Here is a 71371-nt window from a genome sequence, read left to right on the forward strand (position 1 = left end):
AAAAAAAAAAGCATAGTATTTATCCCATTCTCAATGCTTACATGTTACAGAGTCACACCTAAAGTAACAGGAAAAGATAGCAAACACTCAGGCCTTTGATGGATAATGAACGCAAATTCACCTAATGAATAGTGTTTTGCCATATTCTCTAGGAAACAGTGTTCCTTTAAGGTGCATTCCTACACACTTCTATGCCTCATAGGTTTGCTGACTGAAGTACAGTGCAAGTCAAAGCGACTCAGGAAAAATTTCAAACAGAAGAGCAGTTTTCTTTGCAACATAAAACTAGAAGATGAAGGACTGAATAGTAAGCATGTATCATCTACAACAAGACCTGGAAAAGTGAGATATTTTTCTATTTGAAGTATCTATAATTTATTTTTGCCTTAACAAATTGTCATTGGATTGATTTACTTTTTTAACAGATCACAGAGAAGATGGAACTCACTCCAGGGGAGCATCAACTTCTTGACCACATTGTAGCAGCACATCAAAAATACACAATTCCCCTTGAGGAAACAAAGAAGTTTGTATGTATACAGAACAATCACCCTGCATTACTGAGTTATTATTATCCTAAACATTATATTTGCTTATATCAAAAGTCTAAACACTCTTTCATGCAGCTACAAGAAACTGCAAGTCCAGAGGAAAGTTTTCTGCGTCTCTCCGAGACAGCAGTTGTTCATGTACAAGTATTAGTTGATTTCACAAAAAGACTCCCAGGTAAGTTCCCTCTTTTGGAAAATGTTACACTGTATGTCTGACGCATTATTTTAAGAGGCAGATACCATACTGGTGGCATTCGTCTGAAAGAAATATATACGCTTTAAGAAAATTATTATTCAACTGATTATCTTGTCTTCAAACACTGATGATCTGGATAACCATTTGACAGTACTTGCTAGTAGTTTCCTACATCTTCTTTCATAAGGACAAATCTGGACTGCCTCCAAATTTTTACTATAATTAGATTTCATTTCCATGTGTGACACAGAAAAAAACATTCTCTGAAAAGTATATCTACTTCAAAACACGTAACACTTGCAAACTTAATTGGATTTCAGAGTATGTGTTAAAATAATAACTTGCTCAAGATAAAGTTTGCAATTCATTGCAGTCATCAAAGACAAGAAACGTACCTTCAAAGAAAAGGCAGCACAGGAGGGACGTGCTGGGTGATCCTGCTCATATTTTCCTGCAATACAAGAACAAGGGAGCATGTGATAACATCCACTGCAATTCAGTTTAATATTGACAAAATAACATTTGATGGGGATGTTGATAATTTATTACTCTAAATTGTAAATTTCTCTGACAAAAGTTAACAGACATGTCTAAAACAGACATTTGATGTAATTTTTTCTTGAAGTTGTGTTTCACACTCTGCTTTGATCAGTATTAACAACATAATTTGCTCCAGAATTATAAGTATAGATAATGAGTTAGTGAACAGATGAATACAATTTTAAAACATATCAGATTTCAATGGATAAGAATATTCACATTCACTTAGCAATAGAACAAATTTATAAGGCATTTGGTTATGTGACATGTATCAGGTAATAGCAAGGTATGAGCAAATTTTTGATAAAGTCTTGCTTATTCCCATTTTGCCTTTTTAAATCTTCCTCTGAATCTTCTAAGCACAAAATCTTTTTGTTTGGTCTGCAAATTAGCAAGAAAAAAAGTAAGAGTCTAGCCTTTGGTACATAGGTCTTTTAAATAGTGCTCCTGCTTTCCATTAAAGATATTTATTAAAATGTCATTTTATCAACCTGTATTAGGAGCTTAGAGGCAGCCACAACTTCAAGTCTTAACAATATCTTTCTCTGCAGGATTTGCAAGTTTAGCTAGTGAAGATCAAGTTGCACTACTAAAAGGGTCAACAGTTGAAGCAATGTTTTTGCGTTCAGCCCAGATATACAACCAAAAAATTAGTGAATGCCCATCAACAAGTGACAGTAAGTTTCACCTATAAGCTTTGTATTAACACCAGTAGTTCAGCCATAACTGCCATTTGTTTTTATTCATTGAATTTCAAGTAATTGTCCACTCAAATATAGCACCGTTTATTCTGCAAACAGCAACATTTGTGAGTGTCTGCAGAACAAACTATGAGGTGAATGAATAACATTAGCTATAACAATGACATAAATTTGACACAACAGATTATTTTGACAAGCAATAACGCAACAAATAAACCTGCTGGTGTATGCCAAAAAAACAAAAAATCCAATTTATCTGCTCCCTCTTCATGGGATTGAGAACAATATACACAATTTCAGGTACATACCTGCAAAGCAGATGCAGCCAAATGTTCAAAGCAGCATTATGTTTAGCTGTGAACTGTCACACTTGCTGCAGGTCACGGAAGATTTGCTGAGCATGGGACATGTTGCCACATTCAAAACCTTGACAAGAATGCCATTTATTCCATGGAAATGTCTCACAGCGAAGACAGCCCAACTTCCACTACGACCACAGGTAATGGAGACCTCTGGAAAAAGACATGTGGAAGTGCATAACTCACTGAGCACCCCGAGTGGTGCTGTGGCCTGTATCCCACTTCTCCCCTCTGCTCTGAGCTGATCCGATGCCATCCTGGCACTATTCCTTCATGGGAGGAGGAGGCTTTTGCCTCTGCTTATTTCCAAGGATAAGGAACCCTTGAGCTATACTAAGCTTATTAACAGTTTCATGAGGTGAACAGCCTGGAACTTTGAAAGAATAGGCAAAGATGACTCACAATGCCTATTTCTTTACTAACATTCTGATTTTATTTCATTTCCAAGGTATAACCGAGGAGTTTATTACTGCGCTGTTTTACTTCTACAGAAGCATGGGAGAACTTAAAGTGACAGAGACAGAATATGCCCTGCTCCTCGCAGCGACCGTCTTTTTTTCAGGTAAAACCACGAGACGAGCCGCTGTAACTCACTGGCGTTGCTTTTAACCCGCTTTAACCCCCCGGTAACGCCACCTCCCGCAGACCGCCCGCTCCTGAGGGACAAGCGGCACGTGGAGGAGCTGCAGGAGCCGCTCCTGGACATCCTCTACAAGTACTCCAAGATCCACCACCCCGACGACCCGCAGCACTTCGCCCGCCTCATCGGGCGCCTCACGGAGCTGCGCACGCTCAATCACAGCCACGCGGAGGTGCTGGTGACATGGCGGACTAGGGACCCGCGGCTGACGGCCCTGCTCTGCGAGATCTGGGACCTGCACTAGGCGGCGCCGAGCCCCGCGGGCTCCCGCCGGCCGTTGCCGCCGCGCCCGGGCGCCTTCCCGCCTTGCCGCGTTCCCCCGGGTCGCGCGGCCCTGCTCCCCCTGAGGCGCTGCCTTTGCGGCTCTCCATTTTGCGTCCCCCGCGCGCCGCCGCTTCCCGCCTCCTCGCTCTCCCTCAGCGTGGCGAGCCACGGCGTGGCCATACCTGAGGCACTGTCCTTTCCTCCAAGGCCATGGAGAAGGAAAAGCCGTTTAAGCTGTTTGTGCCACCGCGGCTGAGCGGCGGCCAGGTGTCTGCAGTTAAGCCCCAGGCCAGCACTCGGGCTACAGGGCTTGGCCAGGTCAGGCTGCTGAGGCAGTGGCGGGTGATCGTGGCGGGTGGGAGAACCCAAGCAATGGGCCCTGGCAAAGCCCGGGGCTTCCATCCTGGGAAGGATGTTCACGACATTGTTTTACTGTAAACCATTAGGGCTGGCAGGAAGACGAGCATTTTCAATTTTGGTTGCCATGAGTCCTGGATATAATTAGAATGGAAGAATTCTGAATTGGCAAATCTATGAGACCTTGGGAACTGGACCTACATTTTCTGCTTTTATGTTTTCACAACCCCAAAGACTCATTTTCTCAGCTGTTTGCTATGTATTTTAACCTTTAACTGCCAGTGACAAATAGTGGATGCTTGATGTGGATAATTCAGAGCAGTAAGTTGGAAAGGATACAAAGTCTAGTTTGGGCTCGCTTGGATTTATTGCTCCCACCACAATCAAATGCAGAGTGAAAGTGTGCTGTCACTAGGCTCTAAATGCTCTGAATTCCACAAGTTTTTTCATGCTGAGATTTCTTTTTGAATATACTTAGATTCAAATATGACAGAAAGTGATTAATTATGCTGTGTACCAGACAAAATTTTAGCATGAAAAATTGATTTGCCAAGGTGTGCTAAAAGGCACAGAAGTTTATCAGGTCCATTTCAGAAAATATTATTGGTGAAGAAAAAAAAAAACATAAATATTGGACTTAAGGAAAAAATTCACTTGGCTTAATGTGTTTTTTACCATGCAACTGTGAACAAGCATGTAATAGCAAATTACTTTATAACTAATGAAAAACATCCACTTCTAGGGTCACAGATAGTCTAGTTTATAAAGCCAACTACAAAGGACAGACAGTTCTAAAAACCACAGTGAGTTAGAAAGCAATCAGGAGAGATCAAAAGGATTTTCATTATCTTGTGCTTTTAAAATACTCTGCAGTTGATTTATTAATGGAAAGTTCTGTTTTCACTTTAGTTGTTTTTTTTTGTTTGTTTGTTTTTCTGGGATTTGTAATCCTGCTTTTCAAACTTAACTATAAGAAGCTAATTTTTAACTTTATCCAGGGTTTTAGCAAATGCCCGGGTGATGATTTTAATTTGCCCTTTGTAATGACAAGTGCACCCAACCATGATGAAATCACTGATTCAGGTAAGCCTAAAATGAACATTAATATTGCACAATATATATATTTTGATTATTTGACTATCATCTTGAATGTTTTTCATGACTAATTTCACAATGTCATACCTGTTACTCTGTTATTGTTGCTTTTTTAATAGATTTATCAAAATCTGTCCATGTTCCAGATGCAATTTCAAAGCAAGTAAAACCTTGGTCTGATATAGATGAAGAGGTCAGTTAAGTACATACTTTGGAAATTTGTTTTCTTAGGGCTTCCTAATATTTAATTTGTTCTTGAAACAGTTTCATAAGCACCATCCCATGGATAGGTTAGACAGAGAGGAAGAATTATTTTCCGTATCACCTGTTTAATTCTATATTATTTAGAGAAAGTACTTAAGATGTAGTAAACATGCCTAGGGGTAAACTTGTAGATATGAAGGCAGTTTTCTTTTTTTCTTTTATTTTTTTAAGTGCCTGGGGATTTTAGGAGTTTTAAGATTAATTAGAATACGATTTTGGTAATAAAGATGTTTAAATATCTTTGTGAACCTGGTTCTAAAAAATCCGTTGAAAGACAAAAGCATTCAAGTTAGAGAAGTCTTAGAAAAATTATTCCAGTTGTTTTTTTTGACTTTATTATTTTAGTGGAGTGGCTTCCTCAAGCATTCATTTGTTTTTCTTGGCCTTTTTACTGAAATTGTTCTGCCTTATTGCACCTCTGAATAAGCTAATTATTAGTAGGAGCTGACTGTGCTTCCCGGATATGGAATGCTGTTTGCTGCAATAAAACTGAACTTATTTCTAACTGTCTGTGTAATCATTTTCATCTCCCAAGGACCAAACTTCTTTTATCCCTAGTAGCTATTAAAATACAGTCATGATTGTAATGATACATCGATGCAGCCAGAATAAAAGGATAACCTTAAATGATATCATAGCTAAAATTTCAGACTGTCCGTGGGGTGTTTTGTGCTCATTTGCATTCTATTTGTGTTCCTTACTTCTGTGATGTGTGTTGATACATGCACAATGAATGCATTAAATTTTTTCTTGGTTGTATAGATGCTTGTACCACTATCTGTGACGAAAAATATTCCTTTGATGTTTCTGAGATAAGTGTGTATCTAAAATGTTGATTAAATAGTATTTGAGATTAAATTCTGAATTTTCAATAGAGTAGAGAAACAATGAATGAATTATATTCAAAACTCTACAAAGAGGCTGAGAAGATCAAGAGATGGAAAGTAACTGTAGAATCAGAACTGAAGCAGAAAGAGAGAAAATTGCAAGAAAATAGAAAGATTATTGAAGCACAGCGTAAAGCCATTCAAGAATTGCAGGCCAGTATTGTACTATTGAATGCCTAAATTAAATAGACAGATCTTAATTAACTAGTTTGAACATCTTTGATAGCCCTTTGTCTTTGAGCTTAATTTTTGTCCTGTGAAAATGTGTATTCACAAAGTTGCGTGAGTGTACCTATGGATACACACCTTAAGTATTTCAATTGCTGGTAAATTACTGGGTTTTTATTATCTTTGAACAAACTGTAACAAAAGATTGCTCAGCATGTCATTTCAGATAAAATGGATTTCTATTTTCTGATGCAGAAAAAACATTTTAATGTGAGACTTGAAAAGTGAAAGTTCCAGTTCTGGAATGTTTTTCAATAACTGTATCTTTCTGTACTTGTCCCTTAAAATCAGTTTGAAAATGAAAAACTAAGTTTAAAACTTGAAGATGAAATATGTGAAAATAAGGATCTTTTAAAAGAGTAAGTAATACATTTAAATATGTTTTTGTAAAAATGAAGTTTTCTTGCTAAGAACTATTAATATGGGCAGTTAAAAATAGGTATTAAATTGTTAAGCTCATCAAGCTTTTACATTGTCATTATTTTATGTATGCAAAGTACCATCATCCCTGAAAAAAACATATTAAGGTATTTTTTCCTTCTTCCAGAAACAGTGCTTCAAAGCATATGTGTAATCTGCTCAAGGAAACCTGTGCTCGTTTCACGGAGAAGTCCACCAAATGTAAATGCTATTTAAATCTTTATTTATCAAAGTACTCGCTTTCTATAAATTTGTATGCTTTTTTTTTTTTTTTTAAGGAAAAGGCTGTCATTTTGTTCCGAGTTATTTTCCAGGTGGGATAAAATGTATGTGGCGCAGTGGATCAGAATGAAATTTAGATGTGAAATTTAGTGTCTGTGCTTTTGTGGTGCTAAATTCAAAGCTTTTCTAACATTAGATTGATTTTGGTTTGAAGATTATATGACTGGGGAAATTCAGTTGCTGAAACTTTGAAACAAATTTTCAGCTACCATGAATAATATCGATTAGCCAGAAGAATGCCGATCTTTTCAAGCCCTGTCACATTTGTCAGTCCCATCCAGGTACCTTGGATATTTTAGGTCATGTCAGATGGCACTTCATGCCTGTGTTTAGGCAGCTGAATCTACTCCACTTATCTTTTCTATTTCCTCTAGCAGACTAGAGGAAATAGCATTATTATGGCTGGATGAGTTAGGCCTGCACTAAATTGACCAACACCAGAAGGCTGATTGAGTAAATGAAACTTTTTTTTTTAAAGTATTAAAATATATTATTGACTTGAGATTTTAATCTATATCAAATCCAGAATTGTTATTTTAATATCTAAATAATCTTCTGCTGACTTTATCTTAGATATATCCGAAGGGACTGCCTCTTTTTTTGTTTTGCCTCTGCAAACACCTGTGTATAGATTTACTGTATTTCTTGGTTAACTGTTTCTTACTCTTACATTCTGATTTATCCTGAATTGTTTTCTTGAGGAATAAAAATAGCATCAGTATTACGATATAGCATCAATAGCATTATGAAACTGGAATTGTTCAAATAAAAAGATGGAGATAGAACATAGTTGTATGGATGTCTGCTGAAAGTAAATACAGAACCTTTATAACCACTTTTCAAATACATGACATTTTAGCGCAGTATTATTTAATAGCATTAATACTATTAATATTTATATAAATTGATAAAGAATTACATTCCTCCTGCAAAAAAAAAAAAAAGTAAAAGCTGAGCTTGCTTAATATCTCAATGGAAAATACGTTTTCTTTGGATTGTATAACCTTTGGCACACACTGACTTGCTAAAATAAGAAAAGAATACATAATTCTTCGGAATTTAGCATTGCTGTTGAGCAGGACGGCTTGGACAGCTAAAGTTCTTTTTTTTCAAAGTAAAACTTTTTAGTACATTGTTATTTTGATAGATGAACATGAAAGAGAAGAAACAAGACAACTGTATGCGGAACTTAATAACAACGTTGAAGTAAGTGATGTAGCTTACCGAGTTTGCTCGGCATATGATCTGAGTTACATATGTATGTTCATATGTTTGTTATTCAAGTCAAACAGCGGATAAAACTTTGGACACCCTTTCCCACCCCTCCCAGTTTGGGACGCTGGAACTCTGATTTTTCAGTCTCTCTTGAAGTATTGCTGTTGTATTGCATGCAACAGATTTACTGGATAAAATGCATTAACAATCGCTTGGAGTATGTAGATCTTAGTGTTAGGTGACTTCCCTAGCTTCTGTCTTTGTTTTGTACTCCTTTTCACTCATCTACTGATTTCACAGAATAGTACAGGGTAGCAGGGACTTCTGCAGTTCGTGTAGTCCAGTCCCTTGCACGGTCAGGTGTGCAGGTTGCTCAGTCCTGTGTCAGGTCATGCTTTGAATATCTCCCAAGGATGGAATAGTATCCTCTCTGAGTTCGCCTTTACCTGTGTTCAATCACTTTTACACTAAAGAAGTCTTTTTTAAATGGTATTTCAGTGGCATTTCTTGTATTTCAGTATGTGCTCATTTCTCTTGTCCTTACAGTCCTTTCTGCACATTGTGTCAGCTTCAGCAAAAAGTTGAGGGGGGATTCACTGAGGCATTTTCCTGGAGGTGGGACCGAGTATTGGCACAGTTAGGTAGAGGGGAAAACCGAGTGTAGGATGTAGGTCTCTCATTGTAGTGAAATAATGTACTTGGCTATCATCTCTGAGCAAAAATCAAGTCAATCCCACTTTTTTTTTTCCTCTAGAGACACCTTTTTGTATAATTTAAATATGTAATAAATACACATGTAGATACTTACACACACGTGGGTATGTACGTATGTGTATATGTATAATAGAGATGACTCAGCAGGATTGAAACATTCTTGGTATTTGCAGAAATAGAACTTTAATGGGAAATTAAATTTCTGTGGTGAAAAATATAGTACACTTGCATAAAAACTTTCAGTTTTGAATAAGCTACAGCAATAACAAGATGATAAAAACTGATGATTATGTGTGGAATAAGAAAAATAAGGTGTGAATATTAAATCTTTCGTTAATTTGCTTCCTTGGCTTGAGGAAGATTTGTTTTTTTTCTTGCAATGTTGCAAATTGCTTTAAGCCGTTATATTTTTATTATTAACTTTTCCACTATGAAAAATGAGAGCATTTTATATTTATACTTAAGAAACGTGAGGCATTTTTTTGTGAGTGTGATGAATCCAATACTAAGGGGAATCAAAGAGCATGCAGGGCAACAGTTAAATATTAATTATACCTAGTTTAGTAGCTAGGCAGCTAGGAAATGCACAACAGTTTGTCTGTTGTGCTAGGGACCTACAAACATGGACAAGTGAAAATATCCCTGAACTAGTTTGTGTTGAGCACGTAACTGTTTATGCTTCTATCTTCTAATAATTATGTGTTTTAATTCAAAATTGTTTACTCTGAATTTAGTTTTTAAAAAGCATATACATACGAATAGGAGCTTGTAGTAGTTTGTTATGGAAAGTACTTAGTTCTATGTGAATATACATATTGAATGTTGTTTTTAGAGGATGATAATGGCATTTGAAGAACTTCGTGTGCAAGCAGAGAACACCAGACTGGAGATGTGTTTCAAATGTGAGAGTCCCGCTTACTTACAATGGAAATTAAGTTTAACTTAAAGTATATTTTAATTAGTAAATTGACTATTGATACTCCTGTATCTCAAAAGTAAAAGAAGAAGCAGAAAAGCTGGACAAGTGTGAAAAAGAATACGAACTGGAAGTCAGTGTGAAAGAAAAACAGGTTTGTTTTTGTAGAACCTACAGATTCTTAAACTAATATTCGAACTCTTTTGCTTTCATGACTTACTGATGCATGGAAAGAAAATAATTATTTTAAAAGTGATTTGATTATAAAATAGGCTTTTGGAAGGATGAAAGTTAACATTGCAAATGCCGTTTTAAATGTGTGATCCTTATATTATTTGGGATAAAATATGAATTAGACTGCTGTATCCTAATGAGAGATATCTTTGTAACAGGATTTAAAAGCACCATGTAAACGCTGAATCTTTGTCCTATGCTTTATACATAAACTTGCTTGTATAAAAATGCCTTGTGCAGAAGCACAAAATTAGCAAAGCATTCATCAGCCCTTGTAGCCCTCTTTATTTGCTGCATGAACTGATAAGAGAGGTTTTAAACTTGATGTCGGAAGAGATTTTTGGCATTGATTGTGAGATAGCTATGAAGGAAGACGGAGTTGGCAGAAGAAATTAAATATGATAAGAATTGATGATTTGTGTAAGCAGTTGACTGAAAAGCAGGGCCTGAGTCTGTGGCTGAAAAGGTCAAGAATTTTTGGTTCATCTGAAGATGGATGCCTCATCAGAAAGAGGCAAGGAGTGTTTCAGAGCATCACTAAATATAAAAGAAGTAACAGCTAGAACTGTGTTCAATAGTTTGGGGCTTCTGACTTTAGTTATGCTCCAGCATCCTTAATCTGTTGGAACTCATGTTCTGATTTTGAACTGACTTTTTTTATCTAAAGAATGACATGACCAATATTTGGGTAAAGTCACCTTTTTTAAATAGAATGATACCAGCTTGAATACTAATTATATATAACAAACAAATGAAGATACAAATCTGTCATCTTTTCTAGACTTGATTATAATATAACTTTACTTTTGTTAGATATCAGTCTTGACCATACAGAACGGTGAAAAAGATGAAATCATAAGAAATATCAGAACTCAGTTGCAGGAATCAAAAAGTAAGATTGATGACTTAGAAGAAACAGCAAGTAAGAATGAACTCAATTATATTAAAATATTGTTGGTGATAAGAAAAACTGGAAACAGCATCTTGATAATGTTAACTTGTTACTATTCATAAGCACATCTTTGGGGCCTTGCAGATCAGTCTTGTGTGGATCAGAAGTTGGGGATTTAAGATCTGAATTATTAGTATAATCTGCTTAGGTATAAAATATAGGCCCTTATTTCCGATCAGTGATTTTTCTCTTAGGTCTTATGCTACAGTCTGTTTTCCTACTGACATGGCAGTTTCATGGTGAGGGATTTTTTTCTTCTCATTTTGCTTGTCAATAAACCTGGTGTGAATATAGTTATGCCACTATAAAACTGCTATATACCCCATCATTCCTTTTCCATAACAAATAACTTTTATCAGCACATTGTGTAACAATGCCTATATTATGGGAATTGTTCCATTTCAGTTGTATGAGTACAATAAAAATGATAAGAGATACAATATTGTTTTCTAGTTACTGGATTGAATCCTTTCATGTAAAATTAGTGAAGGGACTTAATATCTAATAGCTATTCACTAGTCCATAAATGGTTGCATTGTTCTTTGTTCACCTAGACATACATTCGTATCTTCACCAAATAACCCTTCCCCACTGGCACTCCCAAACACTGCAGCTTTTCTATTTAAATAGAATCCTATTAAGAAAAAGGCAAAGGAATGACTGGAACAGGAAGAGCAATTATTTTTGAAGCATTTTTTGTTGTTGTTATTGGGCAAATAATGAAAGTTTTTGAAAATTGCAAAGAGATAATTCCTTCAGTTTTGCAAACTTATAATCATATATCATTGAGGAAACTTACTTGAATAAGCATCTTTTTCTTCAACAGTTTAGATAAGCATATTATGTAGCTTTAATAAGTTGTAGGAATGTATTTATTTCTAAAACAGAAATGCAAGTACTTTTATTAAACAAGTTATTAAATGTAAGCATGTATATTTCTGCATAGGACATGAAGGGAAGATGTTAAAAGAATCCCAGATTATTCAGGATCATTTGAGGGCAGAACTAGAAGAAGCTAAAGTTTCATTGCAAAAGACAGAGGTAGAGATTGTTTATAATTTTCTAGTATAAGTAGATTGCATAAATAATTGAAAAATAACTACTGATACTTCACATATAGAACTTTAATTGTAGGTAGTTGTGAAAGCACATATATAGAATTTTTAAATATTTTTTAAAGGATGTTCAGAAGAGCTTAGAAACTGAATTGCAGACTGCAGTGAAAACATTAATTCAAGTCACTGGAGAAAAAGAAGCTCAGATGGAAGAATGTAAAGAAACTAAGGCGCTGCATGCATCCATGGTAGATGAATTTGAAACTTCAATTTCTAATTTGAAAAGTGTACTGGAAAAAGAACAAAACAGGTAAACCAAGCAGTTTACATTCATAGAGTGACCTTAAGGATAAAGTGCTAGATTATGTGCTGTGTGAATAAAATTAAATTATGTGTATGATCTGGTGTACTTTTTTAATAGTAATAACTGTAGAACTACAGTACCTAGGTTTAACACATAAAGATGGTTATGGTTTCTGACTATGTAGGTGCAACTCTTAGCTAACTGATCTCATTCAGTACTTGAAAATCCTTCTTAAAAAGTAAAACATTTAGTGAGAATGATATTCTTCCTTATCTAATAATAGTACTGTTTAATACCAAGCACTATTATTATTCCAGGTTGTCCAAAATTTTAAAAATTATGTATTTGTCAAAGAACTTGATAGCAACTAAAATCAACCCTTCTAAGTATAAGAAAAGAACAGTATTTTTAGTAATTTATCAAACCAAGTATTTTAAGAATCGGTGTTTTGAGGTACTTTGCATTAATGTGTCTTCTAGGTAGATGAGTTTATGGTCTAAATATACATGCGTGTATATATATGTATTTGGTAGTTATCCTGGTTGATGAGAAAGTAAATTTTTGATCTCTGATTTTCATAATCCTATGTGTATGTATTAGTTTATTTTTATGTCTGATGTTCAGGAATTGTTATAGTGTATTTTGATACTTGTTGCAGATAGTTATATCATCTGCTTGTTGAAAGGCAGATGTATTTAAAATGGTTGCAGTAGGACTTCGTCTTATTATCATTAAACTTTCAAATCTAGTCCTATGTACTATACGGATGAAAAAAGCCATATGATTTTCCTAGATTGAAGAAGTATGAAGATGAGTCCAAACTGCTTACACTGGAGCTCAGAAAGAAATGTGGTGAACTAGGTAAGTCTGTAGGGGAAAAAAAAGCAAATAAACTAAACTAAGGTAAATGCTACTGAAAATATACCATCCCTGTGCAGTATCCATTTTAGAATCTTGTGTTGTAGCTTGTGGTCCTCTGATGCTGAATATCATACTATATAACTCCTGAGTGATTTTTTCCCCCTTTTTTTCTCCTTTTTAACGGAGCATCTCCAAAGTGTTATTTATGATATTTGTGTCACTTATTCCAGGAAATACAGGGACTCTTTAGGATCTGCCCTCAGTTCTTGCATGGCTTTAAATATTGTTTTGCTATCCTATGATTCCTAGATAGGCACTCCTTAGCCCCAGACCTACCTTTAGCACTGTTACCCCAGTGCAGCAGGTGTTTCTAAATATCTCTAGTCTATAAATGATAGATGAGAAATATGATTTCATGATTTCCGATGCATTGAGGGCATTTTAAGGTAAAACTGTTCAAACTGCGGTTGGTTTTCTGGACCAAGATGAGATAAGACTGTGATACTTCCCAGAGCAAAAATGAGTCTGATGTCCTGTAGTTGTGAAAACACCATTAGTGTGAAGGTGCACATAGAAAACACATTTCAAATTAATTTGCTAGTATATAGGTTTCTTTTTCAGCATATCCATATGAATATCTGAATATAGTACAACTTTTTTTTTTGTAGAAGTGCATGTGCACGAATACTGAGACTAGTTTGTCATAGACATTTTTACAATCCATGTTTACTTGAAACCAGGATTGTAGAAAATATAATAGAGTCTGAATCTTTTTTAAATGAACAGTTAGCTTCTCTTCAGATAAGTGTTCTCTAATGTCTTTTTGAATAATTCTTTCAGTTCTGCCATTCAGTAAAGTCATAAGATAGGTTTAAGTTTAGCTTTAAGATTTCTGAACTTAATGAAGTGAGTCTTGCAAACTGGGTACTGTTAAGGGACCAATGCTTTGTACTGTCTGACAATTATATAAAATTATTTCTGCCTAATAAATTTTACATTGCATTTGCTGTAGAAGAGATGACTAAAATAAAGTGTGACAAAGAAAGGCAACTAGAAGAGCTATCAGAAACACTGGTAAATATTCTTTCTTTTACTAGTCTCATGGCATTTACTTTTCATATGAAGTCTCTCTTGCATTTTAAGTAGCTTAAATGCCCTGTGAAACACTTTCTGATCTGTCATATTGTTGCTTACCCTATCAAGTGTCTCACTTGTCTTTTTAAGTATTTCATCTGTTTTTGAAGGACTTTATTTTTCCCACTGTTTTGCTTGTTTTGTTTTGTTTCTCTTTGTCTTGAGCTTTGTGGTCCTTTGCTGCTTCTTTAACGCTTATTCAAATACTGCTCCCTCTGGATAGAAAGATTACCTTTTTTGCTTTTTTTCCTTTTTTTTTTTATATAAGTTGCTTATTGTACATATACTGAACATGCAATTTCGTAAACTGAGTTTTATTAATGTTCTTAAATAGGAAAAAGTTCAAGGACTTCTAACGGAGAAACAATATCTTGAGACTACTGTTGAACAATTGGAGGAGAGAGAAAAAGAAATGAAAAATATTCTCCAAGTTAGAGAGGTCTGAAAAAAGGGCGATTATAATTTGTTTTAATAAATTATTAGATTACACATCTGTGCTTGAATATATGAATATAGGAAATGTCTTCATGAGTGTGGCCAGTGCAACAGTACTGCACTCCTTACTATGTGGTAGTAGATGCTATATAGAATAATATATACTTATATATTACATTCCTACAGTCAGTGTATTAAGGATGTTAGAAGAAACATCCCTTTCCTCTTCCTTTTATTGAGAGTTTACGGTCTTGTTCATGTTCACATGTGTCATCTGTTTGTGACATCAACAAACTCTAGAAGTTTATTTGCTGTGTTTAAAAATTACCCACTGCATTCATATGTGTGTGCACACATGCATGCACAGATACACAAACATACATACTTTGTGCGTTTCAAATCAACTGCCTACGTGTGGTAGCACTGTATCACTAGAGTTTCAGAGGAAATAGTATTCAAAGCATTTACATATTATAAAATAAGTTATATTACATTCCCCATTTCTAAGGGAAGAGTTTTACATCATAGTTCAGCATGCATGCAAGACGTGTGCTTATACTAACTTACAGTACTAGAATGCTGTTTTTTCTGTTGGTTTGTTTTAATTTTAAGTAACAAAAACATGATGTATAAGGCAACAGTGTCTTTGTATGTTGTTATTTAAATGCTTGGAGAAAAGTAACTTCAGCAGAGTATTTAGTTGGAGTATATAATAGGAAGACACAGTACACGTGAGAATTAGGTACCTCACACACGCATTTACCCTACAGAGATGTAAGGATACAGACTGGTTAATTTATGGCATGTCTGCAGTTTCATTTTAACTTGAAGCTTTATGTTGTCTGTTAATTTCTGGCAGCTTTAATCAATTGTGATTTTCATATGTACACTCAACACTTTCTTCTGCAGAAGGAAATACTTGATTTGAAAGTACAGCTGACTGACACAGTGGAAAACAAAGAAGCCTGTTTAAAACAGATTATGACACTGAATGCAGATCTTGAACAGAAGATGTACGATCTTTTCTGAAAATTTTGCATTTCTTTGATATATTTCTGCTACACAGAAGTCACTGTAATATACTATGAGATGATCTTTTCTAAAATTTTTGAACTTAAGCGCACAGTATGACAGCCTTTATATATTTACATTAATAAAATATATATTTATATTTTATGCATGTAATTGTTCAGTATCTCTGTGACTTGTATGAATTAACATGAAGCGAAAGTACTTCGGAATGTTGACCCTGCTTTGAGCTGGATGTTGGACTAGGTCTTTTCCAGCAACCATTATTTGAAAGTTGTTTCTCACTTTCTTTCCTCCTCTTCCTTTGAGAACCTCTTCACATCACTATTGCTCTATACTAATTTTGTTAAAAAGCTTGAATTTGCAGACGCAGGCCTGAACTTTTTGTGACAGTTTTTATAATATGTTTGTAACATTTAAATTGGACTTAAAATGAAATTTGAAAATACGTGTTCATTTTTCTCTGACCCTGTATTTTAAATTAGGCTAAAGAATGAGCAACTAACAGTGGATTTCAGTAAGCTTTTATTAGAAAAGGAGCAGATAGCACAGGAGAAAAGTCATATAGCTGCAGAACTCAAGAAGCTGCAAGAAAGTTGTGAGGCAAGTTATAAACTCTTATCTGTTTTTGAAGGAGAACATATAAATCATAGGATATATTTGAAACTGCATTTGTATTTAAAAATAAAAGTAAGTGTAATTACCCTTGTAATAAGGTAGACTGAGATACTATCAGAGTTCTCACTTTGCATTTTACTCATTTTACTTGCATATGCCTTTTCCTAGGATAACAGAAAAAAAGAAGAAAATACAAAGAAGTTATTAGAAAACCTGGAAGAAGAAAACAGCCAGTTGAGGCAAGTAGAAATCATATTAAAGGATAATATTGTTTAAAGAAATAATCTTGATTCCATCAGTACTTAATGTTAGTAGTGTGCTCATATGCTGTGCTACGTGATTTCTGGTAGTATTTCTGGATTATGCTATTTGTGAAGAAAATAAAAAGCAAATAGAAATTATGGGTGAAATATGGTAAAAAATAAATGACTAAACATTAACCTTTCACCCAGCCTTTGTCTCACCCAAGCTGCATTAATGAGCAGCCTTCCATATTTCTTATGTACTTTACAGTCTTAAAGATTAGAATATGTTTCACCGAAGATACAAGATTTTTTTCGCATACTTAATATCTAGTAGGTATTTTTTTAACCTACCACTCACTTTTGCATATTTTTGGTGAACAGCTTATCAAACTCTCATGAATATTAGTTGTTTTAACAAAGCAAATTCTTTTAGAAACTAAAATATCTCTTTTTTTCAATAGCAGTGAAAGAACTCTGAAGTTTTAAAATTTTTACTAATACTCATTCATTTGGCCTTTAGAAATGAACTGGAGTCCTGGAAGGAAAAGATGGCAAAGAAGGGTGAAGAGATTAAAAGTAAACTGGATGAAAGTGAAGAAAATGTATGACCGTCATGTGCTTTAACATATAAAAGTATAACATTACCTATAGGGGACAATATAAATGTAAAACTTCTATTTTTTTTCCCTGCAGATGCTTTTTTGAGATACAGCCTTTTGGAGAGATTTTTGTCTCTCTAACACTGTTACTAAGTAAATCAACATAAGTACAAATGCTTAACCTTTTATTCTTAAAAGACGGGGACTTCCACTAGTAAATTTAATCTTTACATGGAGACTTATGAGACCAGATTTGTTTTATTTCAGGGATGCAAACAAGCCATTTCTTTTTCTCTTCCTTTTCTATTTCTTTCTTTTTCCTTTTTTCTTTTCTCCCCTTTTTTTTTTGTTTTTTTTTCTCCCTTGTTTTTTCGTCTTTTCATCTGTACCATTTAGTGATGTATGGGGTAGGGTTTAGCTTTTAGTATGTAGTAGAACTTATAGCTGTATGCAAATATGTTTATTTTCTTACTCTGTTTTCACACAGACTCTCACGCTGGCTTTCAATACTTAAATAAAAATAAATTAGAAGATAATCACGGCATGGAATAGTTATCTTAGCCATCTTCTACAAATAAATATAAAGTATTAATTTATTTGTCATTTTTGACCAGATTTAAAAACTATTATAATTTCAGACTAGAAGTATTGAAAATGAAATTTCAAGAAAGGAAAAGCAGTTGAAGATTCTAGAAAATAAGGTATAACCATTCATTTTTTTTTCAGAAATAGTAGAGAATTTTGGTATTTCAAATAAGATTGCATGTATTTAAATATATTTTATTTTTTGTGGTGAAGCTCCAAAGCTGCTAACAAACCATTTCATTAGTATTAGTCTTACATTGGGCTAGCAAAATTCTAACAGTATTTCATATTTGTAAGTCTGTAAACTTAAAAATGAACTTTAAAAAGTTTGGAAATTAAGTTGTAAATTTGTGCAAGCCCCATTACTTCTAATGGGACCAAAACACATGCTAAGATTTTACATTATTAGAGTTTTAAAGTTCAGTTTTAAGTTTACAGACTTACAAATTTACAAATTAATCTAGCCTGTGCGTTGTACATGTTTAAGCACTTTGACAAAAATTTCTCATGTTGTTTGTTAGAAAACTGCTATAAATGCTATTTCAATGTTTCAAATGTTTGAAATATCTCTTTTAGTTGAATAATTTAAAGAAGCAGATGGAAAATAAAACCAAGTATATAGAAGGCCTGCAACAGGAGGTAGGCCCAGTTTAAAGTCACAAATCCATAAAACATGCAGACATTTTGTGGTTACTGCTGCTATTCAACAATTACAGTCTGATGTAATGAATTTGATATAGCTAGGTAATTTATAGCATTTTCTTTTTTGTTTCGTTTTCTTTTTGTAATCTTACCTCTGAGCAAATTAAAGAATAACCTTTGGAGTTAACTTGATTTGTAAATTATCTGGTGTTTTATTTACTTTTAAAGTTTTTGTTCGCTTTTTTTAATGCGGGTATAGAAATATTGTTTTGGACTTTTATTATTTTAAGTTAGCACATGGTATCATCCATATACTTTACCAACTGTAAATAATTATAGAAATATGTCAAAATCTGTCTCTGGATTTTTTTTGTAATGACATATTTCCTGTCAGCAGTATTTTCTCCCTGATTTTGGAATGAGTAAGTCATTATATCATCGATTCTTCCTTTATAGCACAGCACAGGAGTAAATTGATGTTCTATATAAGCCACATACCACAGGAGGCAGAGGTGCCATGCATCCTGGGGTTTCTTCCTCGTCTTATGAAAGGGAAGCCTTTCATAAGGTCACAAAGCATAAAAGACAGAGTTAGTAAAGAAGCTGAGCAGTTTTTTGCCTGGAGAATTGATCTGGAACCTGAACTGCAGAAATAGATAACAAAGAGAGAGTTCTCAGCTTACTGAGAACTGGAATTTTGAGGATTCCAGACTGCTTTATGCCATTATTACATGATTCTGTTAATTTATTAAACATTAGCATGTATTTTATTTTAACAGAATAAAGTGATGAAAAAGAAAATTACAGCAGAAATCAAGAAAACAAGTATTTATGAAGGGAAGGTAGGTTTATATAGCTTCATGTAGAAGACAACGGTCAAATGCAAAGACAATGTATTTCTTAAGTCTCAGTTATTAATGGTAAGCATGTGCTTAATTTTTTTATGGAGCTAGGACACAGCATTCAACATTTGACAACAACGGACTCAATTTCTGGAAGATGTTACATGTTTTATCACTGGAAAATGGAGTATCAGACATTTATAAGAGATAGACATCACATTTCAAGGAATTCTCTTCCCCCAAATACCTATTTTTTTAGTCCCTATTATACTGAACATTTATCAGTAATGCCTTCCTACTGGAAAAATAAAAGGAGCAAATAAAATATAGGTATGTTATTCATTTTAGGCAGTTTCTGCTCTGCACTGGTGAGTCTCTCATTAGAATAGTGTTCAGTTTTGTCTACCACACTTCAAGATAGATGTAGACTGCTCTGAGGGCAATCAAATGGTCTTCAGGATAAAGTTCAGCTCTTTATGAGAAAACCTGAATGATAAATAAGAAAGGGTATAGTCATATATCTAAAAAGTACAGCATCATTCTGTTCTGAAGTATTTTTTAAGGGCTTAGTTGTTCGAGAATAAATAACAGGAGTAATTCTGCATTCTCAAAAGGTGACTAAATTAGAGTTAGAGATAGAAAATATCAACAAGCAACATAAGGACACAGTTGACATCTATCAAAAAGAAATTGAAGCAAAAAAACTAACTGAAGATAAACTTCTTGAAGAGGTGAGAGTTGTTAAATGTTACTGCAACTTTAATTCTTAAGTGATATAACTTATCAAAGATACATTTTATGAAGCTATATAGGCCAGACTTCTCACACATATGTAACAGTTTAATAGGCATGAATGGAACTGCATGCCTGTGAACAAATGTTACAACACAACAGTGTTGAAAGTTGAAATATTCTTGCATACCTTCTTAAATTGAAATATTTTTGTATGTCTTCAAAAATAAGTACCTAACCAAAAAACCTTTTTGTCAGGATATTGTCCACAGAAATTATATTCTTGGTGCAAAGATACTTTAAGCAAATAAGATGATAACGTTCCTTATATTTATGTTTTCATGCCTACAATTTTGAGGATAATGTCAAAAAATGTTAGGGCAAAGTGCTTGAATTGCTACTCGGTTATTCCTTACTGCTCAGGGTTCTACTTTGTGCTTATTTGCCACAGGTAAAAGGTTTTACATGAGACCTAGATTTTACTTGGGCATCTTAAAAAAAAAAAAAAAAAAAAAGTGTAAAAGGTGAAGGATTTGAGAAGGATCTTTAAAGAAAATAAAGACTACGTGAGAAAACTATACCTTGCACCCAGGGGGAGGGAAGAAATTAAACTGAGATTTTTGTTAGCATGTTGTTCTTAATTATTCATTATTAGAAGAAACTTACTACTAACAGGTAGAAAAGATGAGGTTACTGGCTGATGAAGCAACAGTAATACAGAAGGAAACTGATGTCCGATGTCAACACAAGATTGCTGAGATGGTAGCACTTATGGAAAAGCACAAGGTGGGAATTTTTAACGATTTCCGTGATGTGTAGTGTGTGATACTGTGTTAAATAAAAACGTTTCAATGCCAGAGTATTACAAATGATAATAAAGATCTGATGCTTGGAAATGAGTTTGAGCATGTGCTTGACTTTCAATAACTAAAAATAAACTCATTTTCAGAGTAAAAAAAAGCCTACTGGCAGATAAAACCTAAATTTTTAGGAATCATGGAGTGAACTAGTCACATCATAGGTCCCTAAATGCTTTACATAACGTGTGGTTATGGCAGCAGTCCTTTGAAGTTGTGTTTTTCAAGATGTTATATGTGGGCTGAATAAAGGAATATATATTTTTGTGTTTGTCAGGATTTCGTTGTATTCAGGCTTCATTTGATATTATCCTCATGCAATATGCGTCAGTGTCAAAATATGTGTCTGTCAGTTTTATGAGAACTTCTTAGTGCCTTTAGTTTACCAAAATGTATTTTAATTGACCTATTTCACAGTATATTTAGCATTATGAGAAAAATAATATGGCTAACTTTTTGTTGCTTTGCTTAAACACATCGCTGCCTAGAGATAAGTCATTGTCTGTCACCTACAAAATAACACTGCTTGTACATTTTCTGTTGTGCTGCGGAGGTCTGCAGAGGTCTAAATGTTTGTTCATAGTGCTTTCTCCAGCTCCAAAGTAGTTTTATCTGGAAAAAGAAAAAAAAGTGAGGTTTTAAGGTTAGATATATCTATAATTATAACAATTAGTCAAATAATTAGGCTTTGGATATTTGTTTTTTTAATGCAGCACCAATATGATAAAATGGTTGAAGAGAAGGATACAGAATTAAACCTTTTTAAGATAAAGGAGCATGAGCTGTCATCAGAAAAAAGATCCTTGGTAAGATAGACACTTCGGCAGTGAGTAATTTAATAGAGAGGCTGCTATGCTGCTCCAGTATAAATATTATAATAGAATTCTTCCTCTTAAATGCTTTTTTTCTTTAATTACACTGAAAAGTAGTGAAGATAATTTCCATGTATTGCATTTACTGCATGTACCAATTTCCATGTACTGCATTTACTTACTGACTCTAATGTGTGTTCAAACATTAGCTCTTTTTAAAAATAAATAGGAGAAGCTGTGCTTTCGTGCCCACCTTTCCTGATAGTGCACATAGTCTAACCATACCACCCGGTTAAGTTATTTTTTTATTAGTTTTCTTTTTTCCCCCTTCTCCCAAGTATTAAAAATTCTTTTTGTTGAAAAAGTTGCCTTTTTTCCCTCCATTTTTCCTTTCTAGGAAGCTTAGCTTGGAGAAAAGTTTTAAGAGTCAATATCTCAAGACTCTGTAAAAGTGTAGTGCTATAATGTCTACCCAAAAGTTGGTATCTTTCTGACATTTCTCTTCACAGAAGTTGAATTATTCAGAAAATGAATTCTAGGTACCTCTTAGCAAGTTAGCTGTATTGAACAGATGATATTTTGCTTATGTTTATAATGAATATCTTAGGAATTTAGTGCTTTATTAGGTCTGTTTTGAGTTTTTTCTTTCCAGGTTAAGAGCAGTTAACGTTTGTATTATCTAATTGCCTTCAGGAAAATGAGTTACTGCATTTGAAAAGTGAACTGTCATCCCTTGAGGAACAGCTTAAAGCAGAAATAGAAGAAAAGGTACGTTTTTTGTTAATATAACACTATGTGACATGCTTTTGAACTATAATAATGACAGCCATGACATGCATCTTGGGGATGAAGAGTGTGCTTAATTATGCTGAGCGTGTGTACAACAACTAAAGTAAGATTTATTACTTCCTATGACAAAACATCTTTTTCCTTTTTTTCTTTTTAGAAGAGTCTTGCAAAAGAACCTCCCAAAAATACAGTTCCTGAAATAGAAAAGAAGCACAAGGTAGTTTTAGTTTTATTATTAATTAATGATAGAATTTGATGACATTTGTATGTATGCATACTGGTTGAAGTTTCATGTTAAATGTTACTGGACAGAAGACATCAATTTGCTCTTAATTTAAGCCTTTTTACATTTTAGAAAATACAGACTCACTTTTTTGAGACTCCTAAACCTCATCTAAATCTGGATTTTGCATCTATTGATTCAAAAAAAAGATCATCTCCAAATTATATTCCTATAAAAGTCAATGTAGTGGAAAATAAAGAAACTTCTTCAGGACCTGCAAGAAGTACCTTGTGCAGTCCAATGTTCAAGGTTTGTAACTTACAGTTCTTACGGTGTACTTTGAGTGTATTTTTTAATGCTCTAGAAACACTATTTTTCTTTGTGATAAACAGGGATTTAAAAGGTAGATGGCCACAAGAATATATGAATTCTTCAGTGATAACTAGAAAACAGTTTGTGAAAGGGTTCCAGTTGTGTTCCATTTTTCTTACTCTGTTACCTCATTTGTCTTCCCTTCTTGGTAAATGGGACTAAAACTACTTGTTTTAAGAGGGCCTGTGAATTCAATAACATGACTAATTTTTGTTGTTATTGTTGTTTTTTACTTACTATTAAAAGAAAGTATTGTCTGTTTGTAAAGGGCAGGTTTTTCGCTTATGAAACAGAAAAAAGCTTGTCTAGCTGTAAGAATTATCAGTAGCTGTAAGATTTATCAGTATATTCCTGACTGCTTTGTTATAACCATAAAGCCTTATGGTTCTACCTTGTCAAAAGCTCACATGAAATGTTTATATTGGAACAAAAGAATGATGGTAATTTTTGTTTTAACCTTTCTAAAGATTCAATATTGCAAACAAACAGAAGTTTATCTTCTAAGAGTGTGTGTGTGTGTGTGTGTTTAATTCTTGGTATCTCTGTCAGTGGCTTTCTGAAAACTTCTTCCTGTAGGTTTGCTTGTGTTCTTTGTGTAATTCAGAGTATGAACTGAATATATGCCCATGAGATAGAGGGTGGATATGGTGAAAGTCTTTGGGACTTTCTGTTCTTTTTCCTGTTTGGCAATACAAAACAATATATTATATTTTTTGCTTTTGTTTGGATCTTTGATGCAACCTGGCTTATAGGTTTAGTTTTACATTCTAGAAGAACCACTGAAAATGGAGTTTTAGATACGATCTTTTTTTTTCCTAGACATATGTTGTAAAGACTCCCCCAGTACGTAAGCTGCAAAGTGAAAGCACAGATCTGCCTTCAGAAGGATATATGAGGAAAAAGCAAAAAGTGCTTCTGCAGTTGGATACTCAGTCAGATAGCTCTGAACATAGTGACCTCCTGGTAAAATTCTAAAACTAATAGTGTGCTATAATGATTTGTTATGTACACTGCCACATCTAAGAATGAATGTAGGATGTGAGGTTCTATAAGCAGGACAAAATGTATCTGTATCTTTTTATTTCATTGTCTTTTCTGGAGACAATTTAAGTATACCAAATGGGCAACCCTATCGCAAATAAAGTACTACTCTATAAAATAAAAAATAATTTTAATAATTTTTACATGCTTCATGTTGAAGCTTGTAGATGCTGTAGATGCTTTATAATAATAATTTAACTTTTTCTCACAATCTAGTATTTCCAAGGTAAAAGAAAAGCAATTTCTGAATTAATTAACTTTTTTTTTTTAAGAGCATAGTTTCAGATGAAGAAATCTGTAGGAAATTATACAAAGATTATCCTCCTGCTTTGCAGTTATGTGCTATGACACCGAAAAAGGTATCTTAGTTTCTCTTTAAATTAAAATACACAACTAATCAAATTTAGTGCAGAAATTAATGGATGGCTTTATTTGTCTTCTTAGAAACCAACAACATCAAACTTAAAAACTACAGGCTCTGCACTGAAAATGACAAGTATGAGAAAAATGCGAGAAGCTGGATGGACTGAAGTTTCTAAAATGGACAGGAAAAGAAAAATGAAAGAAGCTGAAAAACTCTTTGCTTGAAATTAACATTCTTTGATTAGTACAACACAATTATTATTCTTTCAGAGTTAGTACATTGTTGCATTTTTTATCTTATTCAGTAGATATTCAGTATTCAGGATTTCCATTTATGTCCTTCATATGAATAATCTTGATAGATACATAACTTCATGTACCTGTACAGCGTTTCCTGTATTTCATTCCCTAAGCTGTGAGAAGCCTTGAGACAAAAAATAGCTTATGTTTTAATTTGGAAACTAGTATAACTAAGTGCTTGAAAAAGGAAAAGCGTTTTTAAAGTTAACAGTCTGCCATTGAAAATACTGTTTTTGAAGAAATTCAGTTGTTTTAAATTTCCTCTTTTTAATAATAATTTTAAAAAGAATATTATCCAGTTAGTTAAGTGCTGAATGTTTTAAGTGAGCTGTTAGTGGAAGTTGTATTGTTTTGGGTTCATTTTACAGGTTCCTACCTTTTATGACTGCTTTGTTTTCAATAGCCACTACTTCAGTATGCTAAAACAGTTCTGAAATGTTTAAAATTGTGTTTTCAGTAATAGTTACTTAGATTTTAAAACAGTTCATATTCATAGGGAATAGGATATGCACACTTATATTTTCAGGTTGTAAACTCAATTTTGAGATTACATTAAATGAATTGTCTGAAATGTGAAATGTGGAACTAAATGTTGTCACTTTATGTATTAGAACACAGATCTAAATGACCAGACATTCCTTCCTAAGGACTAACAGCTTTTTCCGTACAAGCATAGAAATAACTTAGAAGAAAATAGATTCTGGTGTTAATCCTGGCTTAATATTGGTTCCACAACAAGAAAAAAAAATACTTCAATCCCTAAAGATAAAAAGAAGACTACAGGTACATCTATCTAAAAATCAGAATTTTGGCTTCTTCGGAAGTGGGCGGCAAAACTTAAGTGTTTCATTGTTTCCAATTAGCAATTGTGTGTTCGGGTTAATTGTTTGGATTCCTTATGCTTTATGTGTTGAGCATTGATACTGCTGCTGTTGTATGTAACTATAAATATTTTCCGAAGGTCTTAAAGAATTTGGTGTTTTTCTTCTCCATATTTTCTAAATGAAATGTGTTGTGTAAGTAAACTTTCTGAGAAGTTACAATGCCTTTCTTCCTGGAGAGGTGTTTGATATTTTAAGCAGATCTATTATAACAACTTAACATTCCCTATATGTATCAACATTATCTTAGATCTCGCTTAAAATATTGTAAAGTCAGTTTAGTATAGTTTGTCCCTCATGGATTTAAAAGCATAGGAAACTACTTTGTGTTATTCCATTACTATAGAGTATTGAGGAGTTTACTCAAATGTTGACTTTTTTAGTGAATATTACAGACACTGTTATTACCTAGTCCTGTTTAGTATTTGTAGTGGATAACACTGAGAGATATAACAAAGGAGACTCCTAGCTTGTGTTAACACCATGTAGAGAGGACAGCTCTAGCAGGTGATCCAAAGAAAATACTTCCTTAGTCTGTTTGTTGTAGAGCAGTGTTTTTAATTAGATACTGTGTCATGAAAGAGTTAGCTAGAATAGTAATAAAACCTGACACAGCATTACAGGTATTTTAAATCGAACAAAGCGATTATGCTGACAAGTACAGAAGTCTCACATTTTCTATCTTACTTGAGAAGAATGTAAACCAGTTTGGATTGGCCAAACCCAAGCACGTCTGGGTACATTGTGTCTGAGGAAGGTGCTTCCAAGAGGTATTTAAAAATTATTTTGTCAATTATTTGCCATGACTATGCAATTACAGATCCAGTGTCTTAGTGTGTTCCTGTTTATTCAGGCTCTGGAATCCGCTCTTTGGAGGGCTGGGTGAACCCAAATGTTGCCATGGTAACCGGTGAATTTGCGATGGAGTTGGGGATTAGGCTGGATAACCACGCTAGGACTGAGCTCACCCATTTGAATCTAGCTATATAATCTTACCAAAGGTGAGCACTACATGTCAGTAGATGCTGATTTTATTTTACAGTGGGCTTAAAAAGTTTGTTTGTTTGTTGTTGTCTTCTTTCATAATAAGACACTGTACTGGAAGAATCCCTATAAACAATTTTGCTCAAAAGTATGGAGGGAAGGTATTACAGGCTCCTTCGTTAAAAGTATATGTTAAAAAAAATCCTTAGATGCAGTAATTACTAAAAAAGACAACTCTTCTTAAAGCACAAACGTTAATCCATTAAATTTCTAAGTGCAAAGGATTAACAAAACAGTTAACAGTTAGCAGTTACCTGGTAACAAAAAACCTCAGTATAAGTAATGGTGTTACTGTCATCCTTAAATTCCTGGAGACTTTTCTTTCCCTTGATACTCAAGGTTTTAATGTCATTTATCTTGCTTCTACCAGGAATACCATGTGGAGAGGGCTAATGAAGAAAAACAGTCTCTAGTTTCTTTGAGCCAATTTAATTTTTGTTTGGAGCTTCAGTTTTGCAGGCTTCGCAGTTTGTCATATCCGTGATGGACACTTCGACACAGATTAACTTTGAAAATTCCGCAGACATGGTCTGTTTAAATGGAAAACCCGACAACAAAAAATCGTTTCTATAGCAACATGTCAGGATCTTACTTCCTTTCATCACTGGAGTTCTGCAACTGCATGAAATTGGAAATAATTCTTCTGCTAGAATCCTAATCTTTTAGGAATTTGGTTGTTTTTTTGTCTGCTTCTATCAACGTATTTTCTAATTCCAGCATTGTCTGCAAGCATGGAGAGGTATATCCAGAATGCTATATGCAGGAAACAAGACTTTTTCACACTGCTCTATGGATCAACCTGCTCATAAACTCTACAAAATTTTCATTCTGTTATCCTACTAACAGAACGAGAGTGAGCAGGAATATCTTACGCATTGATCAGGGATTTCTTTTTTTTTTTTTTTGGATATTACTTCAGGCATGTACTGAATCTCTCTGAACCCTTACAGTTCCAGAGATTCCTGGAACAAACCCAAGAATCTTATGATTACTGAATTCTGTTTACAGATATCACTTAAAACACCTCTTGTAGATGATCAGCATACTGCTTTTCACTTAATGAAAGTGTAAATAACTGATGTCAGTGAATGGATTGGCTTAGTGAATAGAAAGGTTAAAGATAAATAATTAAGAGTGTAGCTGGTGGTTCCAGCACAGAGCTGCAAAGCTGACAGCTGTAGAAGTGCATTAAAAATGTGTATTACTGAATAGCCTGTGGGTCAGCAGGAGGGTGACCGAAGAAATGGATCGATAAACATCAGATGTTTAACCATGGATTTTAGGAAACTAGATGAATGAGACCTTGTGCATTAACAGGGAGCCACAGCAGACTTTGCCATCAGTCTTGGTCTTGCTGCTCCCTGTATTACTGGGGTCTTGCTGCCATCAGACATCTAGGCAGTAGTGAAAGAATTCTGCAGTTGTATCTCACAGCCAGGGCAAAGCTTTTCTCACAGATTTGATAGTTTGTGTAAATTTTTGGAGAAATTTGCATGTCTCTAACACTTAGCAAAAACTGCTGCATTTCTGACATGGGCTGGCTAAGGGGAAGCAGCAAAGAGCTTCTTTCTGGGTCTGTGCTAGGATGGAGCTAGCGTGAGAGCAGGAACAATATTCACGTTAGTTTGCGGGTCCACTTAGGTCAATTTATCACACTTCCACATAAATGAATTTTAATTCTTAATACTTGGTCAGATATCTGTGTAATGCACTGTTTTGCATTAAGAGGCTGGGTAAAAAGCCCACAGCAGGAAACTGAGTTGCAATGAGCAAATGCACTTCTGAAATTAAATTCGCAGGATTCAGCATCCATCACATTGGACTCTGCATGATAGTTCTAATCCTCCATGACAGGAAGGCTCTGGACAGATGGAACTAAGGATGGAGTGTCTATGTAGTTGCCTTAACAACCCAATTTGCAATCACCTCGAAGAATGAAATCAGGTTTGTGTGACATGACCTATTTTATGTAACACTATCTTGACTGGCATTAATTATGCTCTCATCCTTTAATTCTTTATTGCTCCAGTCCTGTATCAACTTTCTGTTATTTTACCTTATTTATCAGGGATAGATGTCAGACTATCTAAGAGTTACATAGGTCAATTTTCTCTTTAAACGTTGGCACAATATCAGCAATCTTATTAATGTTTTGAAATTTCCTGAGTATTCCAAGACTCATTAAAATTAGCATTAGCAAGCAAAAGATCATTAGCTTTGGAGTGTTGACTTAAAAATATTATTCCATATGTATTACTTGTTTAAAATATTAAATAAATTGCATATGTCAATTAATCAGCTGCCACCTCTCCAAATGCAGAATAATTTACTGAAGACTGCACTTCATCTCCATCTGCTTTGTCTTCATCCAGTGATGTCCTTTGACATTACTGTTGGCCTTTGTGATACAATTTCTCCTTTTTTTCTATTTCCTCATACCAATTTCCTACATTTTCCCACTTCTAATAGTGATTGTTTACTCTCTATTCATTTATTCATTGCTGGTTTTAGCTCTTGCCGTTACATTATCCCTTCTATCCACTCCGCTCGTTTCAGTTAGCCCAGGCCACAAAGCTGTGTGCAGCAGCCTAGAACGACAGAAAAACGAGGCCTAATATTATCCAGGAATTAAATACCTGTCAGGACTGGCTGTATAAAGTCAGTCAGAAGTCCAAAGTGACCTGGTTTATCAGCTAAACCTCAACTTCATTATATTTCTCACATTCACGTAAATCAGGAATGTGGTTTCTGTGTAAGACACACATCGGATCCAAGCCCAAACGGCAGTTCAGTGATGAGGTGTTAGCAGGAGAGCAGGGAAGAAGCCGATGGAGAAGGTGCCGGAGCTGAGGAGGCGGCGGCCGCCGGCGTCCTGGTGCTCAGCAAACACGAGGCAGCTCAACCGGCTCTCGCTTCTGCTCTTCCCCAGGTATCCTGCCAAGCACCCAACACAAAAGTGTTTTTCCTGTCTCCAGGGACCGACTTTGCTGATTATTTGTGCAATCTTCTGTTCTCGTTGTGCTACAGAGAGTTGCTTCTTACACTTGTATCCCTATCAAATAGTATTTCAGAGTGAGTTATTTGTTGGTTGAATACTCAGATGGTAGGTTCAAGGCCAAATAATTTCTCTGCATGTTTTGGCTAGAGAAGTGAGGTTGTTCCTAGGTCACACTGTAAAGCAGTTGCTTTGAGATTTGTTATTTTATGTGTATATCACTGCATCTCTCAGTTGTGTCTGCTTCATAACAAGCAAACTGAGCCAGACTTTATTAATTTTTCCCAAACAAGAAAGTAGAATTATTTGTTTGTGATTCAAAATGACTCCATTTCCATGCTAGCCTCCCTGTCATGCTACTATGGTTCTGTAACTATTAAACTCATCAGTAGTACCTTTTAAAAAGCAGTGTTTAATTTAAAAGCCCGAGGGAAGAATGACTGTTAAAATAATTAGATTTCCAGATCCAGTTTCCAGGTTAGGATATTATGGACACGTTTGTTCCTATCACATTTGCTTTGTGGTTCAGGATGAATTTTCAATAGATGACTGCGATAAGAAAGCAGCAATTCAGATGCAATTATATAAACAGTAAGATCAACCTGGAATTAGCCAGGAGAGTATAAAGCACAGACAGAGCTGGTGCTGGGTCACTGCCTCTCCCAGCTCCAGGCAGAATCGAGTTCCTGTAATAGGGAAGAAATCAGCTGATGAGAGGTTGGTCTTTCCAGACTTGCAGCTACGGGGTAAACCGGACTGTGCAGTGGCTTTTGCTATGGGAAACTAGCAGCTGGGAGCAACCAGAGGGTGATGTCCAGGTGTTTGCAGACAGTCATTGACAGCTTGTAGTTAGGGGATATAGAGCAGACCCTGGAATTGGCTTGGAGCTAATCCAGGCTTTGTTCTCAGGATGCCCCAGCGAGTCTGGAAAAAGTCAGCTTGGAAAGACAAAAAGGGGATTTGCTGATTTGAACTCTTTGCTGATGTACTTTATTGTCATTCGCTTGAATCTATTATTTAATATTTGGCAGTGCTCCTGTATTCCATACCTCTAAGCCAGCTTGTGAGTAAAAAATACAGTGATATATCTGATGTGCACAGTTTGTTTTCCTCTCTTGGACATTATATAAGATGATTTCTACAAAAAGTATTTTTAAATCATTGATATTTTTTACCTTCTCTCATTAATTCTGGAGGTGCTGTTTTCTCATGTATGTCACATTTTCAGATCCTTTTGCAGGGAAGGAAAACCTCATGTTATTTTTCTGTGGCAGCGTTTTATCTCCCATTAGTGGGAAGTTCTACATAATAGGCTTTAGTGGGAACAGGTGAACATGATCTGATGTTATTGGCCTGTTCATTTTTTTTTCTTTTCAGCAGTTGGTACTGTTTCAATTCAAGGTCTGAGATTTAGAAAGAGTTTGTCAGGCTCAAACTAAAAAAAAAGTTAAGATTGTTTCTACTCTGTAACTACCATAACTGTTCTTGTGAAATTCTGGAGGAAAAAAAAAAAGAGGGGGAGTGGGGCTGGGGAAAAAAAAAAAACTTTATTTTAACTTAGGGTTTGTTTATTTTGTTTTGTTTGTTTTTCCCTCCATCTAGCATGAGTCCCTTCTTTCTGCTGTCTCTCCTCTTCAGCCTGGCTTTTGGTCGGACAGCATCACTCTGTGCTCCTTCTGAGTACATAATCCACGTGGAGAAGAGGGAGTGCGCCTACTGCCTGGCCATCAACACCACCATCTGCGCCGGATTCTGCATGACACGGGTACAAGGGCATGCTGTTTTAGGCAGGTGTTTCTGTAAGGGCCATCACTGCAAAACAAATGCCCATTTTTGTGTGTTTGCAGTAGGAAATGGTGTGAAAACTGTCCTAATCTAGTGGTGTTTGTCATGGATAGAAAAATCATTCTCAACATGTTTCCAAGCTTATGGTGAAAGTAAGGATGAGAAATGCCAAGCTTCCTGGAGCAAGGGGTTTAAAACGTCACTGGAGGGCCTCTATAGGGAGGCTGTGGGGTCAAGATGGAGCAAGTGAGAAGCACATTTTTAAATTACTCTTACTTAATGCAAATTACTTATGTAACTTCTCCTCCCACAAATTTTCCATGTGGTAGAAACAACGAGCCGCTGTGGTGACAATTAGCTATGGAGAATGGAGAGTATCTCACCTACAGGCATGTCGGAGACTGTGCTTGAGTTTCCCTCGACACAGCATTTTAAATTCCACTTTGGTCAGTAGGTAGCCAGTACAGATCATGGAACAGTGGTAGCTCTCGAGCCAAGCAGCAGGATGCAGTTAAAAACACAAAAGCAAGGTGAACATCTCTGCAAGGGCAGTGAGCTCCACTCATACAGACTCTAAAGGACAGATGGGAATTGAAGGGCATTAGAAATGCCAGAACTAGTGCAAGAAGGAAGAGGTTTGCTTTTTGTGTGCTGGAGAAAATGCTAAAGGAATTTTGAGTAATTCATGTGTGCTTTGGTGAAACAATGCATTTCTCTTTCCTTTGTAGGACAGCAATGGCAAGAAGCTGCTCCTCAAAAGTGCTTTGTCCCAGAATGTGTGCACATATAAAGAGATTTTGTATCAAACAGCACTGATTCCAGGTTGTCCTCTTCACACCATCCCGTATTATTCCTACCCTGTGGCTGTGAGCTGCAAGTGTGGTAAATGTAACACTGACTACAGTGACTGTGTGCATGAGAAGGTTAGGACAAACTATTGCACTAAACCGCAAAAGCTCTGCAACATGTGAGCGTCCAACAGCGTGGTGGAAATGTACGGCTGTCTACTCGCAACTGCACAGAAATAAACGTATTTCACAACAGGTTTGCAACTTGGTGTGCACAAAGTTTTATTCTAAAGGTGAATCTCTAGAGTTACGTTAATGAACTGGATAACCAGTAGCATGCAAAAAAAAAAAAACAAACCCCAAAACCCAAAAACCCCCAAAAAACAAAAAGGCATCACAGAATCCCATGCTTATACATAGAACCGACCTGTAATTTACCTGGGAGAGGGGAAATAATTATGCAGATGTATGAACCTTGGCTCATAAATGTCAGATATTATGTGAAGAGTTGCTCAGAGACAAAACATTTAATATATTTAAGAACTACAAAAAAAAAGGCCACATGTAGAATTTTATTGCTGAACACATTATATTTTGGCATATTCTTACAGCCTTCACATTACAACTGTAAACTGCAAGTTTAAGAAAGACTTGTTTCTTTCTCTAAGCATTGAAGGTATCAGTGAAATTTCAGGTCTTAACACCCTTCTTGAAAGTAACACCATCAAAATCCAAGTGAAACTCAAGAAACTCTCTTTCCCCCCCACAGGTCAGCTGGCCCATGCTGGGGGTGCAGGTGAGCTGAATCTCATGTGCTGCACATGTACTGGTGAGAAGTGCTTCCCAAGAATAAGAAAATAAATGTAAGCCAGTCGAATGTTTGTTTTTTCCCTAAATCTGCCACCCTCCTGGGAGTGCTACCGTTGCTTTAGAGCTGAGGGCTCAGCAACAAGCTAGAACGGACCCACCACTGAGCACGAGAGCTGGTTTCTGACCAGTTTGATGGATTTCAGTATATAGAATCATGTAGAACCCAGTGACAGGGTTGCAGCAGAAAAGGCAGTTTGGTTAAATTACCCCTACCCAAATAAATGTAACGTTTGCTAAAGAAAAAGCATTGCAGGTAGGACTACAGCAGAGACATAAACAGGGCTGACCAAAAGGCTCTCCTGACTTCTGGATCAAGATTACCATTCTGCATGTCTTAGCAAATACAACCAGAAAAAAAAATGGCATGTAAATGAATTAAATGCTAGTAAAAAGATTTTATAAATCTGAAATGGAACTACTTCGGCCCTGAGAATGTGCAGCTCTATACAGATGGTGTCCTGTCACCATCTCTTTACACGGGCTACTCTCTATCTAAAATAGGGGGACAAGAGATAAGGGAAAGGTAATACTCTTCTTTTATAGCATAAATTGCAAGGAGAAAGTAACTCAGCTTGCCAAGCTGGTCCCATGTAACCTTATTCCCATGTACAGGTGCAAAGTCTAAATGGTAATTTCTGCCTACTGGCATAGACAAAAATTAATAACTCAGCTCTAATCCTACCTATACTGCAGTTGTTATATCCATGGTAGAACCTGTTTGTGCCATTACCATCTATTAAACTGATTTATTAATTTCAGCTCCATTCAAAGCATGAGGAAGAGCTGAATTTTAATAAGTCTGTCTGGAAATATCTTCTGAACAACAAGATGAGTTTTTAAGTTGATAACTGAGCTTTACATGTTTTGCATTTCAATCAGCTGAAATTGCCAATGTGTTGAAAATTCATTATGCTCATTTTAATAAAATTCTACTTTCATTTTTTAAATGTAAATATTATATTCAAAAAGGCCACTTAAGTAAATCAGAGTAATTTAAACCAATTTAATCAAGCTGAAAAATTAAACTCTGACATATACGAAACATGAATAAAAAAAAAAAAAAGAGGATGTTCTCATGTCTGGCTAAGAAGTGTCTGAAGCAGTCATTGATTGACTTCACTTTTATGAGTTACCAGGGTCAAACTGATTGCAGCACTTATTCTTTGAAGCTCAGTAATACTTTTACTTTTTCTATTTTAGCTTTTTTTTTTCTTTAGAATTGTTACTGTAGCTCCCAAGAAATAAGATATTTCAAGTTGTGAAATATTAAATAAAGAAACCAGAATGCCAGGATGTGTATGTTACAAATGGGACATTTTATTTTCCTATAAAAACGTGCTTTCCAGTTTTCAGCGTCATGAAGGGTTCTGAGCTCTCATGCTCTAATCCAAATGTCTTATTTTGACTGCAGCGAAGCCTCTGCAGAAGATGAAGGGAATCTGCTAGCACATAACAACCACATCGTTGTCGCGGACGAGGTTGGCGGTATTTACGCGCTTGTCGCGGACTCCACGCCAGCCCTGGATTGTGATCGTGTTTTCTCTGCAGGTCGGTGCTGCACAGAGGCCGTCGCAGGCCGTGCCCGGGGCTGCACGTGGAGACCCTCCCGGCAAGGTCGGTTTTGTTTAGCGAGTCGGGCCGGGCTGCCCCGGGCTCCCCCTTCCTCCCGCGTCGCGCTGCCACCCGCGGCGTTTCCTGCCCCTCGCTTTGCCCCACTCGTGTGTGAGGAGTCGGGATGGAGGAGAGCGAGGGGGCCGCGTCACCCCGCCGAAGGCAGCAGCGGTGTCACCGCGCTCGGGGCAAAGGAGCCAGGAGAAAAAACCCTTCGGCTCCAGGCGCGGGACGTGCCTGGCGGGGACAAGCCCTTAGAGGAGAATTTAGCCCGGAAAAAGCCAAGGCGCCTTGTCCCGAGGGAGCGTTTCTCGAGGGAAGACACGGGCGGAGGGAGAGACGGACACAGCCCTGCCGAGGTCTCTGCACGGAGGCCCGGCCCCCGCACGCGCCCCAGCGCCCCGCGCTGCTGCTTCTGCGCTCCCAAGCCAGCGAGGCTCTCCGGCGCCCGCGCCGCTCTGACACGGCTCTGACACGGCCCGGCTCTGCGCGGCCCGGCCCGGCCCGGCCCGGCCCGGCTCGGCCCCGCTCCCTCAGCGGCACCGCGCGCTGCCTCCGCGCTGAAGGCAAAGCCGCGCCCGCCGCTCCCACAGCCAATAGGGAGCGAGCGCAGGGCCGCCGCCGCCCGAATAGCCAATAGGGAGCGAGCATCGCCCCTCGCCCCGCCCCAGGGCGGGGTCCCGGGCGCGCGGGGCTCTGAGGCGAGCGCGGGCGACGCTGCGGCAGCTGCCGGTTGCGGCCCGCGTCCCGCGCCCCTTTCCGGGCTGTCCCCACGGTCGCCCCCGCGGTCACCCCCGGCACCGGGGCGGGCGGGCTCCATGAGGGACCGTGGCGACTGCGCCGATAGGGAGCTGCGCGCTGGGCCTGGCTCCCGGCACCGACCGCTGCGCGATCCCACGCGCGGCAGCCTGAGCGGGAGGATCTGAGGTGAGGCGAGGCGGGGAGCTGCTGGGGGTGGCAGACAAGGTCCCTCTGCTAGTCTTCTGTTTCAGGTTATTTTTATTAGAATGTTGTTTGAAATTTACCACAGAAAAGTCGATAAACGCCCCTCCAGAACACACCACGCTAAAGAGAAGTAGAAAGTGATTTCAGCATCAGAAAAAGTATCAGCCCTTTTCTTGTTTTCTTTCACAACTGCCATAGAGATAATGCTGCTATAGCAGTCATAAACTGATACCCCAGGTCTGTCTGAAATCAGAACTCGTGCTATAGCAGCAAGCATGCTGTAATAAAGCGGTTTGTGTAGTGCAGAAGATTGGCATGGGCAGAGCACCAGTAGAGAGGAGGAAGCAAGATTGACCAGCTCAACTTAGGTACACTTTCTGTAAACAGCATCTGATGCTGTTTACATTGGTTTCCATCAATCATTGGTTTCCAAAGGCTGAAAAGGTATCGTTTGAATTCATTTATTTTTCATTATATATGAATTATATTTTGTAACTTTTGGGCTGAATAAAAGGGAAATATAAATCTGTAATGTAGGGATATTAGAGAGCAGTGCTCTCCAACAGCTCCTGTTTGGTCTCTGCCGGATATCAAAACTGGCTGAGGTTTTCCTGTAACAAATGAAGTTCCCACTGAAATGAATTACTCAGGAAACACTAGACAAGGAAAACAAGAATAACGATGTTAAGGTAATGTAGGCATTAGCTATTTACATCGTTATCTTTAGAACAAATTGGCTGACAAGCTAAGAAGAAAATGTGTATGGTGCTTTTTCATAATTATTACCTGGAGGGTTTCCATCCCTTTCCTCTAAATCAGGTACTCAGGACAGGACTAAGCGGGTACCTCTGGAATTTTACATCTCGTTTGAATTTAGTTACATTTGAAGAGCTTTCTTACTCAATGCCCATGGAATAGTTTATTGGAAATGGTTCTGTATTGCTGGCAAAAAACAACCAACCAAAAAAAAACACCCGAAGATTTTTGCCGTATCACAGTTGAAACAAACGAGCAGCAGCACAATAAACTGTGCACTCTCTGTATCCACTCTTGATAGCCGTAACTCAGCCTGTGACCTGACCATTAAATTAGGCCAAAGACTGTGTAGAGAAAACTGCTGAACAGTCCTGCCAGTGCCTTATGTGTCTTACCATGGAAAAATAGACTATATTTCTGGCTGTTCATGGCACTAGTAGATGCCTAACATACTGGTTTTCAAGTTTATACCAGTAATTTGGAAAACTAAACAAGTAACCCATATTCTGCCCCTGATATGCAGCGAGGGTACCCATATACCCCAACAGCAGAGTTACCCTAAAGTGTAGACATCAATTATGATCTGAAAAAACAAATGCAGTCTTTAGGAAAAAAAAAATCTTAGAAAGTAGGCTGCTCAGGTTTGAATTTATAATAAAATCCTTCCTTAGTACCATTTTCCCCTGTTTTCAAAAGGCACTTAGATGTGTGGGGCTTTTTTGTTTGTTTTTGGAGGGGGAGGAGCACTAACCAGGGAGCAGGGAAGCAAGATTAAGTTTCTGCAAACAGCCTTTGTATTCAGTGTATCTCATAAGCAGGAATGGGCATATTCCAGCTTGCTCATGAAACAGTAAGCAAGAAGCAACCTTTGGTCATCTCATTACTTTCTGATGCCTCAAGTTTGAGGAGTTAAAACCTAGTTGTATGCATAGACGTGTTTCAAAAAATACTAACCCTACTACATGTGGGATCCGTGTGTTTGTGAGAAGGAGATAACATTATTTCAAAAAAAATCTGTCCTTTTAGGGCAGTTATCTTGGAACCTGAACTGTGTGCCTGCCTATTACCCTATTTTTTCCTGCCATCATGGAAAGCTGCCTTGCTCTGAATGGTAAAAAGGATGCAGGTGCAACTGTCGCCACAGGTTTCTACTTTCTATCAGTCTCACCCTGGGAGAAAGCCCAATTGAACACTACCCCATTTCTCGTATAGGGCAGAATCAGTTTTAGGGACAATCTCAAGTGTCTCTGGAACCCAGGAATTGCTTTGGCTAAGTCAGTAGATACCTGCTATGAGAAGTTAAGTCCTGGCGTTGGCTTGAGACCTTCGAGGATTTGCTGCTAATGTCATTTTCCCACCTAAGACTGTCATAGGAGCAGGCGGTTGATCAGGGTCAAATTTCCTGGCCTGATGCTTGCAGAGTCCCAGGCCCTACCTTTGCATGACATCTGTGGCTCATCACCTGTGAACAGAGGAATGCAAATCTAACTCTTCTTTTGTGCACAATATACTGTCTCCCTTTCAGCTGCCAATTGTGCACTTGACAGTTTCTCCTGCATACTCGGCTGCTCTTGCATTTAGTGCACAGTTGTCTCACTGTTATTACTGGATAGTCAAAGTTTGTGGTTGAACAATTTGCAAAGAGAAAGGACAGCCATGTAAAAGAAAGCAAGAAGTGTCAATTAAATAGGAAATATGAAACAGCAGCACACTTTCCAATGCTCAAGTAATAGAAAAGCGATAGCAGTTTGAGTTTCTTTGGGAAGGGGAAAGAGGAACAATTTAAGGGATATATATTCCATACAAACAGTGTGCACTGGAATGGATACATTTTCTGAAGTCTCATTTCCTTCTTGGAAGATTCCATGACTTTTAAATGCACAGTCCTGTTAGAAGTCATGAACCATTTCACTGAGATATATAATTTAGTTAAACTCTTCCACAGCATGCCCATTGTTTTAATATGGAACATAAGAGAATCTAATCACAACTGCTTCAGAAATCTGTTTTAGTAATAATGAGAGAGACATAGCTGCTATGTGGACATTACTAGCATGGCCTTTCTTTGTGAAAACATCTACTTGGGAAAAATGAATTCCCTAAAAAGGTGAATTATCTGGAAAAAGCCAAAAACGAAAGAGATTTTGAGCCCTTAATGTACTTAACTTTCTCCGCCTGGGGAGAATATTTTTAGGCTATTTTAAAAAGACATTTTCATATGAATAAATATGAAAATTAGAAAAATAAAAATATTAAAAAAAAACAAACTATGTAAACACAAGCCCTGAGGTATTTCAAGAGTACAGTGTATTTTTTTATCCCTCATACAATACATAACTGCCAGTACAAAATTTTACTTTATGGCTCTGTAAAAATGCCCTACGTACCTTTTCTGCCTTTACGTCTACAATAAAGGGTGAGAGGCTGAGGTAAGAGCCCCGTGGAAGCTGTGATAGTCATAGAAGCAGAAACAGAGGATATTAACCCTCTATTTTCACTCTTTAGCTGGCTGCCTTGGATCAGTTAGTCAGATTCCACGGGTTATCTGACAAAGCTGCTGCTTTTCTGGATACAAACCCACTCCTGCACTAGCATATTTACCATATAGAGAGTCTTGCAGCATAAAGGCATATCTGAAAAAAAAAATTATTGGCCCCTTTAACTCACTTATTCTCTCAGGTTAGCTTGAGAAGCTTAAACACATTTTGCACAGTGATAGCTCATAAATGACTGAGCATCTTGGCAGTATTTCTCCTCTTCCCTCCTCTTCATTTAGGCTGGAGACCTTTGGGCATTTTTTTCTCCCCCAGAGATTTCTGCATCTGCATAAAGGTTACAGTCAAAAAAAAGAAAAAAAAAAAAAAGAAAAAAAAAATCTAGGCTGTGCATGACATTGAAGTCAACAGGACTATGTACATGAATACAGGATTGCAGGAGCAGGCCCTTAAAGGTTTTTTTGTTTTCCCTCTGGGCTTTGGTAAAAATACTTACAAGATGGATCATGGGTTTTATTTTTTTAAAAAGGCATTTGTTCTATACTAATTTTTGGCAAAAGGGTTCTATATGAAAGAGTTTCAAGCTGTGTAAGCTTAGGGATGTGTGCACACTGTTGCATAGTGAGGCCTGGGAAGAATATTCCTACATACATGTGCACACACCATGTATTTCATATGCACGTATTTACCTAAATAGGTATTGAATAGACAGATAACTGCTATGTGCATATGTATCTATAAGGAGAGATATATATGTGTTTACACAGTGTCTAGAGATGTGTAAACCCCTAATTGCACATATACAAACATTAATAATCAAATTAGTTTTAGATGCCGTTTTTTTCATTAAAAAGGACATTTAAACACCCCCCACTTTTTTTTTGGTTCATTTCAGTTTTCTTATAACTAATGCATTTTTTGGCTCACCTAATGCGATATTTTCTTTTCAGTATGTTAAAACACTAAATAAAATGTATTACAATTATTAAGTTGGGTAGGAAGAGCGCTTCTTGTAAAGTTTAGTGTGGGACTCCTGGGACATAGTTGTGCAGCGAGAATTTTAGATCATGTCTCTTGTATTACGGATCGCACAGCAGAGAACCATGCTGAATATCATGCCAAAGATCTAGAAGAGAAGGAATGCAATTTAGGAATCCACTTACAAAAGAGTTATAAAACAGTCTCTGTATCAGAACAATCTGAAGGCTCTCATTGCTGGATAGCAGGCAACTGCTTCTGTCTATAAGACTCGAGACATCTGACAATTAACATGAAACAGGCTTCACTGATACTCAAAGTCAAAATTTTATCTGCCTACACTGGTTTACTTGTTCTAAATTCTAAATGTCGTGGCCAGTGGAACAGCTCCCAGACATTAATATTCTTAACATGAGTTGTATTGCCAAGAATAATTGTGACTGTGGGCATTACACCGAGTACTGCACCAAAAAGTTCTGAATTCCAGAATGGTTATACCTGGAGCAGCATAAACACTTCTGAATAAGAGCAGAGAATCATTCCAGAGGAATCAAGTCTGTGGAACTGGTGTTGAGCACTGCAGTACTGCAGAGAAGCCTAAGCTTTTAACAGTTACTATGCAAGGTCATACATTAAATACCAAACTGTATTCATGTTAGGGAACAGTTAACTGGATGTTAAAAAATGATTAACTAATGCTAAAAACAGAACAGTGGCTGTTGCCAGAGTCTCCAAAAAATGCTTTTTGCCACAGGTTTATTCTCCAAAGCAGAGTTAGCAGCTACTTCTAGAGGCCTCACTGCTGCTGATGGGAGATGGTCAATACTAACATGCAGTTAAGCTAATGAGTCTCACTCCCTCCCCACATACCCACTTAAAAAAGAAGAGATAGCCGACCAGCCATATTCCATTTGTTAGAAACTCACAGAAAAATACAGCGACATGTTTCTGCTGTTAAAGAGGGTAAAATTTCATAACTTTTACTCTAAGATGGGAAGGCATAGATCAGATGCCCATATTTCTAGTGTATCCTTGAGGAGTGACCAGACTATCAGAAATTTGTTTCACTTGTGTTCCTTTGTATTTTTGAGTACAGAATCACATTATACAAATCACACCTGAAGTGACCTAGGCTTATTTAAATCCTTTTTACCCACTCCATACATAAACCCTTCATCTACTTTGAAGTGTCCACCCCACTCCATGAACCTGCTGCTCCTCAGGTCAGCTAGAGGTTCATTACTTTACAGTTCTTCAGGGACTCCATGCTCTTCCTGATTTCTGAATCTTCAGGGTCTCCATGCGCTTGCTGATTTCTGAATCTGAATGAAGTCATGGCAAACTCTTTGGAAAAGGCTCTCTCTTAAATACTGCATTTGATACAGACTTCCCACTCCTGCCATATCCTTGCAGCAGGGTGACATCTATTGGTCACAGCTTCAACACTAAGGAGCAGATCTTGGGGAAACGGCAATATGAATTTGTAGATAAGGAAAGATAAGTGCTTTGGTGATATCACTAGATAAATGAACTACCTTTAACCAGGTGCTGCAAATCTATGTGAGAAATATTGTTCTAACACTATGCAGTTTATATTCCATTCCTTTAGCAAGATCCATACAAAACTGATAATTGGAGAGGGAATTATGAAACCTAAGGAATGGATATCTCAAAGAGACAGTAGTTGTTTTGGAATAGGTAAGATGCTACTGTGGCTTTTTGCTTTTCAGTTCAGTCCAGGTACACACATCTTTCCTACTATTACAACAACAACAAAATGAGATTACCAGTAGATATTCTGGAGTGAATCTAGGGGCACAAAACGAAACAGTAAAACTGGAATTCACTCAGATTTGTTTGCACAGTTATAAGCAATTCTCAGAGAGAGGACACACTGAAAGTGGTAAAAAATAACTTTAGTTTTGAGGAATCTCATCAGCTGCTGCAAAACATTTGCCACAAAGCTTTAAATAAAGGAGAGGTTTCTGTGCTCAAATTTAGATAAAGAGAGCATGGTTATACTCACTGTGATGCCAGCAATTGCAATTCCAGCAATTCCAACTAAACGCAGATAAGCATCAATTACATTCTGGATTTCAACAAGGCAGTTCTATTAAAAACAAAATTAAAATATTTTTATTCCTGGAAAAATATGCAGCAACCTATTCTGTCAACTCTTCTCACTAAGCAACAGATGAATATAAAAAGGCTGTTGGAATCACTATCCTAATTCTTGTTTCTATGCCTTGTGTTTTGTTGGACAATTTTCATGGTATATTCTCTTTTCTACTTTCATGTTTTCTTGTTTACCCCTTGTCTGTACAGGCTGACATGCTTAAGTCATCTTACAATCAGTTTGCCCTAAATTTAAAACCCCTTCTCTGTCAGGCTATGTTAAATCAAGAAGTTTTGCCCTTCAGGTTAATGTTGAGCCTACAAGCAGATTCCAAAAAGATCAAAACAACTGTACCCTTTTCAACAACAACAAAGCTTCCAGTTAGGAGTCCCTAAGCATGACTAAGACGGGCATTTGCCAAATTTCAGTTTCCATGGGGCATTTCCTTTAGGACTTTTATCCGTCCCATTTTGTTTTTCAGATAATGTAGTACTGTCACTCCTACCACAGGAGGCTGCAAGCAGGCTTGAGAAATGAAGGCTGGACATGCTTAATACGACCTCCAAATTGCCTTTTACCTTCACCGTACTCCGTTTGGAATTTCCGTGCTGGAATTTGCAAGGTACAGAATTTGCAGGACCAGAAAACTCATGTCATCCTGATGCCACCATCTACGGTATCTTGTTCCCTGTCACCAGGGGAATTGTTTTATTGTTTTTCAAAATATGACATGTCTATAGGAAAGTCATTAGAAAAAAATGGAACAGAGGTCACTTGCCTTTGGCATCTGGATGTTTTCGGGACAGGGTAATCCCATTTGTTGTTCCGTACTACCCTTACCACAGCATTGCAGCTATATAAGAGAAAGCGAGGGGGAAAAGAGTCAGAAGAAGGGAGAAACCATAGACTTGTTGCATACTGAAAGTGAGTTAGTTGTCAACAGTAAATAACTGAGAAAAGGAAACAATGTAGATCAAGTTGAAACTTATCCTCTGTATCAGTCCTGCCTTTGGCACAGTTCCAATCACAGAACAAAAGTCTCAGAAATCAGTTTCAAGTGTCACAAGCCACAATGAACAAATATGTATTGACAAAATCTTCCAGAAGAGATTTTGATCATAATATCTCAATGAAGCACTTGGAAGTACAGATTCCTGGCTTTCAAGGAAATAGAGGTTCTTAAACAGAGAAAGAAAGTTCAAAAAACACACGCCGTGGAATGGGCGATATGTGAGATGAGCAGCAGAGTATGCTTTTGGACAGAATGCTGGGTTTGCAGGTTTGGAGATGGTGATAAATCAGAGCATTTTAGAGGTTTGTTTTCCTGTTTGTGTATCTCCTACAAAATGCTTGGAATTCCTTTTGGGGTCAGAAGTAACAGCCATGGGAGAAGGACAGAAGTGTCCGAGGTTGTGAAATATTTGTTATAAAGAATGTGGGAATGCTGTAAAGAGCAACAAAGGACTTGGGGGGCTTGATCTGTGTGGGAGGCAATGTTGATAGAGAGGGAACTCAAGTGAGATTCAGGAAGTTACCCAGGTCCTAAACTGGGTTAGACATCAACTTTCTGGGTGGCCCCAGCTGAGTCACATTATTATGTGCTTTTTGTTCTTTCTCTGTGTTGTGCCATTAGTGATAGGATTTGCCATTAATATTATTGGTAACATTGTAGGGTCTGGGACACTGGACACAGTTTTTTCTCTGACAAAGGCAGAGATGGATTCTGATGTTTCTACTTCTCTCTGTATTTGAGTGTTTATTCTTGGACTTCAAAAGCCAAAAGACCCTTAGTAGTCACATCTTTTGTACAAAGACTAGAAGCATTAGCTCAAATTCAAATGCCTGGCCATTTTCACTTTCAAAGGCAGAGATCACTTGAGATTGGAAACCCAGTCATAGCTATCAGGAAACACAGTTATGAGACTCTGGCTTCAGTTTAAGCACCTCTGTATTCTATTCTTTTATATCTCAGTGGGTGGCATTCTGAATTTTAAAAGGTACTATGAAGCAGCAAATATTTAAGATATTTAAACTCAGGAGGACTACTCACAGCTGAGTGGTAGCGATAAATAGTCCCATTGACTTTTTCTGGATTTTTCATATAGTCGTCATAAATGTCTTCATATAATTTCTGGGCTTCCTGTATTACCTGTGGAAATCAGACTTTTCAAGTGAGAGGCAAACAAGTCTTACCTGAAATCCAGTGCAAACTTCCAGTTTGTCATCAACCTTCAGTGCAGAAAATTATTTCTGGTATAAACTCAGGCAGACATGATAGGAAATATGGGAGCTTTGGAGGCCCAATGGCATTCAGAGGGACTCCACATGAGGCAGAATCTACAGATGCTGTATTCCGCAGTTTGGTCAAATACTCATTAATTGAAGTTCACTGCTTGGATCTATTTGCACTATTCCCAAATTATGCCCCCTTATATAGTTCTGCTTGATGTTTCTCTTGGACATAACGCTTAATGCACCTGTAGATTTCCTTTAAAATGGGGAGTGAAAACTGCATCTCATTTTGAAATGGGACTTGTGAGAACACAAGCTTTTTGTTGACTAGAGATAAGAATGTCAGAGGATCTTCCTGGGAAAAGTCTCTGGGAAGCTTTTCAGTGCATGGCCCAGACTGTAGAGCAGTTGGTCATAGGAAACCAGTACTTACAATAGAAGTAGACTGTTACTCACCCCTTTCTTGCCTATAAAGGTAAATACTCCAGCAGTGATCTCAGCAGCAAATATCACCAATAAGCAAGCAAAAAACTGCAGAGGGAGAAGAGAACCTTACGTTAATTTACTTTGCACAGTGTGCTTTATGTGGACTGCCAGTCAATCTCTCATCCTTGTCCAGGCCTAAACAGCAGACTCAGTAACTGATAGAGAAAACTGGTAAGCAGGATCAATGAGAAGAAAGCCAAGTTGGAATTCTTGTAATACGGAAACAGAGTTGAAAAAGAAGTGACTTTCATGGTAGTTTCAGATGTTAAATTAGCCATTAAAAGGTCATGAGACTTTTCAGATCATTGGCAGCAAAGATCTTTCCACTAATAACACAAAATATATGTTTATGCATGATCTTCTGGCACAGATAAGGCCCTTAAAACCTTTTACTTACTGCTCCAAGTAAACATTGAGATTCCCGCGATGCTCCGCAGCATCCAAATAATCCAACTGTGGTCATCAGAGCCCCTGCTCCCACCAATACATAGAGTCCTATGGAAAATCAGATTCAGACAGGAATTTAAGCAGATTTCTCTTCCCAATGTCTGCTCTTTATCTTGTCAAATCCACACATTTGCATCCAAAACAACAACTGAGTCTACCTCTACGGAAGACTATTGCGATACACAGAAATGTGGCTCTCGCCAAAATAGCAGCCAGTGATTTCTTCAGAATTCTTGGGAAACCTCATGAAGACAAATGAGAAGACTTCCACCTCTCAAGTTTCTTGTCCCAAGAGCAACTCAGTCCAGGAAGCACATACTCCAAACCATTCAAAACTACTCTAACTCCTCAGTGAGGCATATAAGGCAAGAAAATCGAACACTGCTGTTAGAGGACTTATTTATATTTTGAAACCAGAGATGAAAATGTGCTGTAATGCTGTACAGGGACAGTTTAGTAAGCTACATGGCAGCAGTACCAAACAAATCTTAGCCAACTTCTTCCTGGGACTGTGTTGCTGAAAGGATTTGAGGCTTCTGGCCAAATGGGTTGTGTGAGTGTAGAGAAATTTCATGAAATAAAAGTCCAAAAATCATCAGATTAAATGCATTAAGAGTATAATGAAGATATCTGGGTATAAGACTGCCAGCAAAGACCAGGCCTGAAACAAATACAGAACATGGAAGTTAGCAGTATGCCCCTGCACACCTGCAACCCTAGTTTTGTTCCGAACTAGGCAGAACAGAGACTGTAGGGATAAGGGAAATAACACTCATGTCTGGCACCCTAATGCTGCTGCAAATACACAAGTCCAGCATTACCTTAGTATCATCTCTTTCCAGGACAAAAGGAAACTAGAGCATGAAATTCTTCTTTCCTAACTTGTAAATGTATACTGCTTCATCTATTCTTATGCAATACACATCTTTGCATGTGGCATCAGCTTCCACCAGACCACAAGAACTGTTTGTGCACTGTCTCTGGGTGCAGTGCCAGCCAAAGTATCACAGGTTCTGTGCAGTGTATTTTAATTTTGCTCTTTGTCTTTTGTGGGCAATTCCAAGGACAGAGTCTTGCCAAGCCTTTCTACTGCTAGAAAAATTCCCTGCATTTCCCTCCCAAGCCATGAGGGGACAGTGGCACTACAGACTGTGCACACTAGCATGCACAGCAAGTCCCACTCTCAGATTTGACCACACAAATTTCTCATGAGAACATTCAGTATTTTCAAATACTTTGTTTAAAATATTATTTTTTATTCTGACCCAAAGATTTAGAGTTAACAGAACTGCTAACAGGTCATGTCCAATCTAGAAAACCCTACAAATGACAGTTTTCAATGATTGCTAAGAAAATGAAAAAACAAGCAAATTATAAATATGCAAGTATAGAGGATCTAGCTACATATATGCACAGAAAATTATATTAACTTGCCCAGAGCTTATCATCATGACTGTGGACTTCCTCACAGCTGCCGCTTGCTTGAAGAAATCAAGTTTCTTCCTGGCCATTTATTGTGTAGTCACTGTGCAGCCACTGGGTATCACCAGTTGCTTCCTACTCCATCCCTGTAATTACTTATTATGCAACATGAGAGAAAGAGACTCTTCTGTTAAAAAGATTTTTTTCTGAAAGAAATTTCCCATTCCTTTTTATTGCTTCTAGCCAGAGAAGACAAAGTTCTTTGAGGCTCAGGGGTAAGCCCACTTTCAGGAATTTGAATTTACTTGTCTGAGAGACAGAGCTGGCATTTCACTTGCATGACTCATAGCTAAACCTCTACTTCAATCAGAACTTCCCTTTTAAGGCGTGTTACAGGAAGATCTTTTCACACCACTCACTAAACAAAGCAGAACTTGCTGTGTATCCTAGACTCGTAGTTTGCTAGCCAAAAGTTTAAAAGCACCTCCTTCCATCTATTCAGGAGAGTTCATTCCAGAGTCTGTCCCTTCTCAGCCTAGGACTAGTAGTGCCTGATACTCTCACAGAGCTATTTCTAGCTGGAAAATACTGAGGACGCTTAAAAAAATCCACAAAGCTAATGGTGTTTATAAATAACTACTATATGTACACACACACATAACCTTTCACACAGGAAGGAGACACTTCAAGAGTTGCTTGAAAAAAAAAATTAAAAGGAGCAGTTGACTTCTCAGTTTGCACTGAAGATTCCTAGTCCCAAGATCCAGGTATGCTCAGCTGGAACATGCTTTACTGGAAGGATATCTGAAGAACAGATTCAGAAACATCCTGTATGTTTCAGTATCTAAGACAGAAGCTAGAATTCCTTTTTCTATGAGGATGTAAGTAGCAATAGAGAAATACACCAACTGTAAGAAGCATGAGGAAGTTTCACCTGAAATTCTGTAATAGGAATAGACTTAAAATGAAAAGTGAGATTCTCTAAAAGGAAAGAAGAAAAGGATGAGGATGGTAGTTTTTATGGCACAGTTTTACCTAGAAACACTGTCCACCAGTGGCAATCAAATCATAGCAGTTAAAATGAGCAAAGAATTAGAGAGGTCCACAAGTTGGATGATGTTAATCTCATTCATTGCTATGGGATAGTATCATATGTCAAAAGTAACTAAGCTTCACTAGATCCTGTTCCTTTAAAAAAAAAGAGGGGGGAAAGAAGAAAAAAAAAACAGGATGGAAAGCAAAGCCTTAATCATCTCCTGTTCCTAACTGCTTCCACTGTAAAATACAAAGCCCTGCCATGGTCTCCAATTTGGCATCCACTGCACAGCAGAAAGAAACAATAACGACGCTTACTCACAAAGTGGAACACATGTGTTAGCCAGAAGCTCTGCACAAAGCTCAGCACAGAGAAGAGAAGGGTGCAAGTCAGGTCAAGGTACAGAGCTTTTTTTATCTGGAAAATTTTGAGAAGACTGTCTACTGCAGCCTGTTGTGCAACAAAAATAGAAGAGTACTACGTAGAAAGGAGTGAATTTTGTGTGGTCTGTTCGAAATTTTTCCTCTTATATCTTCTTGTCTGTGTTCTTGTATCTGATAATCAAGAAGAAAGGAGGTTTTACAACTTAGTAGTTTCTATAGTTCTTTGCCATCATGTTCTGTACCACACATCCGAAATAAAAAACAGACACCATGTGAAGACACAATACTGAGAACAGTTACATTACTATGACATTAAAGAAGGCAAATGTGGGACCCGATGGCAGAGACCTGCCATGCATGCAGCTGCCTGCAACTCAGGGGACACTTAATGCACCTGCATGCAAGTCCCACAGAGCAAGGCATTCTCACCCCCAAATACCTAAGCGATGAAAAGGCGCTTTCTTTTTTATCCCCATTTTAGAAAAAAAAGATGAATGAATCTTTCAAGACATCTGCTCTTTATTCTTTAGAGTGATTAGAAAGATATGTTAAGGTAACAGACAAGTCCATGCAAAACTAATCTGAAAGGAAATGCAACTAGCTCAATAGTTTGTCCCATGGCACTTGGATAGTGTGTGTCCTTAGGCACAGTGTCCCTCTGTCTGGCTTTATTTGACGTTGGTTGCATGTTTACCTGGCTGTTACAGTCACTTTTTCCATTTTAAATAGTTCTGCTCCTTCCTTTTTTGGGCTGGGTAACCAACACTGAACAAACCGCTGGCTGTTCATACTCCACCAAGAAAACAAGCAGCCCTGTTCCTGGCATCAGGGACCCAGAGACAGCGATGACAAGTCCTAGAACCCAGACATGATTTGAAGAGATTTTCCTGAGGTTGTGTGTGAATTAAAATCTTTGAGGCAAATGTGCCCCTCCCTAGAAGAGCTTAGGCTCTGAAACCCTCAGTTGAGCACCAAGAAACAAGTAGCGCAAAAGCGTGGTTGGAAAAGATGAGAAACACATGTAGGAGGGGAAAATAACAGGACAGACAGGGCACTAGGGTGATCTGCAGCTGCCTAAAGACAAGGGTGAGTTACAGAAGCCAAAGAAGGAAATGGCATAACCGTCAGTTCGGCTGACGTTGCTCTGTGCAACGGGCTGCTTTTTAGGTAGCTGCAAAGCAAGAGAGTGAGGTGGGAGGAAGGTGAAGACAATTTACCAGGCAAAGGGGATAGTTTGAAACGTATTATCATGTTTAAGTGACTCATTAGAAAATTAAATGCCTCCTGATTCTCAGCATATTGCAAAGGAAAAGCAGAGACAGCTGCACAGAGTTTTCTGCTTGGTTTAATTAGCTTGTTTTGTTAGAACTTTCACTTGGGGAAGCCTTGCCTTACACTCTTTCAGTCAGGACACTGGCTTTTAGGAGCTACTTGCTAAGTCATGTGATCCAGCACAGAAACTGAGGACTGTGATCAACATCAGCAGCTTCTGATGAAGTGTTTTGTTTTGTTGATTGGTTCGTTGGTGGTTTTTTTGGTGTTTGTTATTTACTGTTACCAGTGCAGCAGTTTTTTTTTTTTTTTTTCTCCAGTAAGGAAATTACTGTCAGTCTCTTCTATACCTCCCTTCCTTAACTGCAGAAGAAAGGATCTGCACATAAGATCAGAAGAAGAAAGGCAGATTATTTCATTACTTAACTCTTAAGTACAAACTAAAAGTCTCTGCGAGGTCCTACACACGATGGCAGGACTGCTTGATGGTATTTCTGGTATTGCATGTCTGCACAGAGGCTACTCTGCCAACAACTCTTATTTTAAAATTTGATAGAATTTATGGGGCTATGGATCTTGGAGAGAAAATATTACTGACTGGGAGTGTAGTGCTTGAACCCAAGATACATGAACAGACCTATAACAGAACCAGGCACAGGAAGAGAAAAATTGTAGAGAATTCATGTGGACTTAACTGCTGGCAAATTCCTGCTTGTGTGGGTACCCATTACTATGGAGAAACAAATACTAATATCTTTCAGGTCCAGACATGATTTCATATCCTAAGGCATCCACCATCTAAGTGCACCTTTCAAAGCCAGAATGATGACTCAGAGTCTCAGGGAAAATGTCACAGCCATCCTGAAACTTTTACCCACAATTGGTCTGTCCCTGAAAAATGCCTGGACCACAACTTGAATCCGGGAACTGGAGCAAAGAGAGCGTAACATAGGAGAAACACTGTGAGCTCTGGCTGTGCAGGAAAAACAATGCTGCAGTGCTGACAGCTGGGAGAAAGTCACCTAGGTTGATTCATTCACACTCAGTAGTTTTTGTTACTCTCCATGGCTGAGGCTTGCAGGGTACATACATTTCATTGTTTACTGTAACCAGCAGTGATGGAACACTTCACATTAGGAACTCACAGAGTTTTTCCCTGTGTTTTCCATGCAGCCAAACCAGAATTTCATCCTCATCCATCAAATGAAAAAAAGTGAAGAAGCAGTATCTTGAACTGTTCCTTAAAAAGTCCCTGCATTCATTTTGTTCTTCACAAATGCTGAACTTTCATTCAGCAGATACTCTGTGTCCTTCGTGTATTCTCAAATTTAAGATCAGGACTAGTAAAGGAGATGTTCCAAAAAAAAAAAAAGAGATGTTCCAATATACAAACACTGTTATATCTCCCAATACAGCGGGATCTTCAAAAGCTGAGAGGCTACAGGGAGAAAATTTTAGGAGGCTGCTCCTTGCCTGCTGTTGGAAACTCATCTTCAGCTCCAGCATTGATACACTCAGTAGAGCAGTGGGAGACTGTATGGGACAAAGGGTTCCTGTTCCACACTTAAAAGTTTTAAAACTAACTGCAGTGAGGAGTACAGATCACTGAACACAAAACCACAAGCAACAGAAAGCTAACGACACAGACGTGCTTGACCTTGGCACTGCTGCATGCGAGTTCTCAGGAAGACATTTCAGTGGCTGGAAAAGATGAACAGGCTTGGTTGGTAAATTGTAGTAAAAACTATTCCAGGGGACAGACAGACAGATGTGCTGCTGGTAAGGGACAAGGCTGTTTGGGGACACTTATTCTGGCTACTGGAAAATGCAAGGATGTAATTATCGATTATTTTTAACTAGAACAAATTTTCAGGTCCAGAGAAGGGAAAAAGCACAAGAAGGAAGCACAGGAAAGAAACCAGTTGGATATAGCTGGCAGGTCGATTCAAGTATGAGAGCAGAATGTGCTGTTCTTTGAAATCAAGAAAAGTGCTTCTGCCACAGTGCTTCTGCCTACAAAGCAAACTCTGAATGTAGCTGAAGGTTTCTCCAAACACTACATTTGAGCTGATCTCGTCACAGGAGCATGAGTTATCATAAAGCAGCTACAGAGTTCAGTGAAACAGAGCCATAGAACTGTTTTGAAATGTATGAACATGTGTTTGTATCTCCAAGTCATACTGATGATCTGCTTTCTCTTTCAGCCCTCCGGGCAGCTGTTGCTTGTGTATCGCAGACTTATTCTATATTAAGAATTGCTATGCAAAATCCTGGCTGTCACCCAGAATGCCTGATACAGAAAAAACACCCACTGCTGAATAAACAAGATTCCTAGAAGCTCCTTGAGAAGGGCCCAATGCACAATGTCAAGGGAGACTCAGACCTGGATTCTCCAGAGTTAAAGAATTTGAGCACGACTGTCAAGTGTAGCTTTGTCTGCTGCAAAAAGAAACATTGGCACTGAACTTGTCACAGCTCCTGTACCACAGCTGTAGTCAGAGGTCATGAACAGCCTCACATTTCTGACAGCACTGGCTGCCCCATCACACAGGAGTCACAGCAGCATTTAGTGTGATTAGTAATGAAGGGGAGCAGGCTTTTGTTTTGTTTTGTTTTTCTTTTACAAGCATGCTCCACTCAGAGCACATTGCCTATTATGAGAGAGCCAAAATCTGCTGTAGAGTTTAGCCAAGAGTGCAAATTCAAAAAAGCTTTCATCATATTTATGTCCCATTCTTTAGCACTTCCTCTGATGGTGGTAACATAGTACAGCATACAGCTCTATAAATACCTGTGAAAACTAGCCCAACAATAATTGAATGGCATGGCATATAACCAGGCCATTTACAAGAACATTTCCCAAGGCTTCCTAGAATGAACATCTCTGAATAGCTTTTGTAATTCTTATTCAGGACTGAAGCAGATTAAATCTTTCGGAGATCTAAATACATAGGACCCAAGAAAATCTTATTTACCCAGCATTACAATCTACCTTGCAAAACTGTGAAACACCTATGGGCTTATTCGAACCACAGGATCTATTCCTTTATGGTCAACAATGATTGTGAAGGCCAGAACATCGCGCTGTCTTGTTGAAACTTCCGTGTCAAACATAAGAACATGAAGCAGGGAAGAGTTCCAAGACATGGCACAGGGAATTCACCAGGCATAAACTGGATCTGGAGATGAAGCTGTGGTCCAACGTACAACTAAAGCAGCAGCTCAGAGAAAAGAGAACAGATAAACCACATATCCTCGCTCTGAATCAATAAAGATGCCACAAGGTATTTTACAGTAACCTGGATGTCCCTGCTAAATTTCTACCCAAATGGTTTTATTCTGCCTCCTAAGTTCCCACAGAAGCTTTGCTGGACATAATAATCTACCTGTCTTTTCCCACAGGATTGTGCAGTTTGCTAAATGTTCTGACCCTGTTGCATGTAACAAAAGTGCTTTAGAACTGAGGTGTACCAAGAGCCAAGGTCTCCATAAAGAAAAAGGGGATATTTAAAGTAACTTCACAGCCTAGCTAATAGTCCTGTGATGGGTAGTTGACTACTGTAGGACACTCTGGCTCATAATTGATTTATAGCAAACTCTCAGTGCCTCCAGTAATGTCTTTAATCCTTTCATGTTTGCAGCCAAGATTGTCTCTTTGCCTGGAGCTCTCCAGCTGCTCCTCTGTCAGGGTAGCTTGATGGACAAAGCAGGACAGGATTCATTAACACTTGGCATATGTAGATGGCAAAAATGAATGTATAAATTGGATTTTATCTGCGGAGTTCATCCTGAGGGGCGATACATTAAAACAGAAAAATCCTGAGTCTTATAATGTAAAGGAGAAGTTGCGATTGCCAATGGATGGAGCGATGCAGTTGCTGGCAGTCGAAGATAGTTGCTATTTAAAGATACTAACTGACATGTAACAGGTGGCATTTTCAGAAAACCCAACTAGAATTCCTAGGGGGAAGAAAAATATTTTAAATTCCTAAAATCAGATGTGACCAACACCCCCAGCTCTCTGGACTAGGGGAGCTGGCCAATTCCTGCTTAGGTTGGCTGAACAGTTCTTGGGATGACTGAGCAGCGCAGTTTTACTTTTCAACCATGGAAGGGTTTGCTCTGATTCTCAAACCCACACTGAGGGGCTCTGTGTGCAGACACAAGGAGAACTGATGAGCACAAGTCTAACTGTGGTGCTGGCAGTGGAAGCACTGAGCAGTGACACTGCCACCATTGTCCTGCTGGCCAGCAGCTGCACAGGAGCTCGGGAGGAGTGTATTGCTGAGCCCTGTCTCACACTGCTCTCCACTGCTATTCCAACAGGATCACAACAATTCGCCTGTGAAATCCTATGTAAGGACTGGCTGAGAGAAGAGTTCCACTAGGTCTGAGGAAGCTGATGCCAAGAAGAGAAATTGTGGCACACGGGGCTACAATGCCCACTTCTGTGCTGTTCAACTTGGGATTTGTCGGCCTTCACTTAATCGAATGTGTGGTGTGTGTTGTGGGCCCCGGAATGAAAGCAGGTCTGGTGGCTGTTGCCAACACAGGCACTGTGACTTACCCATGAAGAAATACTCCGGGGATCTTTTGTCTGAAGCAAACTCTGCCATAACCCCACCAAACCGCAGCCACAGACCAAAGGCAATGACAGCCAGTCCTGCCGCCTGGAAAATAAATACACATTTTGTGATGCTGGAGGGCATCAAAGAAGCTCACTGGAACCTTTACATTCTTGAAGCCTGACAGCTAAGGACTGTGCCAACAGAAAATTCAGGGACCTCTTACTCTTATTTGAATAACAGAATTCATATTACAGAGCCTGGATTGAAGACAATGTTCTCTAGTGAAACCCCTGTCCGATGAAGTGCTGCCTGCCCAGTAGTTGAGCCCTACTGGCTTGACACACAAAAATTTTAGGACAGAAGTAATTCCACTGACTTTTTCCAACCTCCATTGTTATTCTAGGGCTAAATAGCCGGCTTTTGGGCTGAGCAGTGCCTCCTCCCCTGAATGCATTACTGTTTCAGCTCCAAGTCATGAGATGGGTGATGCGGAGGCGCCAGCTGGACATCTTAACTCATCACCATACTAAACTATAGGTGACAGTTGGGCCATTTCAAAATTGCTGCTGCTGTTGGATTGTGAGAAAGGTTCTGATTAGAGGCTTATCCAGAAAGAAGGGAGAGGTCTGTATTGCTCTTAGAGAAGTTAGGCATGTTTGACTAATTACGACAGGATATTTTTTCTATAAATCACTGTGGGAATCACTATCAGAAATAGGATTTAAGAGGATTAGAGTGTAGAGTACCTTAGGTCACAGAAATGTCTGACAAAGAAGTGACTGATGCTGTCAAATGCAAGGAAGACTTCCCTTAAATGCAAACAAGTCTAGAACAAAAAGGAGATGAGGGGAAACATCTGTAGCCAATGATCTAAAGCCCGTCATGTGCTGGGCACATCTATGAAGCTACCAGGCCATGTGTGTGTGTGCTGGCAGACAGTTTAAGCACCGTGCACGGCAGGCACCGTGCTCTCCAGCTCAGGCACCGTGCTCTCCAGCTCCACTGCTGGAGGCCCAGAGCCTAATTCTGCAGCCACTGCCCAGCTGGTATGAGGTTCACAAAATACTTGCTTGCCACATCCTTAGCAACTTGCTGCTTTTTGTCATTGTTGTTTTCTTGAGTCTGTTCTGCATTTCCCTGCACTTGATTTAGCTAGCATAGGTACAACAATCAAAGAAGGCAGGAAAGCAGGGAGCTGAGCAGTTCAGGGTCACAGCTTTCCTCACCAGAACCGAGAAACGAATTGAGCTGTGGCTCAGAGAAGCCGAGTCCCTCTGAGCCCGATCACGGCTCTGCGAGCGGGGACTCAGCCTTGGGACTGTCAGAGCACATTAGCCAGACTTCTGTGTGACTCCAGTAGCTTGGACATGTTTGAAATGAATGCTCGAATCCAACTGAGGAGTTTCTTCCTTGTCAGTGTAACTAGAGATAACAAAACACAGCAATTGTCACTTCTGTGAAGCAACATAACGCCAAGCTTTGTCCTTCTCCCGCTGACTTGCAGCTGCAGCTGAGCAACACCACTCTGCTCACAGAGCTCGAACAAGCAGCAACACTGTGTGCTTGGAGCTTGCAGTGCTGTCACCAAAAGGGGAAAGCATTTGTTTTAACCGCGTTTAAACCATAAAGGAGACAAAGTCCCAAAACTGCCTGCTCCAAAGAGGCTGAACAGGAATATGTTACAACTTTTTTTTTTTTTAAAGAACAGATAATCAGATGGGAAAAAAAGGCATTAAACCCCTCCCTCACAGCACGTTTCTGATTATCTTCTAATGCGAAACTGAGAAGTTCACAGTTTCTAATGTGAAACAGGCAGTGTGGGGAAAAGTGAAAGAACGAAGAAAGGTAGAATGAATTAAACAGTGCTATGGCACTGTGACTGTTAAGAAGGTGTTATAAGTGGGCATAACATTCTCTGATCTCAAGAGGGTGTTGCAATAAATAGAATCACAGAATGGGTTTGAAGTGACCTCTGGAAATCATCTGGCCCAAACCCCCTGCCCAAGCAGCACCCGCTAGAGCTGTTTCAGCGGCACCCGAGAGCAGGGCTCAGCACACCTCAGTGTATGCAAGGACTTCGCCTCTCAGGGCGAGTTGCTAAAAGCAGGAGCTGGTGGCTCACTGTTTGACAGGAACTTGATGGTGTGAAACGATGCTCCACTGCAACATGCTGCTGGGGATAAAGGGCCTCCTGCCATTTGAGAAGTTATAGTTAAAGCAGTCACTGCTATAAACGATTATAAGAAAGAGGTGGACTCTGCTTGGTGCTGTCTTATATCAAGTGTGTGTCCTCCTAAGAGATGCATCTCTATAAAAGAGAGTGGATGTGGGCAGTACCGGCAGGGCACTCTTGCAGTGCCAGCCTGGGCAGCCCATCGGGGCGCGCTCCTCCGCGGGCTCCGCAGAGCTCCTCGGGCCGGGGCAGCGCCGCGGGACCCCGCGCTGCTGGGGTGGCACCAGGCACCCGCACGGCCGGCAGGGCTCGTCCCGCATAACGGGCAGGGCTTGTCCCGCAAAACGGGTAGGGCTGGTCCCCACGGCGGGCAGGGGCTCATACCCGCAGTGGACAGGGCTCGTCCCCACAGCGGGCAGGGTTCGCCCCACGGCGGGCAGGGTCTCGTCCCGCGGGGCCCGCCCGCCCCGCGCGCGGCGCTCACCCAGAAGGTCAGGTTGAAGATGAAGAGCAGGATCTTGATGCAGCGCATCCCCTCGCGGCCCGGGCCCATGGCGGGCGCCGGCTCCGGCAGCAGCTCGCGGCGCGGGGCGGGCGGCGGGGCCGGCCCGGCCGCGGGGAGGCAGGTGCGGGCGGCGGGGGCCGGGCCTGGCCTTGGGGCCGGGCTCCCTCCCGAGCCGCCGCCTCCCTCCCCGCCCCGGGCGGCGCAGCGGGCGCTCCGGGCCGGGAGGTTCAGCCAAGCACCGTGTTTTACACACGCGGGCATTAAACATCACGAGCGGGATGAAAAACACGGGGAGAGAAGTCCAAGGATAGCACGAAAAGGGGCTTCCTCTTTAAAACTATTTTCCTTTCTACCCTTCAACTAGGGAATGTCCATCTGCTTCTCAAGAGCTGATGGAAAAATGCTGAAGGTGCTCTGTACTCTCAGCATCTTAGATCTCTCTCCTCTCACAGAATTTTCAGCTGCTGTTTCCTTTCACAGAGTCTTCAGGCTCTGTGAGTCTGAAGCTGTCTGCGAGTCTTTTCCCAGAAGCACAATGTGAGGCAGAATCTCTTGAGAAGTGGGTTTTCTATGTTAAAACATTTCCTCTCAGTATTTAACAAGTGAATGTCATTTCCGGTTCTAAAGTAATTGAACAGTGTTACCTGCCCATTTATTTATTTAGTGTGTGTGGGAGTGCGGTTAGGACCTGTTTTTCTCAAGGTCTGTTTGGGAACCGTGCAAAAAGGCATGGAAAGAAAAACTTGGGCCTTGCATTGCTTATCTAGAAATATAATAATAATGACAGATTTTAGAGTTTTTTTTTCCTCATTTCACAGTTTTTGGCAATTTTAAGCATGGCAGCTTTTTAAGAAAATCATCTAAAAGAGTTTATTTACATTGCAACTGTTTTATAAACAATCTCTTGTTCCACTAGTAATGTAGCACAGCTTTTTTGAAAGAAGCGTTAAATGTACAGAAAGCAAAACCCTGCAATCTCTATTTTGTTATTCAGAGTGATGCTGTACTAAATGGTACTGACTTACTCAAGTACATTATATGCCTTCTAAAATAACAACAGCAGCAACAAAAGAGCCAATTTGAGTAGACAAAAGACCAAGGCCAGGGGGCTTCATCAAACAGGAGGCCGAGTGGGGGAGAATGACCATGCTGAAGGGCACGGGGTGATAATTCCTGCATGGGCCGTTCGTTGCCTTCCTTGGCATAGCAGGTGAACAGGCTCAGAGAGGAGCAAGGCAGGCACAGCTACCTACCTCCTTCTGAAATGGTTCTGACAACAAGTAATCGCAGAAGGATCAAATCAACCCCACAGAGAGTGATCTCGCATTTTGCAAACGCAATCAAAAGAACCAGACATTAAGCAAATATGCATATCACCATGAATGCTCCTCTTCCAGAAGCACTGGAATATACACATAAATGCTTCTGCAGCGGCAAATGAAAGAAAAAAAGAAAATAACAACCCAGCCATGTAGAGTTTGCATCAAAAGGCTGTTTTTAGTAACAGGGAGCTATGAAGAGACTTCCCAATTTCTTTTTAATGCTAGAGTTCATTGTGAGCTCATGACAGACTCAGGAGGGTCAGGAGGGTTTGAGTGAACAGGGAGGACCGTTACTCTGGAGGGGAGAACTGCTTTCTGTCTGGGAAGTAGGTGGTTAACGTAGTATCCAATGATACCACCCCACTCAGGAAACAGGTTTAGAGAGAACACATTTCATCAAGATTCCAGAGCCACTTTGTAGACGGTACAAATGAAGATGAGACAAATTATTCAGCGAGTGAGTGGCATGTGTGTCTGGCCTTTTGTCCCAAACTTCCACACTGATCAGCACCCTGCCAAGTGGGCACAGGACCAGCACTGACTTGGATCTTAGCAACACGGTTCTTACCTTCTCTAGTAAGCACTTCACACCTTCCTTTTGCAGTGCCCCCAAAAGTCATGCGTGGTGAGGTCAGATAGCTGAAAGCTTTCCGACCACCAGAACGATTCGAGGACCTTGAAGGATCTCTGATAGAACTAGGAATGTCCAAGTCGCAGGACTGGATGGCTCCTGCTCTGCTTTGCTCTCAGCTCAGCACTTATCCCATCCCACTGGCCAAGCTCTGAACCTTGGAATATGGCACAGTGACTTGCCCCTAAAGCCCCAGCTACCACCTGGCCAAGGCAAAAACTAGGACAAAAAACAACTATAAAGTTAAACTGGAATAAGGGAAATAACTGTTCTCAATACTGACTTCTATTTGCCTTTTTCTGCAGCTGTCTCCTCAGAACTAGTAACAAAACAGCAATCATAATTCAGGACTCAGCAGGATCACGTACCTTCCTTGATTCTGTCCTAAGCAGCTATCAGTTTGGACACACACAGATTTGGGCATCACCTCTGTCGAATGGGGTTTGCTGCATCTTTTGCAAGCGGCAGCCCCCTCTGCTGGCGCCTGCCCTGTGCTCAGAGCAGCAGGTCCTGCCACAGCCAGGGAAACACCACGAGTGCGTTGGGATGCTCCGCAATTTACAAAGCAAGAACAAAAGCAAAGTTATGGAGCAATTAAAAGGCATGGCAAAAGAGACAAAAAGAGTATCTAATATGAAACACATTAGCATATCATATACACTGATTAGAGGGGATCTAATCAGTGTATATAAATACCTCAAGGGAGGGAGTGCAGAGGACGGGGATGGTCTCTTTTCAGTGGTGGCCACTGATAGGACTAGAGGAAATGGCCGGAAACTGAAACATCAAAAATTCCATAGGAACTTAAGGAAAAATTTCTTACCAGTGAGGGTGCCAGAGCACTGGAACAGGCTGCCCAGAGAGGTTGTGGAGTCTCCTTCTCTGGAGATCTTCAAAACCCGCTTGGACGCAGCCCTGTGCCACGTGCTCTAGGTGACCCTGCGTGTGCAGGGGGTTGGACTAGATGATCTCTAGAGGTCCCTTCCAACCCTGAGCATTCTATGATTCTATGATCAGTGTTTTTGTCATAAGTATTAGTACTGTAACAGTGACGTGTTCAGCGGTCTTGCTCCAGATTCCTACCCCAAATCCAGCACAGTTGTTGTTCCAAAAGCAGCAATCTCTCTCATTCTATTTCATGCTCTTTCCTTTGCTCTGGTAATCAGTGGCTCTGCAACCCTGGCATTTATTATAATGATGTTTCCAGTTTTAAACATTTTTACCCATGAAGAAATTTCTGAGAAAAACTGTAAAGTGATTACTATATATACTTCTTAGAATGTTAGAGAATAAACTAGCACATTTTAAGGAAAAAAAGAGGTTCCATAATAATTTTGTGAATAGTTATCCATTCATGAATTGCACTACTTAGTTACATCCTTTGCAAAGACTCACATTTCATTTCTGCCTGAACAAGTCCAGGCGTGAAACCCATTCATTGTATCTCACTCAGCCTTTGCTGTCTATGTTGAAGAGCTTTCTAAAATCAAAAGTCTTCTCCCCCATAGGGAGTTCTTGCATGTGCTAACTAGAATTTTATATATATATACACATTATATATATATGTGCACACATCTTTCTAAAGTGCAAGTTTCTTAGCAGTTAAATTTACATACAATTATGCAGTTTGCGGAGCAAAGACCATTTCTTCTGGCTCATTTTTTCCTCCCAGAGCATGCTGGAAACTTGTGAAAGCAGCATTGTTACCTTACTGTATTGTTAGATATTTAGATACTATGTTTAGAAACATCTTAAACCCTTAGAGGCCTTATTTCTATCATTCTCCTTCCAGGTATGACCTACTCTTACTCAGTTTTTCATTGTCTTCTAAACTGTTCTCTGCTAATCCATTGTTCATTATTTCTTTTCACCGTTAAACTCTTCCCTAAGTGTTTTACAAGCACGTCTGCATTATTCCAACTTTAGGCTCTATGAACAACTAAACTCTCACATGCGTGCTTCTTAGCTCTGCATAAAACTGTTTAGATTTCCTGTTTTTTCTGCTTTTGTTATGCATGAAAAGCTCACATTCTCTTTTCAAGGTCCAAAATAGCCCTTCAGAGAAGTGCAGGTCAGAGAACACAGAGGGCCTGCCCTAAAACAGACAAGCAAGCAGCTTCCTGACTTCAATGTGTAATTTGCATGGAACTACAGATGACTTCAAATTCCAAGCGAACAGCCCAGAAACCTCAATGGATTCCTTTTCTGTCAGAGATATTTGAACTTACATCACTCAGCTGGCGTCTGTATTGCTGTTTCCATTTCCACTGAGTAATTGTCTGAATGGCCAGGTCTGGCAATACTAGGTTTCTCTCAGAATGCACCCCAGGAATTGCTCACAGCACTGCAACGGACGTCAGAAGGGACTGTCTGAGCAAACAGTCTGCCCTTCTGTTTCCTTCCACACGTTTATTTTATTATTATTATTTATTATTGTTATTTGTTTTACATCAGGAACTTTCACGACACATCAATCTGCAAAGCTTATTCCAAGCCTTTAAGGATAATGTCCAGATATTCTTACAATTGAACCAGCCTGGTTTTCTTTATCTAGGAGTACCCAGAGCTGGTTGTGCCTGAAATCCTGGCCTATCTCTGAAAACTGCTTTTCAGGAAAAGCACTGAATACTGTACAAGCACAGAACTCTGTAAAACACCTCCTGTCTTTAGTAAGTATAATCCAGATGTTACTTCTTACATCTCCTCTTGATGGCCATATAGGAAATGACAAAAGAGGAGTAGCTCACACGTTCCTGTTTTCTCCAAGGAAGTTAATCTGAAAGGTGCAGGGGAGTGCTCCATACTTTTCACACAAATGACCAGCCCACGTGGAAGTTCAATGACCATGACACAGTTTGCAGATTCATGTGAGCTCTCCTGGCATGCACAGACTCTTTTGCATGACCGCATGTGATCCTGTGGAAACATTTCCACTAATTTTTGCCTAGGCAAAGGATCAGAAACAAGGTTCTGTTTCACAGCTGAACTCACTGTTGTCATCTTTAACTTAAAGAGTGTTCTCCATTCCAGAAAACCAAAGCTATACCTGGCCTGCAAGTTTGGGGGGTTCTCCTTGCATACCCTTCCATCACAGCAACATCCTGATCTCAAGCGTGGAGAGCTTCCTGCACTTGGGATGAAATAAAACACGGTCCAGAAAGGAAACTTTATCACCAGCTAGTGTTGTTCCTCAACAAGAAGTGGCTGCTGCAAAACAGCCAGTCTAGCTATTTCTCTCTGTTATTGCATAAGTACTTGTCCTACCTCTGCTTTGTGGTTTGCGCTCATGTAAATCTATTCCTTTCTTTAGGGAATCAAATCTAATACATAAAAAAGGATCCAAGTAATAGCAACTTATTTTGCAGTGCTCTGGGGTTGTTTGCTAGAGAAGGCTGTGAAAGGTTCTGCTAAAAATGCCAGCTGTGGGCTGCGATCTAGAGGAGGGCGTGCAGTTGTGCCCTGTACCTGGAAGGTAATACGGTTCTCATGCTTAGACTCAATGGCAGAAGTGCTGGGCACTCTGCAGCCCTGCAGGCATTTCCAGCTATTCCCAGGAAGGGTATTTTTGTGGCACAGCTTGGGAGCCTGTGTAATTTCATCCTGTCAGCACAAAGGTCCCAAAGGCCCCAGCTCCCAAGCTGCACCACAGGATGGAACACGCTGTTGATGCTGTCTTGATTTGAAAACTGCCTGAGCCAAGTAGCAGATGAAACGGTTCCAAAGGGCACTCAGAAAGGGAAAGTTACTTAAATTCAAAGCATATGCCACAGGATTAAGGAAGTTTACTAGACAGGTTTTAAACTACACATTTATGTGGTCTTTCAAGAATGTATCAAGATTGGAATGTGAAATAGGAGAACTGAGTGGTGAAATGTGCCACATATTTTCTGCATTTCATTCTGTTGACATAAAGAACAGTGGTGATGTATAACATGGTAAGAAATAACAGTTTCACCAGGCAGTTCTGTAAGTTGGGTCAGCTCCTGGGGAAACACCACGGGATGTGTTGCCTGGCCTGCTCCCACCAGCAGGCCCTGGCTGCAGCTCACACTTGCCTTCCCCTGGCACGATGCTCCCAGCAGTGGCAGATGAGGACAAGAAGCACAGGGCATTGGGCAGCTCTTGCAGAGTCTGTGCCTTACTTTTATAGGGGATTAGATAGCCCAGTAAACATCAGGAATGTCTGCTTCCTTGGAATTACTTTAAGCTAGGAACTGATGGTGGTTCATACATTTTTTTTCCCAGATCACTAGAAAATTAGAACAGGGCAACATAATGTGTGAACTGCAGCTATTACTTAGTGTCACAGAGAAATACCTACTAAGTCATGAGACAGATGTGTTTCGCTTACTGTTTGAAAGAATGTAAAATTGTTCTTTCCATTGGTTAAATGGGAGAAAACAAGGGAACAGAAAGGCAGAATGTCTAGTAAAAAAATATATTTTTAAAGTTATATCATTAATAACACTTGGCTAGTGCTATATCTGAGAGACCACTCATTTGCCTGCTCCTTACAGAAAAGTGATTTTTCTTCTAGGACAGCAAAACTGCCTGTGTTGCTCTTTTACCTGTTGGGGGCTAAAACAGATTATGTGACTGTGAAAGTAACTGCTGTAACTATAATTTAACAATTTTACAAAAAAAACCCCTATTTTTCAGTCAGAGTAGTTGTTCATAGTGAACAACTAGGTATGTCGTAAAATTCTACGGTGCTGTGAGAAACCTTCCAAGCCACATGGAAGCTTATAGCAAAATCTCTGAGTTGATCTCACGTAAGTGGCAGCAGCAGAGAGGAGCTATTCTGAAGCTGCACTAGAGGGCACTTCAGCTGTACGTTAGAGCAGTTAAGGATCAGAACAGGACGCTTTCTCAGGAGCAGCAGTGGACAGAATCTCATGTGGGAATTAATAGAAGTTGAAGGTAGGAGGTTGATAGAACAATCAGTGATTCTCCCCAGGGTTTACTGTGATGCCTTCCAGGTGTAAATTCATGTGAGTGATAGGAGAAAGAAACTAAAGATTTCTAGTTAGATTGCAATAGTTTTTGTCATTGTACACAGATCAACCACAGAAACATGGAATATTTTTGAGAGTTTAAAGAAACCTCTATTTTCAGCTAGTTAGTTGCCCAAGGGTTGAGCTGCCCAGTCAAGCCTGCTCCCACCGGATTCCTGTTGCTCCAGATCTGTCCTGCCAAGAGTAGTGTGCTGCCCTCAAAGATGCCCTCACCTCAAAGACTATCATGAAAAGGGAATAAACAGCACTTGACAGCCTTTCTCTACATGATTTGAAATAATAAACTGGAAGAAGGTAGAAGAAGTAAGCCTGAAGGTATTTCAGGCTCTTCAGTGGAACCCAGTACGTGGTAACATTTCAGAATTTTAGAGTCTTGGATAAAAGGCACTTTGATATTGATCTGACTCCCCATTTGCAAAACGCACAGAAGTTTTTGGGAGTAAGAAGTTCAGCTTTTGTTTGTATCCAGCCACAAATATTGTTTTTCAGAAACATGCAACAAAGACAAGGTCCTGAGATAAGTTATTCCCCATTTAACTGAGAGACCACAGTTCCAGTCCTAAGTGTTCTGAATTAATGAGTGAGGGCTTAACTTAGAAATGTGTCTGACTTGTTATAAGTGATTTTGGAATATTTGATATTTATATGCATCAAGTTTTCTAGGCTTACTCTGATATATCCTTTCTTCAGCAGAAAAAAAAATATGCTATTGTACAATTCCATGGATTGGTTCTAATTGAAAACATAACGCATGACTCCATGTGTATCAGTTCCATTTTGTGGGACTGTGGACAACTTCTAACTTGCTGGGAACATGTATAGGGGCTGCCAAAGTAAGAGGAGTTCATGATTTCTTATTTTTACTTTCCTCTTATTTTTCACCCCTTCCCCCTCCCAAGTTAAGGTCATCACTTTATGCGCTTTTATTTACTCAGCAGTTATAGGGAATGAATTTCCATGTGAGATCAAGGCCTCCCTATTCCTAGGGAGTGTTGGCACTCTGCTCCCATGCCCTTGGGGCTGGAAACCCATCGGGGCTGGCGCAGAGCGGCCCCCGGCATTTCCTCCCTGCGTGTTCGTAGGATGCGTTGGTAACGGGTTGATCTTGCTGACTCCAGATGTTGCTGCACAGCACAACTGAAAATTCATTTCTAACAGATGATGGTAATGTATTTGCAAAACAAACATTGCCTGAGAATTGGCAGCTGCCTTCAGAGCAGGAAATACTTGACTGGCAAAGTTTCAAACAGTGCCCCTTTTGCCCTCGCAGCAATCAGAACTGTAGTTCACAGCATCTTTGCTCGCAGTTTTCAGTTGATGGAAACTCTGCAAACAAGCTGAAGCCAGAAGCTGTAATGAATAACTGAACTTCTGAGCAGTTTACAGGCCTGCTGATGAGCCAAGTTTCATACAAAGGACCTTGTTCCCTCAGATGCCACTCCTTTACTGCATTTACCTTTTGTAAAATATCCACTTTTTCCTTTCCCCATTCACCCAGTAGTAGGACAACTGGTGGATCTAGCAATCTTTTAGTTTGCTGTCTCTCAAAGTGTCTCTGCTTTTCACCCTTCTGTGCTCCTTTCATGCCATCTTTCATCCTCTTGGACATTTCAGCAGCTCGTTCTGCTTCTGCCATCACCATTTTGATACCACCTGTAGCAGTAGCTCTTCTGGACCTGCATTCCTTTTTTCCTTACACTTCTCCTCAGGGCAACTTCCCTTGCTCTTCAGAGCATGGAAATATTGAATCTTCCTCTTCAGGCAGGCTCCATTTCCTGCCATCAGAAGTACCTCACTGCAGCACCGATGAGGAGTTTGACAGGGGCTCCCGTTGCAGCCGCCCTGGGGCCGGTGTGTCCCCGGGGGTGCTGCCCAGACTGGGGACGGCTCACGCGGTTGGTTTGGTGGCCACGAGCAAACAGAGCGCAGCCCCCAGCCGTGTGGGGCGGCCGCCGCGCGCTGTGGTGAGGGCCGCCCTGCTGCGCGGCCTCTCCTGGCTGCCCCGGCTGGAATGGCCGTGCGGCCGCTGAGGCAGCGGCCAGGCCCGGGGGCCAGTGAAGGGAAACGGCCACGACCGATGGTCCTTGGTGGCCTGTGGCGTGAGGCGGTGGCGCATGTTGAGCTGCCCCAGCCCAGCGAGCGCTGAGCCCGTGTGGCAGGCCCCTTCCAGAAAGTTCCATGCTTGCTGCCGTCTCGGTGTGACCCCTCTGCTGCCAGACCTTACTGCTGGGCCTGGCTGCGTTCCTGACGATCCAGGTTCCAGTTTTACCTCACAATCACCTCTCATCTGACTAGTCTCATCTTTTCCTTAACTCTTAAGTACTCTTGCTCTTAGGTTCTCCTTTGGACCCTCAATTTCTGGCCCTAACTGTAACCTCCAGTTGGGTGGATGCTTTTTAACGGTTAGTTCCTTCAGCTCACCTGTATCTGCTCACAAAGTCTCCGTTTAGTTTGACTAAATAATGACCTTCTTAGGGAGACAAACCTAGGGGACCAACCTAATTATTTTTTTTTCCAAGTTTTCATGTGATTTCAGAGCAGGCCAGCATCATACAAGCTCATGGACATGAATGTTTGTCATTAAGAAGAGGTGCAAGAATCATCCTAGGATGATTCATCCATGGATGAATCTTGGTTGGCTCCACTAGTTAGCTGGCTGCCATTTTGTCCTTGTTAAGTTAAATAATTTGGAGTTGGGAAAAGCTTATTTTTTTAAAAAAGCAGTTTCTGTAACCAATCACATTTGATTTTCTGCACTTGTTTCCCGATGAATTTCAAGTCACGGCAGGAATTTCTCCTGTTCCCAGTAGCTTGAGATAGGGCACTGTACTTGACAGTGTGTCATGCAGGCACGACAGCTTTTTGTAGCCAGGAAGGTTGTGAGCAGAGATAACTTTGCTAGCAGCGGGTGGAACAAGCCTTCACAGGATCCGGGAACCACCTCCGATCTCGCTGCATTCCATTCAAATGCAAGGTGTGCTCCTTTGATCTGGCTCCAGTAACAGAGTAGAACGTGAAACAAGAGGGATTTCATCAGTTTTCCCTGGGATGCGGAAAGAGGGAGAACGTCCTGTGGCAGGTGCTAGTTTTGTGCTTTAGAGCACTGCTGGGTTATACTAGAACGCTCTTGGTGTAGAACAGAGTGAATGCGGACGATGAGATGCTCTTGATACAGAACACAGTGAGCTCTGATACAAGCCTACGTTTTTCACTACAGGCATGTTGGTGTAAGCTGTTGCTTTCTGTGTCTCATGTCCCAATGTCACACACCAGTAGAAACCCCAAGTACTTGAATCCTCCATGTTTTTATTAGCTTTTGTAAAGCTTCTCTGCAGTATCTTGTAGTTTCTTTGCATGTTAGTTGTAATCTATTCAGAGCAGATGGGTAATAAAAGTGTCAAACTGTAGTAACCTCATGGGTAATTGTGGAGTTGTATACATGAGAACCTGTCTGTCCACATGCTTAACCTTTTGGGTGCTAAGAATTACCCTAAGGTCATGGGTAGACACATGTTCCTGGAGTTTTTTTGGTCTCTGGGATAAGAATTCCTGTACTTTATTAAGAGCAGTGCTCTAAAAAATGTCTGAAAGTGAATGGGACTCGTAAGTGCGGGTGATCCTAAGGCTTAGTAATCCTGTAGGCAGAGAATTGGGTAAACAAAGAGGAAACATTTACTCTTGTTTCTTTCTTGTTTCTCATTAAAACCAACGATTTGTTTTTACTAGCCTGAAACAGTCACTGTGATCCCCCAGATGCTGTCAGACAGAATAATTTTAATTTCGTAAGACATTTCACAATATATTTTTCCTTAACTGCTTTGCCATGTAATTGCCTAAAACATCTAAACATCTGAAAAATTTCTGGTAGCAGAAAGCTATGATCAACTCTCAAACATATCTTGTTCTTGTATCATACTGAACTGCTGAATTTCTAACTTTTAGAACGGAATGTGATTCTGTGAGCAGCTATGAACCAACTGTCAGAGTTTTATAGCTGCTGATTTTGGGGAACTTGACTGCAGAATGTGCAGCCACGGATGTCAGATAGGTTCTCTTATTTGTCCTGATATGAAATACTGTTAATATTCATTCTGCATTTTATTTATTACTGCACCTCTCATTTCATCTCCCTCGAGGTGGGGAGGGGGGCTCATTTTTTTAGGATTGACTAGTGTTGGCCTCTCTAAGAGCAGCTTTCTCTATATGCAGTAAGAAGAATTCACTTCTCTTTGCTCTGTTTTCTGAACGGAATTTTTACACCTATGGCAAATAACATGATTGAATTTGTCGTGAACTTCCTTCTTCTTTAATAGTTTTGGGTGGAATAGAAAACAGAAATAAAAATTCAGTGAAATTATAGAGCAGTGAATTATGTTAATGATTGTGTATTTTGGATTTAGATAAATTGGTAGTTTCCAAGATGCTTTAAATTGCACTTAAGGTGCCTAATACAACAGTTCCTTTTGGGCTTCATGTGTGCTTGCACGCACATGGAGCTTTCTCGGGAAAAACAACTGAAATTGGAATCAGAGAAGGCTTAGAAGAAGAAAAGGCAAAGGGAAAGAATAGCAGAGCAATGAATAACAAGTATTAGCCTAAAGAAAATCAGGGTGGATAGAGGCCTGGAGTAACTGGAATAGAAATGAAAGAAGTAGAGCAAAAGCTTGATTAGAAGAGACATAAAAAATACTTTCTTGAGCTCTTATGAAAAAGACAAAAGATGAGTCCGTTCAGTTTTGGAGGATAAACATGGAGACGACTGGCTATCCGGAACAGAAGTCTTAGGATATCTGCAGTGTTCACATTCTAATTAAATTACAACAGAGTGCTCTACAATTTAAGCAGGGAACAACAGCCAGAGAGAAAGTCTAATAGCAGCATCATGTGACAGCACATGACCTGACTTGAACGGGAGGTAAAGAATTGTGCTTGGGAAGGGGCAGCAGCAGGTCTGCTTACACATTTGTAACCCGGTGGTGAAAAAAAATGCATTTTGGATTCACATATGGCATGATTTCTTGAAGATACATTGCTAAAGAAAACGAGACAAATGTGAGAAAAAATCCATGACAATACTAAAAATACAGTCTTCTTCCTTAAATTCCTTTCAGGATAACATTCCACATCAGTTAGTCATGCTTCTTACCACGTACAAGAATATATCATGTGCAGTTATTTAGGAGGATGGCTTTGAATCTTATGTTAGCCAATATTTTCTTTAGCAACTAGATAACGTAGCAGAGACTTTCTAATCAATTTATGGATGACATCAAGCTGGAACAAGCTGCCAGAATAGTGGAAAACAGAACTAGAACTCTAAATTACCCTGACAGATGAGAGAAATCCCCTGCAAGAATAGATGTATAATCTTATATGTCATTACTAAATTACATATAAGCAGAAATAAGCAACTTGACATATGTGAGCAGGGAAGTTAAAGAATCTGGGAGTTGCTGCAAACTGCAAGTTGAGCAGAAATGGCTGTAATGAACAACCCAGACCAACTTTCAGCTTTTATCCCTTTTTACCAACTGCAAAGAGGAGATAACTTGAGGGTTTTACTTCCTGTATGTGCCCTGTATATGCCCCTAATCTTCACATTGAGAACTCTGCACATAAGTGCTACAAGAAACACTACTGAGGTGCAGGGCGGCTGGGCAGGGTCTGGCTCAGCCTGTACACAGGGAACACGAGTGGCGAGAGGGAGGTGAAGAAAGAGACCTTCTTCTTCCTAGGACAGCAGTCAATGCTAAAAGCAGCTTCTCCTGTCTTTAGTGATCTTGTTTCAGATACTCAGGAATGGAAGTACAAATCCATTTCCTTGTTTTTTAGGGTTATCAATTGAATATTTTTTAACAGGCCTCTTCTTGCTTCTCGACTACTTGGATAACTTTTCATTGATGCTTTTGAGAGGCAGCAATGCAAAATGCCTCTGAAGATTTTCTGGGTGAGAATTTATTTTTCCTTAGCTTTAATTTGGACTCTTTTTTTTTAAGTTTCTTTTTAGGGGCTCTCTAGTGCATTCTAAGATGAATTCTGGTATCTGAGGTACTCTCTGGTCCTGTAACTATCGATAAAACCATTGAATATTTAAGTATGTATCATATGCTGCATGATAAACCTGACAACTTACGTCTTCCTTATGATGCCACTTTGTGGAGCAGATGTTTTAAAAGCACCATGTCCTAGGTTTTGTTTCTTTCATAAGAGCAGATTTCTCCTTTGTGTAAAGATTAGGGATTTTTGTGATTTGCAAGAGTTGTAAACTGTTTTCTGAGGATGTAGTCTCCAATATAGACAGAAGTTCAGTGAAAATAATTCTATTGCATTAAGATTCTCGGTCAAAGAAAATAGCCAGAAGCACCTCAGCTCTTTGCGCTGAGCTGTTAAACTTGAACTTGCAAGTATCTAATCAAAAGCTGAAACCAGATGGAAGTAAAATGCCAGAAATAATACAAAAAGTATGTTGCAGAAAAGATCAAATGGAAGGGGAAAAAAAAGAAAATGCTCTCAATTGACTGCAGAATTCCTTCAAAAACAGCATTACAGAAAAGTAACCCTGCTCACCCTATAGCTTTATTTTGCTTTGAGGTGCTCACAGGTGAAACGAGCTACAGCTGAGTTGAGGGGTTTGCATTGCACCACTGCTCATATTAGCATTAAACAGCTCAGGATTTCTGTGTTGCTAAACTAAATTCAGCTGTTCAGTTACTAAATTAGATTCAGGTAATTAAGGGGCTTTCTGTGACCTCTGGGGGCTCCTTTTGCAATATTCCTCTCAAAACACAGGAATTGTAAGTAAATGTATTTTTTTTGGTAAAATTTTATCCTATATTTCTTTTATTTTAAGACAGTGTGATGACTTCTGTGGCCTCTTGTGCAAGAGCAACTGTTTTGAGGATTTGAAGCCTCCTGATCCAAACATCCAACAGTTCAAGAAGCAGAAAGAAAATAATTAATGAAATCACTCTAATGAGCAAGACGTGTCCTTATTCAGAGAACAGGAATATCATTCTTTCCTTCTTTGGGGAATACATGAGCAGAAAAATGAACCAAGAGACAATAACATAAGGATGTTGTCAAAGTATTCCAAAAAATAACTCAGATTTGTCCTGATGCCAAGGCTAACTTTGGCTGATTCTCTTTTAGGAATTTTGTAGAGCAATTTTCTGAAATCTATTAATACAACATGCAAATATATTTCAGGGGCTCTGAGCCTACATTATGGGAGTAAAAACTTTGTCAGTTACTTTCAGAGGCCGTGAGCGAGTGTGCTTTGGAAATGTAAACATGACATTTGCATACAAATTAGAGAAGAGATGCTGAAATGTTAAAGGGGAATGAAAAGAAGAGACAGCATAAGCAGAGCCAAGAGTCAAATGGAAGAGTAATATCGTTATGGTATTTGGTGCTTTTGTGGAGTATGTCCTGTAGGTTGCAAACGGTGGCAAGTATCTTTGCTGCTTTTGTATCCAGCATTCTCTGAGCTGTTATCCTCCTGTTTGTATCACAACAACACATAAAAACGTGGTCTGTGCCGCCTGCAGTGCAAAGGGGGCCGGGGGAAAGGAGAGGATGCAGCTTATCGAAAACAGACAAAAAATGCCCTATAATTTGAACAAACACCATTGTTAATTTTGTAAGTGTTCTATGTGTTAACAGCACTAACGTAGGCTGTGCTATAGCAGCGGTGTGGTGGGATCCGAGGCACGTGGTGACGGCAGAGACCGTCGGTGACAGGGAACGGGGCTGGCGGCGCCGCGGGCTTCCCTCACGGCTGCTGTTGCTGCGGCGTTTCCGCGTCCCGTTTCCGCGTCCCGTTTCCGCGTCCCATTTCCGCATCCCGTTTCCACGTCCCGTTGCTGCCGCGGCGTTTCCGCGTCCCGTTGCAGGAGCCGCGTGTCGTGCGGCTGCGGATGCACCACCGTGCCCTTCTGCAGCTTCCTAGGGAACTCCCTGCTG

General features: G+C 39.3%; 4 protein-coding genes across 4 annotated transcripts; 3 read left to right on the top strand and 1 right to left on the bottom strand.

Annotated features, from left to right (window-relative positions):
* Positions 1 to 152: 152 nt before the first annotated feature.
* On the top strand, positions 153 to 3231 carry LOC148592541 (bile acid receptor-like; the record flags this gene model as incomplete). Its single annotated transcript, XM_088534481.1, has 7 exons — positions 153 to 342; positions 426 to 530; positions 627 to 726; positions 1839 to 1964; positions 2368 to 2487; positions 2796 to 2909; positions 2993 to 3231. Coding segments are annotated over 7 exons (994 nt in total), but the record flags the coding sequence as incomplete, so codon positions are not given.
* A 213-nt stretch (positions 3232 to 3444) lies between these two features.
* On the top strand, positions 3445 to 24616 carry LOC104573978 (synaptonemal complex protein 1). The gene is made up of 31 exons (XM_010221217.2): positions 3445 to 3569; positions 4607 to 4691; positions 4850 to 4896; positions 5843 to 6007; positions 6374 to 6441; positions 6630 to 6703; positions 7932 to 7990; positions 9546 to 9615; positions 9710 to 9783; positions 10677 to 10785; positions 11762 to 11856; positions 11996 to 12180; positions 12968 to 13035; positions 14048 to 14109; positions 14504 to 14608; positions 15514 to 15617; positions 16119 to 16236; positions 16420 to 16490; positions 17017 to 17098; positions 17734 to 17796; positions 18257 to 18319; positions 19102 to 19164; positions 19779 to 19895; positions 20572 to 20682; positions 21467 to 21559; positions 22259 to 22333; positions 22512 to 22571; positions 22710 to 22886; positions 23769 to 23912; positions 24263 to 24349; positions 24435 to 24616. Exons 1-31 carry the CDS (start codon positions 3462 to 3464, stop codon positions 24576 to 24578), a joined length of 2946 nt encoding a protein of 981 aa, XP_010219519.2. The 5' UTR covers positions 3445 to 3461; the 3' UTR covers positions 24579 to 24616.
* A 6539-nt stretch (positions 24617 to 31155) lies between these two features.
* LOC148592542 (thyrotropin subunit beta) lies at positions 31156 to 32404 on the top strand. Its single transcript, XM_088534425.1, has 2 exons — positions 31156 to 31338; positions 32087 to 32404. The coding sequence occupies exons 1-2, from the start codon at positions 31177 to 31179 to the stop codon at positions 32327 to 32329; spliced, it is 405 nt and encodes a 134-aa protein (XP_088390551.1). The 5' UTR covers positions 31156 to 31176; the 3' UTR covers positions 32330 to 32404.
* Positions 32405 to 39785: 7381 nt separating this feature from the next.
* On the bottom strand, positions 39786 to 56542 carry LOC104581247 (tetraspanin-2). The gene is made up of 8 exons (XM_088534444.1): positions 56421 to 56542; positions 53763 to 53865; positions 45033 to 45130; positions 44606 to 44680; positions 43968 to 44066; positions 42696 to 42770; positions 41828 to 41911; positions 39786 to 39949 (listed from the first exon to the last, which is right to left on the bottom strand). Exons 1-8 carry the CDS (start codon positions 56487 to 56489, stop codon positions 39884 to 39886), a joined length of 669 nt encoding a protein of 222 aa, XP_088390570.1. The 5' UTR covers positions 56490 to 56542; the 3' UTR covers positions 39786 to 39883.
* Positions 56543 to 71371: the final 14829 nt, after the last annotated feature.

The sequence above is a fragment of the Tinamus guttatus genome, unplaced genomic scaffold, assembly GCF_059628265.1.
Source record: "Tinamus guttatus ecotype Peru unplaced genomic scaffold, ASM5962826v1 Tinamus_guttatus_pri_ptg000563l, whole genome shotgun sequence".
In the NCBI taxonomy this organism is placed as follows: Eukaryota; Metazoa; Chordata; class Aves; order Tinamiformes; family Tinamidae; genus Tinamus; species Tinamus guttatus.

Coding starts and splice junctions, on each gene's coding strand:
- LOC104581247 (XM_088534444.1), bottom strand. CDS start 56,489: ATGGGCCCGGGCCGCGAGGGGATGCGCTGCATCAAGATCCTGCTCTTC. Junction 45,131..53,762: donor CCCGGAGTATTTCTTCATGG/GTAAGTCACAGT, acceptor GATTTTCCATAG/GACTCTATGTATTGGTGGGA. Junction 44,681..45,032: donor CTCAATGTTTACTTGGAGCA/GTAAGTAAAAGG, acceptor CTCCCTCTGCAG/TTTTTTGCTTGCTTATTGGT.
- LOC104573978 (XM_010221217.2), top strand. CDS start 3,462: ATGGAGAAGGAAAAGCCGTTTAAGCTGTTTGTGCCACCGCGGCTGAGC. Junction 10,786..11,761: donor TGACTTAGAAGAAACAGCAA/GTAAGAATGAAC, acceptor ATTTCTGCATAG/GACATGAAGGGAAGATGTTA. Junction 19,165..19,778: donor CAAGTATTTATGAAGGGAAG/GTAGGTTTATAT, acceptor CATTCTCAAAAG/GTGACTAAATTAGAGTTAGA.
- LOC148592542 (XM_088534425.1), top strand. CDS start 31,177: ATGAGTCCCTTCTTTCTGCTGTCTCTCCTCTTCAGCCTGGCTTTTGGT. Junction 31,339..32,086: donor CCGGATTCTGCATGACACGG/GTACAAGGGCAT, acceptor TTTCCTTTGTAG/GACAGCAATGGCAAGAAGCT.